Source organism: Vicia villosa, unplaced genomic scaffold (assembly GCF_029867415.1).
Source record: "Vicia villosa cultivar HV-30 ecotype Madison, WI unplaced genomic scaffold, Vvil1.0 ctg.001062F_1_1, whole genome shotgun sequence".
In the NCBI taxonomy this organism is placed as follows: domain Eukaryota; kingdom Viridiplantae; phylum Streptophyta; class Magnoliopsida; order Fabales; family Fabaceae; genus Vicia; species Vicia villosa.
In genome coordinates, this window is record NW_026705467.1 from 145,317 (window position 1) to 206,264 (window position 60,948).

General features: G+C 35.2%; 2 protein-coding genes across 2 annotated transcripts; both read right to left on the reverse strand.

Moving 5' to 3' along the window:
* Window positions 1-27,173: 27,173 nt before the first annotated feature.
* Window positions 27,174-28,148, reverse strand: LOC131632999 (uncharacterized). The gene has a single exon (XM_058903701.1). The coding sequence runs from the start codon at window positions 28,146-28,148 to the stop codon at window positions 27,174-27,176; it is 975 nt and encodes a 324-aa protein (XP_058759684.1).
* A 1,508-nt stretch (window positions 28,149-29,656) lies between these two features.
* On the reverse strand, window positions 29,657-37,904 carry LOC131633008 (ubiquitin carboxyl-terminal hydrolase 16-like). Its single transcript, XM_058903709.1, has 11 exons — window positions 37,121-37,904; window positions 34,141-35,245; window positions 33,971-34,059; window positions 33,741-33,826; window positions 33,478-33,640; window positions 33,272-33,392; window positions 32,913-33,070; window positions 32,000-32,084; window positions 31,713-31,922; window positions 30,437-30,498; window positions 29,657-30,313 (listed from the first exon to the last, which is right to left on the reverse strand). Exons 1-11 carry the CDS (start codon window positions 37,522-37,524, stop codon window positions 29,728-29,730), a joined length of 3,069 nt encoding a protein of 1,022 aa, XP_058759692.1. The 5' UTR covers window positions 37,525-37,904; the 3' UTR covers window positions 29,657-29,727.
* Window positions 37,905-60,948: the final 23,044 nt, after the last annotated feature.

Sequence of the window (60,948 nt, forward strand, 5' to 3'; positions counted from 1 at the left end):
CATGCTGTTAGAACAAGATTTGTTCTTATCAATTATCTTAGTTTTGATGATAACAATAATATGAATTTTGCTTAAGATAATATGGTACTCTAATCCAATGCAATTTCCCTTTCAGGAAATATATAAAGAGTACGCATAATTCAGCGCTCAGAAGATGTGTCTCAAATGGTTCAGCATGCAACATCAGAACATGGTCTGGCAAGACATCAGAAGATGGTCGAAGCAGAATCAGAACATGGGTCTATGGAGCATCAGATGAACAAGAGATCAGAAGCACTGAAGATCAGAAGATGGTATCACGCAACAGATGCACTTCAAGATCAGAAGATCAGAAGATGCTATGCACCAAGCTGTTTGACTCTGATGATATTCAAATGTCGTATTCACAAACATCAGATCAGAAGGAAGTACACGTGGCAGACTACGCTGACTGACAAAAGGAACGTTAAAGCTACTAAAGGCAACGTCAGTAGACACAGCGTGAACAAGGCTCGAGGTAGTTGACAAAAGCGTATAACATTAAATGCAATGTTGTACGGAACACGCAAAGCATTAAATGCACTCAACGGTCATCTTCTCAACGCCTATAAATATGAAGTTCTGATGAGAAGCAAGGTTAACGATTTCGCACCAATACAATTCAAATTAACTTGCTGAAACTCCGTTCAAATCTAAACTCAGAATCTTCATCTTCATCAAAGCTCACTACATTGCTGTTGTAATATCTTAGTGAGATTAAGCTTAAACGTTAAGAGAAATATCACAGTTGTGATTATCGCTTTTAAGAAGCATTTGTAATACTCTTAGAATTACATTAAGTTGTAAGGAACTAGAGTGATCGTGTGATCAGTATACTCTAGGAAGTCTTGGCAGTTGGCTGAGCAGTTTGTAACTAGAGTGATCAGGTTGATCAGAATACTCTAGAGGAAGTCTTAGGAGTGAACTAAGCCTAGAGTGATCGTGTTGATCAGTAGACTCTAGAAAAGTCTTAGAGGGTATCTAAGCAGTTGTTCCTGGAGTGATCAGTGTGTGATCAGAAGACTCTGGAAGACTTAGTTGCGGACTAAGTGGAGAACCATTGTAATCCGTGCGATTAGTGGATTAAATCCTCAGTTGAGGTAAATCATCTCTGCGGGGGTGGACTGGAGTAGCTTCGTTAACAGCGAACCAGGATAAAAATAATTGTGCAATTTATTTTTATCGTCCAAGATTTAAAGTCACACTTATTCAATCCCCCCTTTCTAAGTGTTTTTCTATCCTTCAATTGGTATCAGAGCGCCGGTTCTAAGGTGCAAGCACTTAACCGTGTTTAGAAAAGATTCAGGAAGAGAAAAACGCTTCATTTAAAAGATGGTTGATGAAAGTGAAAAGACTACACCTACACCTGCATCTACATCTGGCTCTGCTGAGCAATACAACGGTAACAATGGTTATACTAGACCGCCAGTATTTGATGGTGAAAACTTTGAATACTGGAAAGATAAACTGGAAAGTTACTTTCTGGGTCTAGATGGTGATCTATGGGATCTTCTGATGGATGGTTACAAACATCCAGTAAATGCCAGTGGCGCAAAGCTGTCAAGGCAAGAAATGAATGATGATCAAAAGAAGCTTTTCAGGAATCATCATAAATGCAGAACTGTTTTGCTGAATGCTATTTCTCATGCTGAGTATGAGAAGATATCTAACAGGGAAACAGCCTATGATATATATGAGTCCTTGAAAATGACTCATGAAGGAAATGCTCAAGTCAAGGAGACAAAAGCTCTTGCCTTAATCCAGAAGTATGAAGCCTTCAAGATGGAGGATGATGAAGACATTGAAAAGATGTTTTCGAGATTTCAAACTCTGACTGCTGGATTGAGAGTTCTTGACAAAGGATACACCAAGGCTGATCATGTAAAGAAGATCATCAGAAGCTTACCCAGAAGATGGGGTCCGATGGTGACTGCATTCAAGATTGCAAAGAATCTGAATGAAGTTTCTCTGGAAGAGCTTATCAGTGCCTTGAGAAGCCATGAGATTGAGCTGGATGCAAATGAGCCTCAAAAGAAAGGTAAGTCTATTGCATTAAAATCAAATATCAAGAAATGCACTAACGCTTTTCAGGCTAGAGAAGAAGATCCTGAAGAATCAGAATCTGAAGAAGAAGATGAACTGTCCATGATTTCCAGAAGGCTAAACCAACTCTGGAAGACCAAGCAAAGGAAGTTCAGAGGCTTCAGAAGTTCAAGGAAATTTGAACGTGGAGAATCTTCTGATGAAAGAAGATCTGACAAGAAGAAGGTCATGTGCTATGAATGAAAAGAACCAGGACACTACAAGAATGAATGTCCAAATCTTCAGAAGGAAAGTCCCAAGAAAAAGTTTCATAAGAAGAAAGGTCTTATGGCAACCTGGGATGAGTCAGAAGATGATTCAGAAGATGAGCAGGCCAACTGTGCGCTGATGGCGACAGAAGATGACGGATCAGAATCTACATCAGAATCAGATTCTGAAGAGGTATTTTCTGAACTTACTAGAGATGAGTTAGTTTCCGGTCTAACTGAACTTCTGGAACTCAAGTCTCAGATTAGTCTCAAATACAAAAAGCTGAAAAAGCAATTTGAATTTGAAACAAAGAAGCTTGAGTTGGAAAATTCTGAATTAAAAGAAAAACTTTTAAAATTATCCAATAATGTTGGATCTCCTTCTGATTCAGAAAAATCCACTCCCAGTCTAAACCATATTCTGAAAGAATATGATTTAAGTTTCAGGAAGTTCTTATCTAGAAGTATTGGCAGAAGTCAGCTAGCTTCTATGATATATGCCGTATCTGGAAACAAAAGAGTTGGCATTGGTTATGAGGGTGAAACCCCATACAAACTTGAACCCGTTGAGGAAATGAAACTCACATACAAGCCATTGTATGATCAGTTCAAGTATGGCCACTCTCATGATATTAGGCACACTTCACATGCACAAAGTTTTCACATTACACACACTAAGAAGCATGTGACACAACCTAGGAAATATCATGAAACTCACATTAAGAATTATCATGCTGTTCCTCCTATTGCTTACAATGTTAAATCCAAGTTCAAACAGAACTTGAGAAAATCTAACAAGAAAGGACCCAAGAAAATGTGGGTACCTAAGGATAAGATTATTCCTATTGCAGATATCCTTGGATGCAAGAAGGACAAAGCACAACATGTCATGGTACCTGGACTCTGGATGCTCGCGACACATGACAGGAAGAAGGTCTATGTTCCAAGACCTGGTGCTTAAGTCTGGAGGAGAAGTCAAGTTCGGAGGAGATCAGAAGGGCAAGATAATTGGCTCTGGGACTATAAAGTCTGGTAACTCTCCTTCCATCTCTAATGTTCTTCTTGTAAAAGGATTAACACATAACCTCTTATCTATCAGTCAATTAAGTGACAATGGTTATGATATAATCTTTAATCAAGAGTCTTGCAAAGCTGTAAATCAGAAGGATGGCTCAATCCTATTTACAGGCAAGAGGAAGAACAACATTTATAAGACAGATCTGCAAGATCTTATGAGTCAGAAGGTGACTTGTCTTATGTCTGTTTCTGAAGAGCAGTGGGTCTGGCACAGGAGATTAGGTCATGCTAGTTTGAGAAAGATCTCTCAGATTAACAAACTAAATCTTGTCAGAGGACTCCCTAATCTGAAATTCCAATCAGATGCTCTTTGTGAAGCATGTCAGAAGGGCAAGTTCTCCAAACCTGCATTCAAGTCTAAGAATGTTGTTTCTACCTCAAGGCCTTTAGAACTCTTGCACATTGATCTGTTTGGACCAGTCAAAACAGCATCTGTCAGAGGAAAGAAATATGGATTAGTCATCGTAGATGATTATAGCCGCTGGACATGGGTAAAATTCTTGAAACACAAGGATGAGACTCATTCAGTGTTCTTTGATTTCTGCATTCAGATTCAATCTGAAAAAGAGTGTAAAATCATAAAGGTCAGAAGTGATCATGGTGGTGAATTTGAGAACAAATCCTTTGAAGAATTCTTCAAAGAAAATGGTATTGCCCATGATTTCTCTTGTCCTAGAACTCCACAGCAAAATGGGGTTGTAGAACGAAAGAATAGGACTCTTCAAGAAATGGCCAGAACCATGATCAATGAAACCAATATGGCTAAGCATTTCTGGGCAGAAGCAATAAACACTGCATGCTATATTCAGAATAGAATCTCTATCAGACCTATTCTAAATAAGACTCCCTATGAATTGTGGAAGAATAGAAAGCCCAACATTTCATATTTCCATCCTTTTGGATGTATATGCTTTATTCTGAACACTAAAGATCATCTTGGTAAGTTTGATTCCAAAGCACAAAAATGTTTTCTTCTTGGATATTCTGAACGCTCAAAAGGCTACAGAGTATACAATACTGAAACATTGGTTGTAGAAGAATCAATCAATATCAGGTTTGATGATAAGCTTGGTTCTGAAAAACCAAAGCAGTTTGATAATTTTGCAGATTGTGATATTGACATATCAGAAGTTGTTGAGCCAAGAAGCAACGCATCAGAAGCAGAACCTCTCAGAAGCAAAGAATCGGAAGATCAAGTATCAGCTTCTCTGGAGGACCTAAGCATTTCTGAAGAGCCATCTGTCAGAAGATCATCCAGACTCATCTCTGGTCATTCAGAAGATGTCATTCTTGGAAAGAAGGATGATCCAATCAGAACAAGAGCATTCCTTAAGAACAATGCAGACTGTCAATTAGGTCTTGTATCTTTGATCGAGCCAACTTCTGTTGATCATGCTCTAGAAGATCCAGACTGGATAATTGCTATGCAAGAAGAACTGAATCAGTTTACAAGGAATGATGTTTGGGATCTTGTTCCTAGACCAGATGGATTCAATATAATTGGTACAAAATGGGTCTTCAGAAACAAGCTCAGTGAGAAAGGTGAAGTGGTAAGGAACAAAGCCAGACTGGTGGCTCAGGGTTATAGTCAGCAAGAAGGGATTGATTATACAGAAACCTTTGCACCAGTGGCCAGGTTAGAATCTATTCGTCTATTAATTTCTTTTGCCACTCAACATAACATCACTCTCTATCAGATGGATGTTAAGAGTGCCTTCTTAAATGGTTATATAGATGAAGAAGTTTATGTCCATCAACCTCCTGGTTTTGAAGACTCTATGTCTCCTAATCATGTTTTTAAACTTAAGAAATCATTGTATGGATTGAAACAGGCTCCCAGAGCTTGGTATGAACGCCTAAGTTCTTTCCTTCTGGATAATGGTTTCACTAGAGGAAAAGTGGACACTACTCTCTTCTGTAAAACCTTTGAAAAGGATATTTTAATTTGTCAAATATATGTGGATGATATTATTTTTGGAACATCTAATGCTACACTTGGAAAGGAGTTTGCTAAGTCTATGCAGGCTGAGTTTGAAATGAGCATGATGGGAGAACTCAAGTACTTCCTTGGAATACAAATAAATCAAACATCAGAAGGAACGTATGTTCACCAAACCAAGTATGTGAAGGAACTTCTGAAGAAGTTTAATCTTCTGGACTGCAAAGAAGCCAAAACTCCTATGCATCCAACATGCATCCTAGGTAAGGATGAGGTAAGTAAGAAGGTAGATCAGAAGTTATACAGAGGTATGATTGGATCTCTTCTATATCTGACTGCTTCTAGACCTGACATTCTGTTCAGTGTTTGTTTGTGTGCTAGATTCCAATCAGATCCTAGAGAATCTCATTTAACTGCTGTTAAGAGAATTCTAAGGTATCTGAAAGGTACTACTAATGTTGGCTTAGTTTACAGAAAATCTAAAGAATACAACTTAGTAGGATTCTGTGATGCTGATTATGCTGGAGACAGAATTGAAAGAAAAAGTACTTCAGGAAGTTGCCAATTTCTTGGAAGTCATTTGATCTCCTGGTACAGCAAGAAGCAAGCAACTATTGCTCTATCAACCACAGAAGCAGAATATGTCGCAGCTGCTGGTTGTAGTACACAGATGCTCTGGATGAAGAGTCAGTTAGAAGATTATCAGATATATGAGAGTAACATTCCTATATTCTGTGATAATACTTCTGCTATATGTTTATCTAAGAATCCTATTCTTCATTCAAAAGCTAAACATATTGAGATAAAACATCATTTCATAAGGGACTATGTTCAGAAGGGTGTTATATCTTTAAACTTTGTTGATACAGACCATCAATGGGCTGATATCTTTACAAAACCCCTAGCTGAAGATAGGTTTAAGTTCATTCTGAAGAACATCAGTATGGATTTATGCCCAGAATGAGAAGATGAAAAGTTCTCATGTATGAGTATCTTCTGAAATGAATGTGGAACATTTTTTTAATCAGAAGTTCTGATTGAATTCTTTTAGAAATTATGATTCGGTTATTACTAACGTTTCATTGTCTAAGTTGATTCAGAACCTCTTTTAAAGCAAAACAGCTGTTACGTTTTATCTCGGGATGGTAAACCTGTCGTTACTATTCATGGATAAGCGCGCGTGCAGTTGAAGGGACGCCGACCATAGGTAACTGTGCTAGTCACCTCATTCGTCTTTATTATCTCTCCTCCGTCACGTAACATTAAATGCTAGTCATCATTCTTTTCATTTTATTTTCTTTTAAATTCTCTTCAAAATAGTTTTCGGTTTCCTATCTCTTTGTTTTCCTCTTAAAGTTTGTCTCTCCCTCTCTTCCATATCAAACCCTACCTGTTCATTTTTTCTTGCAAACCCATCATGAACTCTTCATCAAGCCCAGGAAATAATGAAAGTGATAAAAACAATAAACGAAAAGCTGTTGAAACATCACCTTCCAAACCCAAAAAGATCAAAATCACCTATGATCCTCTCAAGGTGAATCCTTTCGAAGCAATGTTGTCTGGAAACTATTCTAGACGTGTGTTTCATCCTCCTGGTGAAAGCCCTCCATCATCTCTATCTTCTTCCTCATCTTTCGACCTTCAAGATTCTGCTTCCTCTAATCTTTCCTCTCCCTTAATCTCTTCTGACGACATCTCTTCATCTTCACCCGCTGAGGATGTTGTCTCTGGTAAAGGTGGTGGAAGATCTGCTTCAGGACCAAGTCTCCCTGATCCCTCGCCTGAAAGCCCAAGAAGCAGTCAATGAGGCGTTTTACTCCTTCATGGCATGCTGGCACAGACGTTGTCTTAGCTAGGGTCCTAGGATTTGGTCTTAGTAGCTTTATTGCTTCTTCGTTGCATATCTTCTTGTAATCCTCTTTTGATTATTCAATAAAAAAGTTTCTTTGCTTTTACATTCAAGTGTTTTCTTTTGTCGTTTTATACATCTGAATCTTTTTAAATATTCTTTTTGATGTTATGACAAAAAGGGGGAGAAAGATAAATGATAAATGATTTGATTAAATCTATCAGTTGCTGGGTAAAGGCTCCCACACATTCACTAACAAGAACTGCAAGTTCTATATGGTTTAAGTGTTTTGCAGGTACAGAGAAGTGAAGTGAATCTTCAGAAGCAAACACCAGAAGCAAAACCATAAGCAGCGTTATTCTGTAAAAGGAATAAGCTCTTGGAAACTAAAGCAAGCTGAGTGCTGTCAAGCTTCAGAGATCAGAAGCAAGAAAGAAGAATGAATCAGAAGCACTGATAATAGAATTTGAATATCATTGTCTATCCTGTTCTGACAAAATTCTATTTGCTCTGATACATATAATGTTATGGCTCTGATACATTATTTGCTCTGATACATTATTTCAGCCTATATGGCTCTGAAACATATAATGTGATCAAACATACATTTTATGTTCTAACTCGTTCATGCTGACTTTTGTCGTTTAGTTTTTGTTCTGTAACATTTCAGGATGTAGAGATGCTCTGATGATGCTCTGGTACATTCAACAATGTTCTGATACAAATCTAGCATGAAGTGATGTTGGTAGACATTCAAAGTTCTGAAGCTATCCGAGGGAAGCAGAAATCAGAAGATGTGAATGTTCTAGAAGATCCAGAAAACTCAAGTTCTGAAGCTGTCCTGAATGGAAGCAGAAGTCAGAAGCTGTGAATGTTCTGAAGATCAAAGAAATTCAAGTTCTGAAGCTGTCCACGATGGAAGCAGGAATCAGAAGCTGTGAGTGTTCTAAGGATCTAAAGAAATTCAAGTTCTGAAGCTGTCCAATGGAAGCAGAAGTCAGAAGCTATGAATTTTCTGAAGGCAGAAGCTTATATGATCGTCTCTACCGAAATAATCAGGGAAGTCTTTTATTAAAGTTCTTCGAGTATTTATTTCAGGGGGAGATTATTTATCTCAGGGGGAGATTGTCAATCTCAGGGGGAGACATATTCATATGCTTATGCTATAGCTGTGTAATTTGTCTTTTGCCGTCTACTCTTTCTGATCGCAAATTCATATCATTTATATATGTTTTTGTCATCATCAAAAAGGGGGAGATTGTTAGAACAAGATTTGTTCTTATCAATTATCTTAGTTTTGATGATAACAATAATATGAATTTTGCTTAAGATAATATGGTACTCTAATCCAATGCAATTTCCCTTTCAGGAAATATATAAAGAGTACGCATAATTCAGCGCTCAGAAGATGTGTCTCAAATGGTTCAGCATGCAACATCAGAACATGGTCTGGCAAGACATCAGAAGATGGTCGAAGCAGAATCAGAACATGGGTCTATGGAGCATCAGATGAACAAGAGATCAGAAGCACTGAAGATCAGAAGATGGTATCACGCAACAGATGCACTTCAAGATCAGAAGATCAGAAGATGCTATGCACCAAGCTGTTTGACTCTGATGATATTCAAACGTCGTATTCACAAACATCAGATCAGAAGGAAGTACACGTGGCAGACTACGCTGACTGACAAAAGGAACGTTAAAGCTACTGAAGGCAACGTCAGTAGACACAGCGTGAACAAGGCTCGAGGTAGTTGACAAAAGCGTATAACATTAAATGCAATGCTGTACGGAACACGCAAAGCATTAAATGCACTCAACGGTCATCTTCTCAACGCCTATAAATATGAAGTTCTGATGAGAAGCAAGGTTAACGATTTCGCACCAATACAATTCAAATTAACTTGCTGAAACTCCGTTCAAATCTAAACTCAGAATCTTCATCTTCATCAAAGCTCACTACATTGCTGTTGTAATATCTTAGTGAGATTAAGCTTAAACGTTAAGAGAAATATCACAGTTGTGATTATCGCTTTTAAGAAGCATTTGTAATACTCTTAGAATTACATTAAGTTGTAAGGAACTAGAGTGATCGTGTGATCAGTATACTCTAGGAAGTCTTGGCAGTTGGCTGAGCAGTTTGTAACTAGAGTGATCAGGTTGATCAGAATACTCTAGAGGAAGTCTTAGGAGTGAACTAAGCCTAGAGTGATCGTGTTGATCAGTAGACTCTAGAAAAGTCTTAGAGGGTATCTAAGCAGTTGTTCCTGGAGTGATCAGTGTGTGATCAGAAGACTCTGGAAGACTTAGTTGCGGACTAAGTGGAGAACCATTGTAATCCGTGCGATTAGTGGATTAAATCCTCAGTTGAGGTAAATCATCTCTGCGGGGGTGGACTGGAGTAGCTTCGTTAACAGCGAACCAGGATAAAAATAATTGTGCAATTTATTTTTATCGTCCAAGATTTAAAGTCACACTTATTCAATCCCCCCTTTCTAAGTGTTTTTCTATCCTTCACATGCATGGTGGATATCATCTCATTCTTAAGGGGGGTCTTCATTTTCATGTGGGGTGTTTACATGATGGTTTCAAGTGAATTCAATGTTAGCCATATGATATAATTTTGTAGGTTGATATAACTTTCACCACTAGAAACCTAGTTTGAAATGACTTGGTTGAGATGTCTTTTGTGAAGGCCATTGAAAGCCTCAATTAACCACATGACTTTTGTATTGTCTCTTTATAATCCCACTAGAATTTTTTTGTTTGATTTTAAGATTGTTTCAGGAAAATCCACCTACTTATACGCCTTTCTAAATATGATGTTGGTCAAACTTTCTAGGTTGACCAAACTCTTTTTGAGGTTGAACTTTGACAAGCCTACAAATACATCCATATGTGTGCAACCATGTTTTTCAAGTTATTTAAACAAGTGAACAAAGCTCAAAGATGACAATTTGATTTTGCCTTTAACAATGTGTTTTTGATGATGACAACTTGAAGTATAACTTGTATGACAACTTGAAAATGCAACCTTTGAATCAAGAAAGTATGACAAGCAATTAATGATGAAAGCATACATATTAGGGTTTGATGAAGACTATACATATTAGGGTTTGATGAAAGCATACATATTAGGGTATGACAACTTGAAAATGCAACCTTTGAATTCAAGTTTCTATTTGGAAGGAAGACTAACTGCTCATATGTGTTGTTTGGAAGAAAGACTAACCACTTCAATCCTTTATGGAATGGTCATGAATCATATGGTGCTCACAGTGGGTCATCATGTCCGCATTAGGTTTGGTCTTCCTTGTCAGGGTTATTTGATGAGGTTGAAATCATAAAAATCTCAAAATATCTTTTGTGCTTCCATGTTAGTGGCGTCTAATTGATTAGCAGTTAGTCTCTCTTAAATATTTTCATAAACTCATTAAAAACTTTGTTTGGGGATTTAGGTTCTTCAGTTGTTGTTTTGGTTTGTAAGCTCAGCCCGTCTAAAAGCTTACTTCGGTTCCATATTGGCCCAATTTAAAATCTCAACATGGTTCTTGGTTAGCCTTTTCAAAACCTCGATTTATTTCATAAGCTCGACCTGTACAAAAGCTTACTTCAGTTCGAGATCAACCCAATTTAAAATAATAAATTGGTTCGTGGTCAGCCTCTTCAAAACCTCGGTTCAGTTCAGAAAATAACCTATTCAGAACTCTAGTTTGGTTCAAGAAAGGTTCGTAGAAAATCTCAATTTAACTTAGGGACAAACCGCTTCAAGTTTCTGTTTGGAAGGAAGACTAACTACTCATATGTGTAGTTTGGAAGAAAGACTAACCACTTCAATCCATTATGGAATGGTCATGAATCATATGGTACTCACAGTGGGTCATCATGTCCGCATTAGGTTTGGTCTTCCTTGTCGGGGTTATTTGATGAGGTTGAAGTCATAAAAATCTCAAAATATCTTTTGTGCTGCCATGTTAGTGGGGTGTAATTGAAAAAGTATTATTCCCTTTTTATTTTACTCAATCGTTCTATCATTTACCTCGAACATGGTCGATATGGAGGTACTTCTTTTAATCTCTTTGGTTTTCCACAATTATTTCTTTCATAACTATGCATCCTCTTGCTTTTTTTTAGTCAGTCTAGCATTTCAAAAGACCAGTGTGCTAGCGGATTAAAAAATGCGTTTTATTTTTAACATGTTACAAGTGTGTTTAAGGCTACAACCCGGTTGAGGCTCTTGATTTACAATGTCTCATCATTCATTTATGAAGGAGTTAAAAAAAGTTCTTGTTTTTTCCATTAATCTAACTGGGAGAACTTATAGACAAACATCTCAACCATTTATTTTCATGGGTGAACATATTTAAAAGACAATAAACAATGGAAGTGCGACCTGTTTTAAAGTGCATGGGAGGAAAATGCACTTCATGCCTCCCTGACCCATCTACGTTGTTTGTATCTCATTATGATAATTTGAGATCATTTGGTTTATAAAGGCTCAATATCTACACAAATCACCTTTACTATTTTCCAACCAATTCTTCAATGTAACATGGGTAGATTCAACTCAGTTAGTTGTTGTATTTCCAAAATGTCTAACTTAATCGGTCCATACCAAGTGTAACACCACTTACTAACCCCGCGGCAATTTTAAAACAATTATTCAGAGTACATGAAATAAGGGTGCCACAATTCATAATAAATAAACATCAGTCAGTCATGTCATGCATTCACTGAGGTAATCATCATAAGTTAAAACGTTTCATGTTCACACAGCGGAAATTTATCAAAAACGGACTAAGTTTAACATCTTCAAAACTTATCCTTCAAAACATCAAAACATAACTAGAGTCGTAATCATAACTCTAAACAATCGCGTCCCCAGTGTTACAACTATCAAAGCATGACACCTGACGCTAACTAAGACACTGACTCATGAGCTAATCCTCACCGAGTCGAACAGCCGCTATCCTCAATCTGAAAATGACAACATGTAAGGGTGAGTCTCATCATAATTAACAACTGTTATAAGGTTATAAAGCAATAACACATCACTGTTGTATCATTCACCCAATTGTTTCATAAACAGACATTCAAACAACCAAACAACGATCAACACATCATCAACATTTACAACACTGGAATGCATCCAATCATGTTATAAATTATGCATATGTATGAACTGACACTATGCATGTGGTACCAACATCATCAAATGGGAATAACCCATGACCGATCCAACATCGTCCAAGATACGGCCCTGCCAGCACAGATTCCACACAATGGGAATCATGCCCTTCACTGATCCAACACACCCTTATGGATACAGTATCATCAATGAACATGAATGAATGCAACATATATAACATACTTATACCATCATCATCATCATCAATCATCAACATCATCATCATCATCATTCAAGTATGTTCATATATATTAACATCATTCAATCACAATTCCATCATCATCATATACAAAACATACACATATTTGCACCAATCATCATATTCAATAAGAATAGCATAAATGTATTTTCATCATCCAAAAACCAATCAATCATCATCACATAGATTAGTCTATAAGGTTCGTTTAGCTCGAAACGGCACATCAAACGGACCAACAGTTAAAAAGTTATGCATCTTTGAACTTTCGACAATATCTCAAAACCAACAGCACGCGGCGTAATCATCAGTTCGCGGCGCGAACTGAGCGTTCCAAGAATTCCTGTGCTCCCTGCCAAGCTGTTCACGGCGCAAACATCTAAACACAGCGCGAAGCGAGAAAAAGTTACGCCTTCGCGGCGCGAACACAGGTACGCGGCGCGACCTGAGCGTATCACAACTTCATGGCACTCTGCCCACCTGTTCGCGGCGCCAACCCTATGCACGCGGCGCCAACCGGCGATTTCAGAAACCCCAACCTGCAGAAAACAGCATTCTATGCATTCCAAACTCACCCAATTCATACCAGTACAAACCTAGGGAAATAGAATGCACAAACAACACAAAATACGTCTCATAATACTCCAATTACACATCAATTGAGACCATAACAATGCAGACATCATAGATTCAAACATAGAGATCAAACATCATACAATTTGACTCAATCCCTAAACCTATCATATGACTCAATCGACCTGAATTCCACATCTATTCAGTATTATCAACCCCTAACCCGATAATAGATGATAATCAGATAAGTCCCCCCTTACCTTAGCCAAATTCTTGAATTGGTTCTTCTTCCTCTTTGGTTCTCTCTTTACGTTCTTCATCTCCTCTTCTCACAACTTCTGGTTTTCACGTTCTAACTCTTTCTCCTCTTGTTTTTCCTTTATTTTATGAAAACATAAAATTAGAATGGGCTCTTACACAATTACACCCCCTCTTTACTAATTCCACCGCATGGCTCAATAACTTAACATTTTATTATTTTTCCCATATAATTCAACAAAATGTTAATTTCATATAGTTAATTTAAAACTTGATCAAATTATTTAAATAAGAATTTTCGGGATGTTACAACTCTCCCCCACTAAATAGTTTTCGTCCTCGAAAACATACCTCAAGCAAATAGTTCCGGATAGGAATCTTTCATCTGGCTTTCCAACTCCCAGGTGATGTTTCCATCAGCTGGTCCTCCCCAAGCTACTCTGACTAAAGCTATTTCCTTGCCCCGCACTTGCTTCAGTCTTCTATCTTTAATCCTCACAGGTAACGTTTCAACCGTTAAGTTGTCTTTAACCTGCACATCATCCACTTGGATCACGTGGGACGGATCCGAAATGTATTTCCTCAATTGAGACACATGAAATACATCATGCAAGTTGGCAAGCATTGGCGGTAACGCAATATGATATGCCACTTCTCCCACTCTTTCTGAAATTTGGAATGGTCCAATAAAACGCGGAGTCAACTTCTTTGACTTCAAAGCTCAACCAATACCCGTCATAGGAGTAACCTTCATAAACACATGATCTCCCTCTTGAAACTCAAGTGTCTTCCTCCTTTTATCATAATAACTCTTCTGACGACTCTGAGAAGCTTTCATCTTCTCTTGAATCATCTTAATCTTCTCCGTAGTCTGTTGTACAATTTCTGGTCCAATCACAGCACTTTCACCAGCTTCGTACCAACACAATGGAGTTCTACATCTCCTACCATACAATGCCTCAAACGGAGCCATACCTATACTCGAATGAAAACTGTTGTTGTAGGTAAATTCAATCAAAGGCAGATAACTATCCCAAGCACCTCTTTTTTCTAACACACAAGCACGTAACAAATGTTCTAACGACTGAATCGTCCTCTCAGTCTATCCATCTGTCTGCGGATGATAAGCAGAACTCAGTCTCAGCTTAGTACCCAAAGCCTTCTGCAAACCTTCCCAGAACTTAGACGTAAACCTCGGATCTCTGTCTGACACGATACTCGAAGGAATACCATGTAGACTAACTATCTTCTCAATATACAATTGAGCCAGCTTTTCCATCGGATAATCCATTCTTACCGGTATGAAATGTGCAGACTTCGTCAATCTGTCTACCACGACCCAGATAGCTTCACAATTCTTAACAGTTCTCGGCAAACCTGAAACAAAATTCATTGATATGCTATCCCATTTCCACTCAGGAATAAACATCGGTTGCATAACTCCAGATGGCTTGTGATGTTCAACCTTTGACTTCTGACAAGTTAAACACGAATACACAAACTCAGCAATTTCTTTCTTCATTCCAAGCCACCAAAATAACTTTTTCAAATCATGATACATCTTGGTAGCACCAGGATGAATACTTAATCCACTATGGTGTCCTTCTTCTAAAATATTTCTTCGGAGTTCAGCAACATCAGGAACACAAACTCTGTCTCCGAACCTCAGTATACCATTCCCGTCAACTCTGAATTCACCACTCTTGCCTTGGTTAATCAAAGTCAACTTGTCGACTAATTCGACATCAGCCTTCTGGCCCTCTCTGATCTCTTCAAGAATACCACTGGTCAGCTTCAGCATTCCCAACTTAACACTAGTAGGAGTACCTTCACATACCAAACTCAAGTCTCTGAATTGTTCAATCAAATCCAATTCCTTCACCATTAACTTAGACATATGCAAAGTCTTCCTACTTAAAGCATCAGCAACTACGTTTGCCTTACTCGGATGGTAGTTCAAACTAAAATCATAGTCTTTAAGGAATTCCAACCACCTTCTTTGCCTCATATTCAGTTCTTTCTGGTCAAAGAGATATTTCAGACTCTTATGATCACTGAACACCTCAAATCTCGACCCATACAAATAATGTCGCCACAACTTCGGGACAAAAACCACCGCTGCCAACTCCAAATCATGAGTCAGATAATTCCTTTCATGCACTTTGAGTTGTCTCGACGCGTACGCGAACACTTGTTGGTTCTGCATCATTACACCACCTAAACCCATCAACGAAGCATCACAATAAACCACAAATGATTCTGTCGGATTCGGCAAAATCAAAATAGGAGCACTAGTCAACCTCTTCTTCAGCTCTTGGAATCCTTCCTCGCATTTTACATCCCAAATAAAAGCCTGACCCTTTCTGGTTAATTTAGTTAACGGCAATGCTAACTTTGAAAATCCTTTAATGAACTTCCTGTAATATCCTGCAAGACCAAGAAAACTACGAATCTCTGACACTGACTTCGGCGCTTCCCACTGAGACACAGCCTCTATCTTAGTAGGATCGACAGCAATACCATTCTTAGAAATTACATGTCCAAGAAAACTGACCTCTTTTAACCAAAACTCACACTTCGACAGTTTGGCAAAAAGTTGCTTCTCTTTTAACAACTCCAATACAATTCTGAGATGTCCTGCATGTTCTTCCTCACTCTTAGAATATATTAGGATATCATCTATAAACACCACTACGAACTTATCGAGATAAGGATGAAATATCCTATTCATATACTCCATAAATACACCAGGTGCGTTAGTAACTCCAAACGGCATTACCGAATACTCATAATGTCCATACCTTGTTCTGAAAGCGGTCTTCTGAATATCATCGTCTTTCACACGAATCTGGTGATACCCAGACCTCAGATCAATTTTGCTAAACACACATGCTCCAACCAACTGATCCATCAAATCATCAATCCTCGGCAAGGGATACCGATTCTTGATAGTAACCTTGTTCAGTTGTCTGTAATCCACACACAGCCTCATTGAACCCTCCTTCTTCTTCACTAGCAACACAGGTGCACCCCACGGAGAAACATTAGGACGAATGAAATTCTTCTCAAGTAATTCTTCCAACTGCTTCTTCAGTTCAGTCAACTCAGACGGTGACATACGATACAGTGCCATTGACACTGGGCTAGTTCCCGGAATTAAATCAATAGAAAACTCCACTTCTCTTTCCGGTGGTAATTCATTCACATCTTCTAGAAAAACTTCTGGGAATTCACGCACCACTGGTAGTTCTCTACTTACTACTCTCTCCTTCGAATTTGTCAATGCAAATAACATAAACACTGTTGCACCATCCTTGATAGCTTCATCCACTTGTCTAGCCGTCATCTCCAGATCATCAGAATGAACTTCTTCAGGAAAGATCACTGTCTTCGAAAAACAGTTGATGTGAACACGGTTAAATTCTAACCAGTTCATCCCCAGGATCACATCGAGTTATTTCAACGGAAGGCACACTAAGTCCATTCTGAATTCCCTACCAAAAATGTCAACCGGACAATTCAAGCATGCAGACGAAGTAGTTACTGACCCCGACGTTGGAGTATCAATAATCATACTTCCATTTATTTCAGATATTTCCAAATTCAACCTCTTAGCACAATCCAAAGAAATAAAAGAATGAGTTGCTCTAGTATCAATAATCGCAACTAAAGGTGTGCCATGAATAAAACACGTACCTTTAATTAATCTATCCTCCGGAGTGGTTTCTGATCCAGACAAAGCAAAGACCTTCCCTCCAGCTTGGTTCTTCTTCGGTTTAGGACACTGTGGGCTAATGTGACCCTCTTCACCACAATTGTAACAAGTCACAATTTTCTTCTTACAGTCAGCGGCAACATGACCCACTTATTCACACTTGAAGCACTTCTTCTGATTCAGCTTGCACTCGTTCCTACGGTGCCCGACCTCACCACAGTTATAGCACCTGACAAAAGCACTGGAGTCTCCCCCACTAGGCTTCTTCCAACCACCAGTCTTTGGATTACCTCTACCATATGGCTTACCCTTATCCATAGGCTTCTTCCCTTTCCTGTCAACTAACTCGCGAGAGTGAGATGACTTCAGCTTGAGATTATCTTCCTCGAAGATCCTACTACAGTCCACCAGGTCTACAAATCTCCGGATTCTCTGATATCTGATACCCTGCTTAATCTCATCACGGAGACCGTTCTCGAACTTGACGCACTTCGAGAATTCACTAGCTTCATCGTTGTTGTAGTGAACGTAGTACTTTGCCAACTCCACGAACTTCGAAGCGTACTCTGGTACTATCATGCTACCTTGGACTAGTTCCAGAAATTCAATTTCCTTCCGACCTCTTACATCTTAAGGAAAGTACCTTCTCAAAAATTCTCTCTTGAACACGGCCCAAGAAATAGCCACACCATCAGCTTCCAGTTCAGTCCTGGTAGTCATCCACCAGTCGTCAGCTTCTTCAGACAGCATGTGAGTACCATACCTCACCTTCAGATCCTCAGCACAATCGATGACTCTGAAGATTCTCTCGATCTCCTTAAGCCACTTCTGAGCACCTTCAGGATCATGCATGCCCTTGAACAATGGAGGATTGTTCCTCTGAAAACTGTTCAGCTGCCTGTCAGCACCGATTGCAGCTCCATTGGCGTTTCCTCCCAGCACACCAGCAATCATGCCCAGAGCCTCAGCGATGGCATCATCGTTTCTTCCTCCTCTTCCAGCCATTGTTCTGCTTAGATCACAATCAATTTAATCAGAACAGAAGTATCGACAGTTAACTCTTACTAGTCGCATACACAGGAAACAAAACTGACACTAAGACTCTGGTCATAACGACCGACTATGCTCTGATACCACTATTGTAACACCCCTTACTAACCCCGCGGAAATTTTAAAACAATTATTCAGAGTACATGAAATAAGGGTGCCACAATTCATAATAAATAAACATCAGTCAGTCATGTCATGCATTCACTGAGGTAATCATCATAAGTTAAAACGTTTCATGTTCACACAGCGGAAATTTATCAAAAACGGACTAAGTTCAACATCTTCAAAACTTATCCTTCAAAACATCAAAACATAACTAGAGTCGTAATCATAACTCTAAAAAATCGCGTCCCCAATGTTACAACTATCAGAGCATGACACCTGACGCTAACTAAGACACTGACTCATGAGCTAATCCTCACCGAGTCGAACAGCCGCTATCCTCAATCTGAAAATGACAACATGTAAGGGTGAGTCTCATCATAATTAACAAATGTTATAAGGTTATAAAGCAATAACACATCACAGTTGTATCATTCACCCAATTGTTTCATAAACAGACATTCAAACAACCAAACAACGATCAACACATCATCAACATTTACAACACTGGAATGCATCCAATCATGTTATAAATTATGCATATGTATGAACTAACACTATGCATGTGGTACCAACATCATCGAATGGGAATAACCCATGACCGATCCAACATCGTCCAAGATACGGCCCTGCCAGCACAGATTCCACACAATGGGAATCATGCCCTTCACTGATCCAACACACCCTTATGGATACAGTATCATCAATGAACATGAATGAATGCAACATATATAACATACTTATACCATCATCATCATCAATCATCAACATCATCATCATCATTCAAGTATGTTCATATATATTAACATCATTCAATCACAATTCCATCATCATCATATACAAAACATACACATATTTGCACCAATCATCATATTCAATAAGAATAGCATACATGTATTTTCATCATCCAAAAACCAATCAATCATCATCACATAGATTAGTCTATAAGGTTCGTTTAGCTCGAAACGGCACATCAAACGGACCAACAGTTAAAAAGTTATGCATCTTTGAACTTTCGACAATATCTCAAAACCAACAGCACGCGGCGCCATCATCAGTTCGCGGCGCGAACTGAGCGTTTCAAGAATTCCTTGGCTCCCTGCCAAGCTGTTCGCGGCGCAAACATCTACACGCAGCGTGAAGCGAGAAAAAGTTACGCCTTCGCGGCGCGAACACAGGTACGCGGCGCGACCTGAGCGTATCACAACTTCATGGCACTCTGCCCACCTGTTCGCGGCGCCAACCCTATGCACGCGGCGCGAACCGGCGATTTCAGAAACCCCAACCTGCAGAAAACAGCATTCTATGCATTCCAAACTCACCCAATTCATACCAGTACGAACCTAGGGAAATAGAATGCACAAACAACACAAAATACGTCTCATAATACTCCAATTACACATCAATTGAGACCATAACAACGCAGACATCATAGATTCAAACATAGAGATCAAACATCATACAATTTGACTCAATCCCTAAACCTATCATATGACTCAATCGACCCGAATTCCACATCTATTCAGTATTATCAACCCCTAACCCGATAATAGATGATAATCAGATAAGTCCCCCCTTACCTTAGCCAAATTCTTGAATTGGTTCTTCTTCCTCTTTGGTTCTCTCTTTACGTTCTTCAGCTCCTCTTCTCACAACTTCTGGTTTTCACGTTCTAACTCTTTCTCCTCTTGTTTTTCCTTTATTTTATGAAAACATAAAATTAGAATGGGCTCTTACACAATTACACCCCCTCTTTACTAATTCCACCGCATGGCCCAATAACTTAACATTTTATTATTTTTCCCACATAATTCAACAAAATGTTAATTTCCTATAATTAATTTAAAACTTGATTAAATTAATTAAATCAGAATTTTCGGGATGTTACACCAAGCAATCTTCTTCTTCACCTAGTCTAGAATTGTACTTCAACATATTTCAAGAAATCTTGATATTTCACACACATGTTTGTAAAAAAAATATAACATAATCGGCTTATAACTCTTCTATAGAAAATGTACTTGTTAGTCTTATACGTTAAATTAATAATGAGGACATTGAAAAATGTTTTGAGCAAGTTTATGAAATCAGAATGAATCCAAAATATATCTCAAACCGTTTATCCATCCTCGCACACTCGGTACTTAGGTACGTAATGATTACCATCATTAACAAATGTTGCATTTTAGTTTTATCCCTTATTATCGCTATGTTGTTTCAGGCACGAACATTGTATACTTACTTGATATTTGAGATATTTTGAATTCTTTTCCGTTTTAAAGTTGCAAGTATGTTTTTAGATTGCGTCGTATTTTATGTCATGTCAGAAACAATATCCTTCTCTTCAAGCATAAGGCGACATGCAATGGGATGACCAGCTAACTTGCAACACATATCATGATTATGTTATCACAAATCACATTAAATCATTTATTATTTTCCAAAAGGCAATCACATAATTTAAAAAGGACACTCACATTTCTTTAAACCGGTGTCATCTCGTTTCAACTTTCAGATAGAAATTGTGTATTTGCCAATTCGTTCACATCTTAGTGTCACAAATTTAAGTCTTTTATCTTAATCATTATCTGGCCTTCCAATTACATTGTTGAACCCCAATTTGACATCCTACATGTGCATCCAATGGAACATATGATCACGAACAACAAACTCTTATTCATTTGTAAATTAGTTGCCAACATCTACCTTGACATCAACCGATTTGGCATCCGTTGACACATTAGATTTGGGGAAAACATCAGGGGTGCACCATATCCCAGGCCAATCCTAACAAAAAAAAAAATTAAATTCAACTCTAAACTAATCCAAAAATACACTTTTAGATGACATTCAACAAAATTTCAGAAATTTATTTCCAAACGAAACGTTCATTTTTCAGAGAATAAAGCAAATTAATGTAAGCAATGAGGAAGAAAATACATGTACATTATCTTAAATTCTAACTTCTTTTGCTCTTTTGTTCCTTTTGATGTGAAAAAACAAAGAAATGTTATTTTGAAATATAAAAGATTAAGTGTGAAAGGAGATTTTGGTAGGGTTCGAGTGGCGGAGTCAGGAATTTTAGGCACCCTGGGCAAAAACTTTACACCATTAATTATTCATCTATTTTAATTTTCACATCCTATTTTTACTAATTTTATCTCTAATTTTTCTCTAATTTTGTCTAAAAATCGACTATTAAATTGAGGGGAGTACAAAAAAAATAGGGATTGAACCAGGGTACCTGCTCGAGCTAGCTGGGCCTTGGCTCCGCCCCTGGGTTCAAAGAAGAATGGAGTTTTTTTATCATGATTAAAGCAAACATGCTAGGTGGTGTTTTATTAAAAATTTTTGTTGACATTTCCACAAATGCACTTCCAGATATGTCACTAAGATGCAAAGGTGACATTTTTTTAAATTATCACTTGACAAATTTGAAACTCCACGTCTAACTTTGTGTCAATGAACAAAATTATTGAAGAAGTGTGTTCGAAAATACACATTGGAACAAGTTTTTGGGAGAAAAATTAGTAGTTTGTTTCACTAAAGGTATTTTAATGTGAAATAAGTACGTCAAAAATATACTTTTAAATTTGTAGAGTATTTTTTTTGTTTTATAAGTTATTTTTTCACTACTTGGTTTGGGAGAAATAATGCCTTTAATTTTGAAAAGAATACTACTATTAGATTTTGACTAATATGAGATATTTAAGATGCCGAGTGTTATTCAAACACACTTTTGTAGGCAGGCACCTTAAGCGACACAAGAAATACAAGCATGTTGGGTATGTGCATAAATCAATGAAATGACATTTTGTACTACTCAAATTCAACTAGAAATATGCATAAATCAATGAAATGACATTTTTTACTACTCAAATTCAAATAGTATATATTACATATATACATAACCTTGTGCACATCTTCATTATAAAATTTAAACCTTGTGCACATCTTCATTATAAAATTTAAAAGAAAACTCCATGGATGCCTCAAAATTTCTTTTGATGGGTTTAGTGTGTTTAAATCCTTATCTTGGGATTGGTTCCTTGCTTCTCATAAGGGAATTTGTAATTTGTCTAGGGAAGATTGGTTTATAGATCCAAGATCTTTTTTCCTCTAATTTATTTTAGGCTTGGTTGGTTGGGTGGATTTGAATCCCGCCTCCTTTCCTTTTCTTGTACTCCCTCCGTCCCAAATTATAAGAGAAAGTCACTTTTTAGATTCACTGAAGAATTAATGTATCTGGTCTTTATATAGACCAAATACATTAATTATTCAATGAATCTAAAAAGTAATTTTCTCTTATAATTTGGGACAGAGGGAGTATTTGGGTTAAGCACCCCTAATACTTGTGAAATATACCTTTTGCTTATTAAAAAAAAAAAGTCAGCATATATGAGACATGTAAGTGAATCTAAATTCTAAATTATATTGCACTTGCACCTTGCATTTTACTAGGAAGAATATTGACAATTTCTTTATAGACTTTCATGGGGTGAAAACCCTTTTATGGGGTGAAAATTTCTCTTGAAAATTTCAAAATACTCTTTGGAGATACATCTCCGAAAATACCTAAAAAAAAAAGACAATTTCTTTATAGACTCTCATTGGATGAAAATTCCTGTTGAAAACCCCAAAATATCCTTCAGAGAAAAATTGGGATTTTGGTTCATTCGGAGATGCATCTCCGAAAACACCAAAAAAAAAATTGGGATTTTGGTTAATTCGGAGATGCATATTCCGAAAAAATCCTAAAAATTGAAAAATTAAGGATGTTGATTAATTCGGATATCTTAAAATTGATATAATTGATAAGTTATGAATAATATTAATGATAATTATACATATTTCTATTCTAATTCCAATTATAAATTAAAAAATAAAAATCATGATTTCTTTATTTTTTTATAAATTTCATATTAGTAATTACTAAAATTATAACTAATACACAACAAATTATATAAAAAAAACTAAATATATTAATAATTATTCAATAAAAATTCAAAATAAAAGAGATGAAGTAAGAATAAAATTATTTAATACTTTATTTATATTTTAATATAAATTTCTAATTACATAGTTTTTCAAAATAGTAAATAAAAATCACAAATATAAAAACTATTTTAATAACTAATTATGATTAAAAAATCATTTATATATAAAATAATTTTTAACTTTAAAATTGTTTTGGAAATTTTGTTTATAAAAAGAATTTTTTTTAACTATAAAATTGTTTTTGAAAATTAGTTTATGAAATGATTTTTTTATGTATCATAAAAAATAATAAATAAATAATAAATAAATATCTTTATTATTATTATTATTATTAATTTTATATATAAAAATAAGGTGTTGACTTAAATATTTTTTTGGAGCAATATGAAGATTTATATTTCCAAAAACAATGAGGTACATGCTGATCCACAAGGGATCCAAGCTACAAAGTCACAAAACAGACATACAAAACTTATAGATTACTACAATAGTTCCTGAGTTTGTTATCTAATGTCATTCTTTCCTTGATGATCTCTACAATGTCCAACATGTTAAGCTCCGGGCCATTCTCTTGTTGAAACACTCATATGTTCCTAGCCATCCATATATAGTATACCGTTTCAGCAGCACATAACCGCATCAATTTCGCTCTTTGGCTCTTGCCTTTGCCAGCCATAAGGATCCACTTCAACTCTGCCTCCCAGTTCTGCGGTGTATGATCTACTCTCTGCCATTCAAGCATTTGTTTCCAAATTCCCCCAGTAACCTTGCACTGGAACAGCAGGTGATTGCAGGTCTCATTCGCATCACAAAAGGAACATTTTCCATCAGTTACAATGCCATATCTCTCCACTCTATCTTTTGTGTTAAGTCTATTATGGCAAGCCAACCATAATACAAAAATTGCTCTTGGTCTTGCCCAATTGCCCCTCAACAGATTTTTCCATGAGACATTGGGTCTGGATCCATTCACTTCCTTGTACATATCCCCTGTTACATATCTCCCAGTCACACAAGCCGATTCCCATGCCTCAGTCTGCATTATGTCTTCCTTGTGTTTAAAGATAGCCTTTATAGTCCACGAGGTTGTAACCTTTGGCATAAACTCAGTGAAGCTGACCCTGTTCAGGTAATAATGATGCACCCATTGGATCCATAACCTGTCCTTCTTGGTGTAAATGTTTCAAAGCATTTTCCCTAAGGTAGCTTTGTTCCAATTGCCTAGTCCTATAACATTCAGACCTCATTTTGCCACGGTTGTACAAATTTGATCCCATGAGATAGGGCATGTCTTCTTAGCATTTTCCTTGCCTGTCCACAAGAATCTACGGCACATCCCCTCAATGTGATGGATTATCTTTTTGGGGAGAGGAAAGATTTGCAGCCAGTAGTTTGCAATAGCAAACATAACACTCTTTACTAGCTGTTATCTCCCTGCATAGGACAATAACCTCGTGTACCAATTGTTGAGCCTGCCCAGAATTTTATCAACAAGTGGTTGGCAATTAGTAACTGTCAGCTTCTTACTATCCAGGGGTACACCTAAGTATTTAAAAGGTAATGTCCCCACCTGGAAACCAGTTTCAGCCCTCAGAATGTCCTGCTCATGTAGGTTAACTCCACCAAAATAAATCTTGCTTTATTGACTTGAGATCTGCCCTGGCAAACAACAGTATATCATCAGCAAAGCACAAATTAACAATTTTCATCTTGGAGCACTTAGGATGAAACTTAAAACCAGGTATGTCCTTCAAGGACTGAAGTACCCTGCAGAAATACTCCATAATGAGGACAAAGAGCAGGGGAGAAATGGGGTCTCCCTGCCTCAATCCTCTTCTGGCCTTTACAATATCACTATAATTACCATTTATAGAGAACTTATAGGCCACTGTAGTCACACAGGCCATAGTCCAGTCCACAAACAGTTGAGGAAATCCAAGTGAACACATGATGTGATGCAAAGCTGGCCACTCCACAGTATCATAGGCTTTCTGGATGTCCATCTGTATCATGCATCTTGGTGACAACTGCTTCCTTCCATAACCTTTAATGAGTTCCTGAGCCAGAAGAATGTTGTCCTGAATAAACCTGCCAGGGATAAATGCAGACTGATTCTCATTTACTATTGAACCAATGACTCTAGCAAATCTCCTTGTCATAATTTTAGAGATGATCTTGTAGAAAGTGCTGCAGCAAGAGATAGGCCTCCAATCTTTAACATAGGTAGCTTCACTAGACTTAGGGATAAGAGTGATGAGGGAGCAATTTAGAGCCTTGTGCATATTTCCAGTCTTGAAGAAATCCTGCACTGCATCTATAAGATCCTGTTTAACAATCTGCCATGTTTCCTTGAAGAAATAGGCATTGAAACCATCAATGCCAGGAGCCTTTGTGTTTCCTATGCCCTTCAATGCTTCCCAGATTTCCAATTCAGTCACAGGAGCAATTAAACTTATAGCATCCTCTCTTGACAGGATTTTGCCTCTCATAATGCATGGCTTGTCGACCCCTGCTAATTCTCTTGATGCTTTGCCCAAAAGTTGATTGTAGAACTCAAGAACTTCCTTGACTATATCTTCTCTGTTGGTTAGAACCTCCCCTGTGGATGAAGTCAAGGTGCTCATGCTATTGTACTTATGCCTCTCTCGGATCGAGGTATGGAAAAAAGCATTATTGCCATCACCAAGTCTCAGCCAGTCCACCTTAGCTTTCTGCTTCAAAATATTCTCTTCAGTCTGGTTCAGCTCCAGAAGTTTATTTGTGCACTGATTCACCAACTCTGCAGATGCAGTGTCAAACAAATTAGCCTGCATACCCTGTTGAGCTTTCTCAAGATCATCTCTGGCCTTTAGGATTTGGGTCCTGATATCACTACATTCTCTCTGAAGGGGCCTAAGGTCAAATTGGAGTCTTTTCAGTTTGGCCCACAGTTTTTGCATTGGACTGCCCTGAGTACTAATACTCCAACTATTCCTCACAATGCTTTGAAAGTTCTCCTTCTTAGTTAAACAATTCAGAAACTTGAAATGGTACTTCCTTTTACTCTGTATAGATAGGCTCCTAGCCCTAATAGGGGCGTGGTCAGATATGCTTGGGGGGAGGACCTCAACAATAACATCCTGGTAAGCTTGAAACCATAGTGCATTTCCAATTAGTCTATCTATTCTGGAATAGATAGTTCCAGTGAGATGCTTATTTGACCATGTATAATGGCATCCTCTAGAAACAGCTTCATAAAGCCCGATCTTCTGCATCATCTCTGCCAAATCCTTGTACTCATTTAATGTCACAGGGTTACCTCCAATCCTATCCTGGAAGGTAAGCACATTGTTATAATCCCCCATAACAATCCAAGGCTTATCCATGTGTTCACCAATTTTGTCAATCTGCTCCCACAGGATCTTCCTTCTCTCAGTTTGGTTCATCGCATAAACAATAGTAGCATAGTATTGAGTCTTGTTGTCCACAGAAATCACCTCCATATGAATGAACTGCTCCTCAATCTGTAACACCTTTATTCTAATCTCTTGAGTCTTCCACATAATCCATATCCTCCCATTGTAATGATGGGAATAGTTGTCAGTGAAGGACCACTTATTGCCAAATTTAGTTCTAATTCTGTTTGCTTTATCTTGTTTAACTCTAGTCTCTAATAAAGCTATAATAGGCACTTGCATACTATGGAGGTAGGAGCTTGCCTCTCTATGCCTTATTTCCTTATTCATGCCCCTAACATTCCACGTTGAAATCATTTCGTGTTACTTGGTTCACCTCCTAGGCTAACTCCAATCCCAAGAGGTGTGAATATGTTCTGAACAACCAAGTCTTCAGGGGGAGAGAAGACAATCTTCTTCTTAGCCTTGTCATTCTTGCTTGACCCAACCTGAGTCCAAACTTCTGCTTGAGTGACGGGACCAGTTTAAGTAGCTTCCTTAACACCATTTTCCTCACCTTTAGTTTCAGGTTCTTTAGCCTTCTCTTGCCACACCTTCTGTTTAGGTTTTGGATGCTCATTCACCTTTCTTGTGGCACAATCGTGTCCAATCTTCAGGCATGTTTGGCAATATTTTGGGCGCCATTCATACTCGATCTTTTGCTCCCACTCTTTTCCACTGTGGTCCCTGATGGTGACTGATTGCTTTACCGGTTTGGTGATATCAACCTCGACCATGACCCTTGCATAAGATATCCTCAATTTCCTCGCAGTGCATTCATCTGTTGTGATGGGATTCCCTATGGCGCTGGATATCTTGGAGATACTCCTCTCCCCCCAGAGATACAGAGGAAGGTTTGGCAAAGTAATCCACAAGGGCAGCACACGAAGCAAATCAGCTTTGATTTCAAAATCCACAGACCAGTACTTAAGGAAGACAGGCTTACCAAAGATAAAGTATGGCCCCTGCTCCATAACCTTATTCAAATCCTCCCAAGTCCTGAAACGTACAATGAAGTATCCCGCTTCATTGAAGTATAACTCTGGCAGTGCTACAAAATTCCATGTCTTCTCCATGAAATTTTTAACTGCGTGCATCGACAACGTTTCCCCCAGTGCAAACAATATCGCCGCATTCTCCCAGTAAGAAAGTTCGTCGACCACATCACTCTCCTCAATGATAATTTTCTCTTCTCCGTCAATGAGTTGTCGCGCTACAAAGGTAACTGGTAACCCTCTGTTGAGCTCTCTATTCCCCTGAATGATTTCCACCCAAGGTTTCTCATTGATTGGCTCCTTCACTAGTGATTTCACATTAACTGTTTCTTTCGCCTTCAGAGTTGTTTCGTGTATCTTTGGTTGTTCCTGTGATGCTGGTGTTGCTTTGACTTGTTCCGCTGAGATGGTGGGAACCGCCGCCGTAGATTTTGGCCGGCCAACCCGCCGTTTTGCTTTGGCCATCCTAACCCTAGCAGAGCATCAGCGGAAGTAATTTTTTCACACACTTGTTGACTTAAATATTTATTAGGCTAATATTATTATTATGTCTTAATTATAATGATATATATTTAATAATATATTTTAATTAATTCAATTAATTATATTATTAATTGTATTGATTCACCTTGATTTTAATTTTTTTAATAAGTATTGAGTTTTTTTGGATGTGCATATCTTAAAGATCTGAAGACCAAAAATTAGAATATTTCGAATATACATCTCCGAAGACACTCTTTTCTATTAAAAAAAAGTGTCTTCGGAAATGCATCTCCGAAAAGTGTCTTCGGATATACACTTTCGAAATAACCCTTTTTTTCAAACAAAAAAATGCATTCGGAGATGCACTTCCGAAATATAAAAACATTTTTGAGTTTTCACCACGGATTGCTAAGAAGCCAAATAGGCCTGTAAAGAAATTGTTAGAATATTTCCAGACATTGAGTTACTTTGGGCCTAGTGCACGTCGAAACTCTGGAATAGCCCATAACAGGAGAAATTATTTAACTTGTCAACCCCAATTATAACTTACACCTTCACGAATTTTCATAATTTTCGAACAATCCATGAACAAATTTGAATTAAAAAGTACTAATGAAATTTTGATAGTTCATTCAAAATTTCCGATGAGAAACTAAAATTCTGGTAGTTTATTTTTAAATTGCTGGTATAAATTTTATTAGAATTTTCAAAGTTTCTGATAAAAAAACATACATTTCAAAAATTTTGATGAAAATACAAGAGTTTTACCTGAAATTTTAAAATTTCTAGTAGAAACTCGTACATTTTGAAATTTCTAGTAAAAAATTTCATAAATTTTTATCTGAAATTTTAAAATTTTTGATAAAATTCATACATTTTAAAATTTTCAAGTGTTTTTACCGGAAATTTTAAATTTTTCCAATTAAAACTAGAAAGTTATGATTTTTTACCAAAAATTTCAAAAAATTTGGTGTAGTTTTGAAAATTATGATTTTTATTTGAAAAATTCTTATTTAAAAATTCAATAACTTTAAGCAAGAGTATAACAGTAAAAACGCGAAAGAGTGTCAAGTATAACTAGGATGACAAGTTAAATCCTTGGGTATAAGAACCCATTTAAAGAATCAATTATTAAAAAAATCCAAACTTCAACAATGAGTCATAATAGAAAGAAAAGGAGATTGACAAGAGAAAAAAGTAAGGGAAAATAATTCAAATGAGAAATAGACTTGGACCAAAAAATCCTTAGCAATGAAACGAATTAACTGGGCAAGAAAAGCTTATTACCAGAACATGTCTCTTTGAAGTCAATGAAGCATAAAATAAGCATTTTATAATATGTGTATAAATAATTAATCTTTTTAGATTTATTCTGAAGAATATGTAAAAACAAGAATATGTATTTTAAAAATCAACCTGTATACGAGTCCAAATAAAAAATCAAGCTATAAACTGCTCCAAAAAATATTCAACTGGCAAAAGCAAGAATATCTCAGGTAAAGCCTCCCCATTATTATTTATTACTTAGGGGCTCCCAAGCTTTGTATTGTACTCAAATATTTCAATCAGTTCTTTCTCTTGCCTTTCTATATGATACACCAGAATTTACATAACTAAAATGATTGGATCCTGCTCTCTCAAAAGAATCACTCTCCCTAAAACTACTACTACTCCTACTTGTATCTAACTTCCTATGCTCTATACTTAAATTATGATGCAAATGCGAAACACATCCCTCGCTAACCGGTCTTCTCCTATACAAATGACTGTCCGTCTCCCCTCTTGAGGAAGTTACACCCCCGCCTCGTCCTGAGTTGCCAAAAATATAATCCGCAAACTCGTCAGTACCTGTTGAATCACTGGTGCTATCGGTGCTGCAAGAACATTCATCAGAATTGTTGCTGAGGAGAGATGAACTATCACTTGATGAGTCTTCTTCCATGATACTTTTCATGCGATGAAACTTCGAATAGATAGTTTCTAAGGCAGGTAGATCATATGGAGAGACTGAATTAGTCATGCATTCGGCATAATCAGAATGTGAAGATGAATGTTTGTGTTTCGTTGTGATGGTTTTTCCATGGACTTTGACTTTTGAATCTGACACTATCATGTCTCTGATTAATCTTGGGGCCCTAGGTGAGCACCTGCAAAGTGATTCCAGTTAGAGGTACAGTGAAAAACAAATTAAAAAGAAAAGATTGCGATATAGAGAAAACAAGATATTAGTTACTACCATGAAAAATTATGATATAAAACAGATGAGTTACCTTGCATACAAAAGTATGTACGCGCCTTTTGTTAAGACTGTTTGCAATTCAACAGGCGTCACCTGTGGAACAAATAGGAGAGATGGTTAAATGAGTTCAAGGTAACAGCTTCATTGGAAATATCAGCAGATAAAACAAAATTATTGTCATTAATTAATAAACACTGGCTTTATATTAAAAAAATCCATAATCACATTTTGGTATTGGTATTCTGGGTATAATTGTTGATAAATCTTGTCATGGAATTTGGACATCATCTAACTCAAGCCCTAAAAGCAAAGGTAATTAACGGTTCGAACAGTTGAACTTGTGTCCAGTTTAATTGAGCCTCAATCTCATTATTTCTCATATACACACAACCAATGAAAAAACGAAAAAAACCAGTGAAAACCAGCGGTTTGACCGATTTAACTTGTTGGACCGTACTTTGGTACTAAAAAAAAAAAAAAGACCAAAACGGCGTCAAATTGTTAATCTATCGTCCACCTCATCAACATATCCACCAACAGAGCCCCATTATTATTCCATTCACACTCAAAACTGCTACCGCAGCCCCAAAACTCCCATCAACAATTTTTAAAATCTAAACCATAAAATTGGTAGGTTTATTCCTCACAACCATAGTTGAAAAGATCAATAAAAAAAGTACTACTATATTGTAATTTAAAGACTAAGAAAAAAGAAAGTGCAAGATTAAAAAAAAAAAGTATACTAGTGTGTTGTATGTAACTTGGAGTATTTTGATATTTTCTACTGGACTTGAATTTTTAATTCTTCAAAAGTCATAAAGCTAAACATTAACTTTTTGTTATTATTTTTTAATATACTGTATGAAAATTTTAAAATAAACATAATTATTAATACCGGTTCTACCCCAACCGGACCTTTAAACCTAGAACCAGTATCCTACACCAGTTCAATGTCAGTTTCGGCTCTAAGTATTTTGCTAAAAACTAGTAGGAAGTCCCTCCCCTTTATAAGAGCATTATACTTGTGGTCATATGCCTAGATGTCAAGTCAATGTGGGACTAAACATAGGCCTTCACACCCACCAACATATTAAAGATGCTTGACGCTACGATTAAAGCAATCCAACATAGCCCCAATAAAGGTGGCCTACAGATTTAATGATTATAAAATCAGGTTGTATTGGATAACTGCAGACTAAAATTTCAATTTATAAGCCTGTTAAGACAGATCACTAATTAAAGAAAGCATAAATTCACAGAAATACAACCAAATATTTATATTCAAATAAATGGAAACGGACACATACCACACTGTCATCAACCTTGAACCAACTGTTTTGGAAATTCTTCACATAGGACACATAGTGACCTGAAAAAGCAGCATTCATGGTATCCAAGTGTACGACGACTCCGTACAGCCGGTATATAGCCAAATCACTAGACCCACTCATGAAAGGTGCCAAGTCAAGTATTTCAGGAAACCGAATTGGCTTATTGAGCTTCCCATATTTTCCAGACTGCAACACATAACTGAGTATTAAATATGCATACAATATGTATGGTAAAATAGTTTCCTTGCATTTAACATATATACCCGAAATCTCTTCAATGCAATTGTAAGAACATTAGGTGCCTCTGAAACTGCCATTTGCTTCTTGGCTTTCTCATAAGATTTACATCTGTTTAACATGAAAGCAGGTTATCAGTAATAAGAAACTCCTTCGATAACCAAAAAAATTGAAAGACAAAAAAAAAAAAAAAAAAAAAAAAAAAAAACTACGCCAAAGGTTTCAACAATAAACACATCAAAAATCATAAAAAGAAAGCAAGTGGAAAATAACAATCATTGAACAAGAATACAGGGGAAAAGAAACAATCTAATCAAAACACGAGTGATGTGTTTCACCTTCCAATTAAATTGATCGGCACTATCCAAATATATAGCGTATGATTTTAGTCCTCGTAAAAAATTAGGTCACGAACAAGCATTTTAAACCTCGTTTAAGATTTTTATACATGCCATACAATGAAAGTAGCCCATGAACAAGCATTTAAAACCTTAGAAAGATATTTTTTATAAATAATATTTTTGAGAAGTTCGTTATATCTATATTTTCTATACATAAGATAAGCTCCTTTTTCAATTCAAATCTTTTAAAAATATTGTTTGGTCTAAATTATTCTTTTCAAAAGAAGTCAAAAATAAGTCCAGCCAAACCGAGCTCAAATTTCCAAACACCAATGAATCAAGTCCATCATTATCTCTGATCCATTTAAATTTTCAAAATTAGATTCCCTCTAATTTTTGGGACCAGATATGGACAAGACTAAACATCTGTTTTGTTAGACAGCTTTAATGTAGGCTTGGTTAAAAGCTAATAGAGAGACGTAAATATCACACAAAAATCTATAACTGTAAGCCCCCAATATATTCGTTCAGCCTTATATAGCCATTAAAAGCAAGAGTAGGACATGATAATATTGAAAATTTCTGAAAAGGGTCCTACCTGGCACAGTGGTACTTGTTTTCTCCATCCAGAGTCTCAGTGCTTGTAAACTGTCGAAGTGCCTCCTCCAAGGATGCTATCTCCCCTTCTATCTCAACAGTCAAATCCATCATCCTTTCTTGACGCTCAGATTTCCCTCCACATTTCATGCATTTAATCTGCCAACATATCATCAGTATTATTTCATTGCTCGTCTTGCTTAGATCAGTGAATGCTAGTTTACAGTAATAATAGCATTATCTATTTCGAAAACAAGTCAACACTGTATTGCGCCTATTAGTTGGAGACGTATAAAACCATAACAGGTGGATGCATTATACATATTAATTTTTTCGAATAGGGAGACAGAAAAAGATTACCTTTGATCGTAGGTAGCCTCCAAATGTAAGACCAACTAAATTAGTTTGCTCTTTTAATGCGTCTGATGCATCAACCCCACATTCCATAACACAGATAGATTGCATTGTTTCAACCACATGCCTGTACATATTCAACTACACTAGCGTAAGATATAACAAGAATTCTAAAATATCAATTTACTCAGATTAAAAGATGTAAACCGCACCTTAGAAATTCATGTGCATCTTCTTCTCTTCCATTACCAAGTTGACTTCCAATATTCTGTAGTTGAGAGAGTATGCCTATAGGCGAGAGAGGATGTTTTGTGTCTTTTGACTTCAAAATCAAACTTTCAAACTCACAAGTGAAACACCATTTTTTATTCACACCTAAAATTGTCATGAGAAATTAACATAGGGGAACAGTTACACGAATAGTAATCATGTTTGCCAAGTGCTGCGTTAAATATTAAACTGACTGCATACATACATGATTTAGAATGTAGTCCTTGAAGCAAATATGCAGTCAAGGGTGGCGTAAGTACCAAGCACTGGAGCACAGCATTTGCAAAACAACTGCAAAACGGTAGTAAAATTATGAAAATGAAAAAGTAAATCCTAAAAATATTAAAATGTCTGTGTTTGGGCACGTGTGTGTGTGTGTGTGTGTATATAATGCAACAATTATCTATTTCTCATTAACAACTTATTTCAAATTACCTGTTTCCACAATTTGTAAGACCAAACGGTTGGAAATCCACTCTGTTCCAGTTATAAAGCTTGACAAACAGATCATATGGAAAAAGACCCTGCAGCAATAGTAAATAGATCCTGTAAGAAAAACATTTCCTTAAGGTCCCAAAAAACATAAGAGATTGTTTAAAAATAACCTTGTCACTGTATTTTCCAGCAACATCACTCCCAACATCTATTGGAAAATGCTTAGTCATATCTGATCCCCTAAACTGATCAATGACTTTCACAACAGATGTTTTAAGGCCATCCTTGGAATTTGGAGAACCGTTAGTAGTCTGAGACGAATTAGCAGCATTGGAATGGGTAACATTGTTCATAGATTTTGAACTATAATGTAAATGCTCATCTTCAGCTCTAGAAACTAACTTCGTTTCAGTAGATCTCAAGCTACTTCTGGGGTTAATCACAACATGATTCGATACATTAGAGCCCACAGTGTGCAAGTTATGGATGCTTGAGGCATCTGCACGACGTGAAGAATCAAGATCTTCATTCTCGGAAGATGCGAATCCTTCATTTTGCATATTTTTCCTAACATTTGAGTGAGATGGAAGAGGGTCACCAAAAGAGTCATCTTTTGTCCCTTTTAAATCAAGAGTGCAATTCCAAAATCCAGAAGACACTTTAGAAGGCTCCGTTGTTCCCCCTTTCTGCACCATCAGACCAGAACTATCATTTGATGCGAGCTTACTCTCCTCTTTACCAAAAGCAGGTCTGGCAGATTCAACCAAATGAGCAAACTTTGGTGACAATGGGATGGTTGCACCAATGCAATTACCATTTGATGAGTTGCCAGAGATGTCAAAAGCACGGTCAGTACAAATATGTCCCTCGGATCGCTCATGATCATTTGAGATGATACTCTCACAAACAGATGAATCATCAGACGATTCATTAGCACCAGTGGAAGCAGAGAATCCAGAAAAAGAGTTGCATGATAATTCAGAATTAGAGTCTATGATGTTCTCCTCTACAAGAGAATCGACTCTTGCCTTATCATTCCCTTCGCATGAGGTTCTGGGAGAATGTTTTATATCCAACAATGGGGGTTTCTCATAGGGCTTTGCAACCTCTGTGCTTTCAATCCGAGACTTCTCGTCATTGATTCCTCTATAGTCTGGCTCAGCTACCTTCTTATTAATATCTCTTACCAGATCATCAGTCTGGCGAGTTTCGCTGGGAGGATGGCAATCGTCTTTGTGACCTTGACGCCAATGTGCAATTTGGCACTTACCAGAACTGAAATACAAGAGAATAACGGTATTGAATTAGGACTTTCTAATTTTATTAAAAGTTGCAAAGATAGAAAAGTTGCAGAGGAAAAGCAATGAAATGGAACTCAGTAATATGAATTGAAGTGTCACTTCCAATCAGAATCAATCAACAAATTATGCAAGAAAACAAAACCCTGCCACTAACAAACAATCTATATAAAAAAAAACGGGTCACAACGGACTAATGGGAAAATCAAGCAATCGTATTACAGTGACATGACATGGGAAGAAAAATCTATAGAGGACCTATTTCCAAGAGTTCTATTTCTATACAAAACAAAAGACAGTTTCAACCACGGTTCTATGAGCAAGGGAAAAGTTTCAACATAATTACACAAACAATATCATTAATCTATAGAAAGGAACAGCCAACTAATTTTTGAACATCTTGAATTTCAAATTGGTGAGGGCTGAGTTATGGGTGGCTATCAAATGAATGAGAGAGCTTGCCATGGAGAATGTTATTTTTCAGATGGTTTCAAACCTCAGGTTGATGGAATGAAGCACATGTGTTAGGATGCTACAAAAATTAGGGTCACGTCAAGGAGCGTATTGGATAAGGGTATATGGCAAGGAGATTCAATGTTACCTTATATTTTTTTCAATTCATGGATAAACTTACTCAACCTGCTATGAGGTTGATGGAATGAAGCACATGTGCAAGAATGCTACAAAAATCAGGGCCACATCAAGGAGTGTATGGGGGTTACTTTCTTTTTCTCGTTACAACTCTCATTTGGAATTTCCTGGAAGGCAAGCCACCATTGCTGCTCATTACTTAACAAACGCGGCCATTGCAAATGTATGCACTCAATTTACAACGATACCCATATCTCTAAGTTAGCAACAAATTTATGGGTTTCTACTTTACCCGAATGTCATTGAGCTATAGGTGAAAACATTTATTAACATGTAATTGATAAGTTCAAATCCAAATAGTACTACCACCACCAATGTCGTCGACATGTGTAGTACTATTAGCACCATAAAAGAACAAAAATTCAAGTTTACGACATAACCGTAACGGACATTTTCCCAAAACAAAAAAAAAAACATTAAATACATTAATTTCCCCACAAGGAATAATCTCTACCAGTGCAAAAATTTTAACTCATTCAACTTGTTGGTAAAGTCTAAACCGACAAATATAGACAAAGACTGACAACGATGTTTATTTTTTCAATTTTATTTCTTTTGGTTGAATGCCATTATCATGAAACCTAATGGACGTTATCAGATCCCAACAGTTCTGCACCACATATTGTTACCAAACTATAAAATTGGAGCAAATGAGAAAAGTATATTCTATGGTATCCAAAATTTAAACCCTGAAAACTAACATAGTCATTACCTTTCTAATCTTTTGTTGATTACAGAAAATTACCTAGAGATATACAAAATTTTAGTGGAAAAGCAGGACTACATCAAGGAGTGTATGAGGGTTACTTTCTTTTTTTGTTACAACTCTCGTGTGGAATCAACTAGGAGGCAAGCCAACACTGCTCATTACCTAACAAAGGCAGCCAGTACTAAAGTTTGCACTCATTTTACAATGATATTCATATCTCTAACATATATTGATCCTCTGATATTTTACTGAAATGTATGAGATTTTTTAAGTAAAAAAATATAACAGCTCTCTGAATTGAACATTGATCACAGTCAGAAACAAACTAAAAGGGGCCAGAGGAATTCAAACCTAAACCAAGAAATCAAAAGGTAAACGCCATAAAAACTAGTACAACTTATGCTCTCAAAATCAAAACCCTCAATTTAGTAAAACTAGCAACATAAAGAGAAATCTCAAACCATCTAGAAGCAATGGAATCCAAGAACTTACCAATAATAAACAGCTTTGCACCTTGCACACCGGTTAGTGGTGGGAGAGAAACACACTACACATTGACTGCTCTTGGCAACCAAAACATCTCCGTTTCGATACGAATTCGCTGCAACATCAGGATAAGAAGCTGAAACGGCACTGTTTCTATACGATTTCGCAGCAACATACTGATACGAATTGGAATTGGAATTGACATCATCGTAATGATACGAAGCTGCCGCCTCACGCTCAGCCCTAGCAGACTCCTCAGCAGCGAGAATCAACAGCCGCTTAATCTCCTCCGCCCTCTCCTCCGACCGCCGCCACTTATACCGTACAACCAATCCAATCACCGGAAAAACCACACAAACTAAAATACCGAAGAGCAAAGAATAAAACCCTAGATCCACTGTAACACGCATTTATCCAGTCAAAGTAACAAAAAAATCACAATCCGCCGTAATACGGCGGCGACGGTGACGATCACGGTAGGGATTAGTCGGAAACTTAACGGAATCGAAGAATCGTGTTAGATTACCGAAGAAGTGAAAGTTTGAAGACGGGAGTGAGATATGCATGTGAATCGTGTGTAGCTCGCATACACACGTGCGAATTTAAGAGAGGGTGTTTAGAAATTAGAAACTAGAATTAACACGAAGAAGAAGAGGGTGAAATTGAAACACTTTGTTGAGAATTTGAAACGACACTATTGGGTTGTTCTTGCGGTTGCGTTGGGAAAGGGGGAGGAAAAAAAATGAAATTTTAGGTTTTTAATTTATTTTGGACTAGAAATATAGTATTTATTTTTCTTTAACCGATTTTTGGGATTAAATGTTGAGGAGAGAGAAATAGTAAAGATACGATGAGTGGAACGCACACGGTAATAAATAAAATAATAAATATTTAATTAATTTGAATAAAGAAAGAGGGTTGGTTACGGAATTTAAGAAATTGATGATGGAAGGAAAAGAATTTTGTTTTTCCATGTGAAGGAAGTGTCTGATATTCGGATTACTTCGGGAGTTTAGAATCAAGTTCTGGGTCCCCTTTGCACGTATCGTGAGAATTTTAAAAAATTACTGTCATTGATATAGCAGTATTTTAAAGAATTTTATCACTTTGGGAATTTTTACCTCTTTAAAAAACATAAACTTCAAATTGAACCATTTTTTTATTATATTAATTTTTTAGAAAAGGGAATATCGTATTCCGCCTTCATCTGGTTGGCTCAAGTGCAATGTCGACGCGGGTTTTAACCGCAATCAAGGAACTACTAATAGAGGTTGGTGTATCCGGGATAGTGTTGGAAACTTTGTTAATGCGGGTGTGGCTTGGGATTTTGGTTCTTTGTCCATTCTTGAAGCGGAGGCTTTGGCGTTGAAAGAAGCCATCCAAGGAGCCTCAACTCTTCATCTTGACCGGATTGTATTTGAGAGTGACTCATAACAAGTTGTACAAGCAATACACTCCAATATGTTGGAAGGTTCGGATTTTAGTTTTATTATTCGTTCTATTAAGAAATTGTTACTCGATTATCCAAACTTCGAGGTAGAGTTTGTTAAGCGTCAAGCGAATATGGTTGCCCATTGTTTAACAAAGGCGGTCAATTCTTGGTCTCGACGTAGTTTTATTGATTATTTACCTCATTGTATTGCTACTATTTTATTGAATGAAAGAAGTTAAGTTTGTTTTGGTCAAAAAAAAAAGGAAATATCGTGAAAAATGATTTTATACTGTCATTCAATCATAATTATGTATTTAATTAAATCACTATTTTATTAAATGATAAAATAAAACTATTTTATATTGTTAGTGAATATCTATTAAACTCTTAATTTTTTATATAAGAAAAATGCTAACATGTACCCTAAGAACACACGTTAATAATACTTTAATTAGAAATATTTTTTTGAAATGCATGTATTCAGTTTCAATATTATTTTTCTAATATTTTATATCATTTTGAATTCAAAGCTTCATTTTAAATTTTTATATTATTTTGAATTTTCACTTTGCTTCATGCATAAAGTAACGCATTGGAGCTTGGAGTGACACACATTGGTTGTTGAACTATTAATATCACATTGGTTCCAAAGATTCAATATCCTCCTCTCCATTTCGCTATCTCCATCCCAAATTTACACTCTTTGTGTTCAACCTACCAATTTCGCCACCTCCACCCCAAATTTACACTGTTTCTATCTAACCTACCAATTTCGCCACCATTATCGTAGAGCCACGCCGATTCTGTAGAGCACCGGAAGAAATTCGCCACCATCGGTTATGTTCTATTGTACCCATTAAAAACGCATATCCATGTATCTCTAATTTTGTCGCTTTGTTGTTGTATGTTGTTCGTGTTTTCATTGTGTTGAATGTTCTTCAATCTTTGTTTTTAAAAAATCCATGTTCATAGCTGCCATGGATGTTCATAAATTTTTTGTATGAAAAACGTGATGAAATTTGCCTTTCTTATTTACTTTCTGAAGCTACTTGCATATAGATTTCTAATTTGGATTATACATTCTTTTTATCGATTATTGTTCAATCTTTGTATTTGGAAAATAAATGTTCAAAGCTGCCATGTTCATAAACTTTATTGTTTCGAGAACGTGATGAAATTTGCCTTCCTATTATTGGAAAATATATGTTCATAAACTTCCATGAACTTTCATAAGTACTTAGGGATGGCAACGGGTCGGGTGCGGGTTTCACACTACCCAAACTCGCACCCAAAATCGGCACCCAAATCCGAACCCAAACCCAAATATTGTTCGGGTGGCAAAACAACACTCACGCCCACACCCACTGGGTTTCGGGTTTTTTCACGCAAACCCGAACCCGTAACAAAATACACAAAATACATTTTTCCTACAATTTTCCTACAACTTTCCACAATATTATATATATATATATATATATATAAGCGGGTGTGATTTCGAGTTTCGGGTGCGGGTTTCACACTATCCAAACCCGAACCCGAAATATCGGGGGGCACCCGAACCCAAACCCAGTCAACTCGGGTTTTCACCCGTTGACTCGGGTTCGGGTGCGGGTGGGTCCCGTGGGTTTGGGTCTACTTGTCATCCCTATAAGTACTTCACTGTTTGGAAAATCCATTGAACTTTGTCTAATGTTCTTTAATCTTTGTTGTTGTTTAGCTTATCATACCAAGTTAATGGCACGCCCAATTAAAGATGTTGGGGATATCAATGACTCAAAAGATTTGTGAAAGATTGTTGTTAGGATTAGAGATTTGTGGTATGTCACTAGTGCCTCTAACAAAGAGCACTTGGAAATGATTTTAAAAGAATTGATGCAAAGGTATGATGGTATCTTACTTTTCAAACAACATATATTTAGTTAATCATTGCCTTCACAATTACTGAATGGCCTGTGGGTGATGCTTGTCACTGTTTTGATCTTCGATCTGAATCTATTTTCCCATCTTTATAGATTTGGATCCATTTTCAAAAAAATACATGTGTAGCCTAAAAAGAAAAACATAAACCATAATAAACTTGAGTGAATATATTTTAAAGCTTGCATCAATAGGAAAACATTAGCATGATAGAGAAAAACTTGGATCAACATAGAACAATAGCATAACAGGAAGAAATTTAGTTACCTCAAAGGGCCAGACGATGATAACCGCAAGCAAAGTAAGGTTGAATGAGGAAAACAAAATAATTTTTTTTTGTAGAAACAAAAAGGAAGATTATTAAATGGTGTATGAAGGAGAAAAGAAGACTGTCGGGAGGGTTTGAGAGAAGAGACAGATGAAAGAAGTGATGAAAGAAGGTTGAGTAAAAGAGACTCAATTAGGCAGAAACAACTTTTGCAAAAGGCACGTTTTGTGGGAAAAGACATAGGAAAAGGAAATAAATGTGGGAAACGTGAAAGAAAGTTATATATATGAAAAAGTTAGATTTTGTGGAAATTTGTTTCAAATATAACCAATGTTGTATGGTTGCAATTGAGTTACTTTAGACAGCATTTGTACTTCAAATTGGACCATATCAGAATTTAGTCACAAAAGCAATATTTGGACACAATTTAACCCTCATTTTAATAGGTGGCAAATTTAGAACAAAGAACAAAAATGATTTTCCAGGTACATTTGTTTTCTTATATTATAGATTTGCTTCACTAATTTTTCATTATACATTAATTACCCTATTCTAATGTACACTTATGTTTTCCCTTGAATGTATCCAACGCATGGAAGGACACAAAGTTAACAATCAATGGTATTAACATAGTTGAGATTAAGAAGTTAAAAGAAAGGTGGTTGCATTTTTATATCTTTATAGCCTCATATGTTATATTAATATTAAATCTTGATTTATGTTTGAATTTCATGTTTGACTTTATCAATCTCAACCTTAAAGGGGAGATTCCTTTATTATTTGCTTTTAACTTGCAAGTTGACATAACTCAAAACTCAAAATATTCAGACATTGATAAATTTATATGGAAAGCTGAAATTCTAAGTCTTGCTAAAATCACCAATCTTCAGCATGTAAGTGTATGTTTGCTCGTTGATACATTATGCATCAGTTTCATTTGTTTAACCTTTTATTCTATTACATCATACTAGGAGACAACCTGTGTGACTCTTGTCATGTTAGGAAAATTTGACGTCGGTCAATCTGGGTAGTATTATGATGGATACGGTGAGTGTACCAAAAGTGTTACACTTAAAGATGGAAAGTTTGAGTGTTTTGCAAATCATGGAACTGATAAGACAGTCTCAAGGTGTGAGTTTGAGCTGATTGATTATTACTCTTCATAATATGAACTATTATGTAATTTCTAAAAATTGATTTCATAAACCAAATTTATTATAGATACAAACTTGAGGTTCTACCTGAAGGATAGAAAAACACTTAGAAAGGGGGGGTTTGAATAAGTGTAGCTTTAAAAACTTGACAGATAAAAATAAATTGCACAGTTATTTTTATCCTGGTTCGTTGTTAACTAAACTACTCCAGTCCACCCCCGCAGAGATGATTTACCTCAACTGAGGATTTAATCCACTAATCGCACGGATTACAATGGTTTTCCACTTAGTCAGCAACTAAGTCTTCCAGAGTCTTCTGATCACACACTGATCACTCCAGGAACAACTGCTTAGATACCCTCTAAGACTTTTCTAGAGTCTACTGATCCACACGATCACTCTAGTTACAACCTGCTTAGATAACCTCTAAGACTTCCTAGAGTATACTGATCCACACGATCACTCTAGTTCCTTACAACTTAATGTAATCAATTCTAAGAGTATTACAATTGCTTCTTAAAAGCTATAATCACAAACTGTGATATTTCTCTTAACGTTTAAGCTTAATCTCACTAATATATTACAACAGCAATGTAGTGAGCTTTGATGAAGATGAAGATTCTGAGCTTTGAATTGAACAGCGTTACAGCAAGTCTTTTTGAATAATTTCGTTCAGAGTGGTTAACCTTGCTTCTCATCAGAACTTCATATTTATAGGCGTTGGAGAAGATGACCGTTGAGAGCATTTAATGCTTTGCGTGTTCCGTACAGCATTGCATTTAATGTTATACGCTTTTGTCAACTACCTCGAGCCTTGTTCACGCTGTGTCTACTGACGTAGCCTTTAATAGCTTTTAACGTTCCTTTTGTCAGTCAGCGTAGCCTGCCACGTGTACTTCCTTCTGATCTGATGTTTGTGAATACAACTTTTGAATATCATCAGAGTCAAACAGCTTGGTGCATAGCATCTTCTGATCTTCTGACCTTGAAGTGCTTCTGAGCGTGATACCATCAGAACTTCAGTGCTTCTGATCTCATGTTCTTCTGATGCTTCCATAGACCCATGTTCTGATTCTGCTTCGACCATCTTCTGATGTCTTGCCAGACCATGTTCTGATGTTGCATGCTGAACCCTTTGAGACAAAGCTTCTGAGCGCTGAATTATGCATACTCTTTATATATTTCCTGAAAAGGAAATTGCATTGGATTAGAGTACCATATTATCTTAAGCAAAATTCATATTATTGTTATCATCAAAACTAAGATAATTGATCAAAACAAATCTTGTTCTAACACTACCTGTGGATGAAAAATTCAGGGTAAGGTTTGTCTTTTGGGACAGTGATTGTGTGAAGCTGATTGGAAAACATGCCCTTGAGCTGAAGAGGGAGTTGATTGAAGTACTTATTTCTCTTTGTTCAACACATATTATTTATGTATGAATTGTTAGTAAAGCTTTGTATGAATTCAGGTTGGTGAAGATAACCCCCTAGAATTTCCTTATGCATTAGATGAAATATTGAAGAAAGAGTTGGCAATTAGAGCTGTCTTTCAGCCAAAGTATGGAAAATTTTCTATTGTTCGCTTCAGAGATAACGAAGAATCACGTAAGAAAATAAGAGACAATTTTAGTTGTGATGAGGTAATCTTATAGCAAATTCTTAGGTGAAAAATACCAATCATAAAATTGTGAAATCAAACTTATCCTAATAGTCCGTTATTGTTTTATTTTCTTTTCAGCATACATCAAAACTTCAAATAATCTCACTTATCCTAGTGGATTCATTATCGGTTTTTCTTAGTTATTATGACCATTAACGATGTTAAAAAGTTTTGGTTTTGTAATTCTAGACCTATCATTAGTGTTTTACAAGGAACTTCAATATGTCCATTAATATATTATTTTTGATATTGATGTCAATTATATTGGAATTTTCATGACTATATTTTCTAATTGTTGTTTGTTGCAATCTCTGCAAATCTGATTTAAACATATGTTGGTCTACTGATGTACATGCTCAAAAATGGATAATATGTCATTTGTACATACTATATGTGGTTGATTTAAAACATCAATAAAACATATATGTTGGTCTACCGATGTACGTGTCCAAAAGTGGATAATATGTCATCCATACAAACTAGAGGTGGTTTATATAAAACATCAATAAAGTTCATTTTAATGGTTACTTATAAATTCAACATTTTTGTTTACAAGACATGTATGTCTTACATATGAGTCAAATGTTTATTTAATTTTGTTTTGTCTAAACAATGACCTTTGAATTGAAATTGAATAGCCATAATATTTTTATTGTTTATGTCCGTAGCATAGAAATTGTTAATATTAATAACTTGAAAAGTTATTTGTGGGAAGTCTGTTATATCTTTTGTTAACATCAAAGATATAAATCAAAAAGTTGGATGTTTTAGCCATGGTCATAGATATTAAAATTATGTTTTATTTGAAGAATGGATAACTTTTTTATGGTGCTTTTATATCTTTGTTATCATCAGAGTAACTCCATAGACTTTTGATTGAATTTATATCTAAGTTCATTGATATATACTTCATATAATACCTCAAGAACTCTATGGATTATTACTTATACATCTTTAACTTCAAGACAATCAACACTAAGCCAAAAATAAAGGTAATTCTACAGGCTTTAAACTTTGATTGTGAATAAACATTATAGTAACAAGTGATATTAGTTGTGTTATCATTGATATGTATCACATTTTAAACAATATAGTAGTAATACTGTGATATTTTTATAATCCAATAAACAAAAGAGAGTGACACAAGAAAGGGGGGTGAATTGGGTTTTCTAAAAAAATTCTTCTAGAAAAACTATTCACCCAAATCAATGAGATAGATAAGAAATGAAAGAATATTGACACGTTTGGTTTATACAAGTTCACCTTAGAAAAGGTTAATCTTGTCCACGCGCTAAGGTGATATCGCCTTAGAAAAGGACTTAATCCACTAATCTTGAAAGATTATAAACAACCTCTAAGATTCTAGAAAGACACCTTAACCCTCTCAAGTATTCAGACTAACAACATAGTCACTTAAGGAAAACAAATCTCAACAGATTTACAATGAAAAGTGTTTACAAATAGTACTTCTAAATAAGTAGAATGAAACAAAGTTTAAGAACAAATGTTAACACAAATAACGAGCATCAACTCTTGTGTTCTAGAGATTCTTAGAAATAGATTTTTCACAATGGAGTGTTTAGAATAATCTCTCTTAGATTTTATTTTCTTTCTCTTTTCTTTTACTTTGAAGATATGTAGTAGTTTGAAATATATTTAAACAGCTTGAGTAGCTTTAGTGAAGCAGTAGTGAGTTGGCATAATTCTTCAATGGAAAGTGTCTCATATATATAGTCCTAGGAAGAAGACCGTCTAAGAAGGACAAGATGTTGCTTTCCTTGCCAATTCCATGTAACGACTCCAAAAAGATCGTGGGGGACAAAGAGCACATCAAAATCGGATTTGTACATATGTCCTTGCAGTAATGGAGAATATAGTGTACTATTGTGCTATTTTGCTTCTAGTTCAAGTTTCTTATCTTTCTTATTTAAAGTATACTTCTTAGCTGAAGTAGTGAGAGCATGAAAGAGATCAAATGATGTGAACATCCCAAGAAAATTTGAGTCTTCAGAGTCAGAATGTAGTCTTCAGAGTTGAACACAACAACTTATCTGAATGACAAATCTTTATTTCTGGGCTAGAAGCAAAAACTTATTTGAGCCTTGAAATCTTTATTTATGATATGGAATAGTAGCTTAACTTAGAAACACTTTGAAAATAGTTTTCTGGTGAACATTCAACATTATTTAGAATTGCTGATGTTACTTCAGAAATGGATGAATAGTTCTTCTTAGGTGAGTCAGTGCTGATTCTGATGATTTTTTAGACAACAATACTCAATCAATTAAAATAGTGAATCTTCACACTTAAGAAACTATTAGAGTATAAAATTGTTACATATAAAATATATGTATTGTTATCATCAAAACTAAAGATTGAATGCAGAACCAAATCTTGTTCTAACAATATCCCCTTTCTTGATGATGACAAAACCATGTATTTTGATGAACAATTTTACAAGGTAATATTATGAAAACATATCAGAGTTAGATAGAGAAAACTCCCTCTGCGATGTACAAGCCCCCCTGAGTCAGATAAGGGATATCACAACATTGGTTGAACTTATCAGAGTTTGATTTCATTATAAACATTCACTAACCAGAGCTTCAAATATCAGAGAGCGTAGAGCTTTATGTACCAGTGTGCGTTATTTCATATTGTTACTCAGAACTTTGTTGAATCAGATCAAGTACTATCAAAGCATGATTGATCAGATCTTATCTTATCAAATATTTCTAAACAACGAAAGTTTTCTCATCTTTATCAGGATTCAATTCATTCATTATAATCAGTGTTTCTTAAGTGTTTATTCTTGTGCTCTTGCCTTTTTGATTTGGGAAGAAATTATTTTTAAACATTGAAACCCAATTCAAACCCCCTTTCTCGTGTTTCATGCACCTTCACTGTGCGGTTCTTCATTGGTCAAAATTACATAGTCTTTGAGAAGTTTAGTATTAACCTATTCAGCCATTTTCTGCAGTGCTTTGATCCGGCGTCTTTCGTGTAAATAATGCTCGATCTCATCAATCAGTCCAACCAAATATCTTGTCGAACATGTTCTTTTCATAAAATAAATATTAACAGAAAGGAAAAATACCTTAGTCTAAACGGTGTTAAAACAAATATTTGATATCAAAATACTTCCCTGGAAACGGCGCTAAAATTTGAAGTGTGTGAACCGTAAGTGCACAATTTGTGTAAAGTAATACAAAACTCGATCCCATGGAGAAGTGATTGATTACCAAGATTTACCTTAAATTTGCTTATCTAAGGTGATCAATAGTGGTTTGTTGTTTTTAAGCAGAAAAATAAAGAAGTAAAGATAACAATAGTGAAAGCATAACATGGGAAATATGTTTTGTCCATCTAGATTTACGTATACTTTTTGCATATATTTTGAATCACGGGAAGTTCTTAGGCAATTTTTTATAAAAGTAGAAAATAATGTTCGTCACCAACTTTTGTAGCGTACGCAACTAAACGTTTTATAGGCATAGCTAATTGCAATTAAGAGCGTACGCCTTGTCACACGACGCCACATTCTTGATTGTTTCTCAAATGAGATCAAGTTGCCTTGTCAGTGGCGCCTCGAACTCAATTATTTAGCAACTTGATTTCGGATGTCGATTCATTACCTTTCAATACATGAACGACACCTCTATTGATCTTGCATTCGCAACAATTATAAACCTGCAATAGGAACTCGAGTTATAAAATAAAATATTGCCTTTAAACTTTATCATGATTACAAAAATATAAACTAGTAGAAGTTCATCATAAAATGGACTTACATAACCCCCTAGTCCCTATGATTCTACTCCCTCATGGTAAAGTAAATTACAACAAGATTATAAAGCATTGTAAGTAAAGAGATGAATAAATAACAAGGTAACGACAAAATAAAAGTATATTACTTGCAATATCTGGAATAAAATATTTGAGTTATAAAGTAACTAACAAGAGCTCAAGAAATAAGAAAGTACGGAGTATTCTAGTAAGAAGTGATGTTAAAGAAGGGTCATAAGGTGTAACACCCTTCTAAACCCTGCGACAATTAATAAGATAATCAGAGTAAAACATAAAAACAAGGGTGCCACAATTAAATAAAACAAATAAACCAATTGTAGTCTTACGTCATGGTTTAATAGGAACTTTCACCAAACAACATTATCATGTTTATCACAGCGGAATAACAAAACACCTTCCAAAATAATTCCAACAGAAGATAATCCAAACCAAACAAAATAGAGTGTAACATAATTAAACTCTAATCTATCGTTCCCAGTGTTACAAGACCAGAGCATGACCGACACGACCCAACGACTGGATTAACTCTACGAGCTATCCTCACCAAAGTAAATAAGTCGCTACTCTTCAATCTGAAAATATCAACATGTAAGGGTGAGTCTCATTCACAATTAATAAATATTATGCATTCATAAGCAACAAAACATCATAATATATCATTCACCCAATTTGCAATATATTCAGATTTTCAATTGTCATTCATCAACCACAACAAATACATCACCCAACATAACACTGAAATTCATTCAATCATGTTATGACAAAAATGCATATGAACCAACTGACACTATGCATGTGGTACCAATAAGCCGTGGAATTAATCCACCTGACTGATCTAAACATCACCGAGATACGGCCCTACCGGCACAAATTCCTCACAATAGGAATTATACCCACCATTGACCCAAACGTCACCGGGATCCATCACCAAAATGATTTATGAATGAATGCACACATATAACATACTTATAACCTCACCGATCCGATGCACCACATCATCTCACCATAATCCACCATTATCATTACCAACCAGTATGCACATGCCTCCGCAATCATTCAATCATTTACACATTTATCACAATAAACATAGTAATAATCACAATTCATCCATCACTACACTAATACATTGTCATACTCGTAAAATCACATATATGCACAATGTTTCATTTTACCAAAGTAATTAAATCGAGGTTTGAAATAAAATCAGGCCACTACCCATCTCACCAAATTATCATATAAAACATTTTAATTAGCTTTGCAACGCCCAAAATGGCACCTAAAAAGGATACACGGATCAAAAGATACGTTGTTTCAAAGTTCAGAAAATTTATGCACGATAGGGTCCGCTTAGCGACCCTCAATCGCACTTATGGAATCAATTTTAGAATAACCTCGATTCAAGCAGTCAAAAACAGTAGCGAACTACGTTAAAACCTCCGCTTAGAGGGCTCAATTAAATTTTGAAAAACGAACAGCATCCGCTTAGCGAGCCAGAGGCCGCTTAGCGGACGTGCGATTATGCAAAAATTCACCTCTGTGACAGACCTGCAATTCCACACATCCTTCACCCAAAATCCCTTCTAAACATCGATTAAAGGCATAAAGTCATCATACACACCATCACACATCATCTACCATCAATAAGAACGTATTTTCAATCAATAGTTCATGCAATTTCATCAATTACCCTAAACTATGACATCCCCAAACCTAATCATCCCAACCCCAATATATCCAATTGAATCAAACCATATCTTAATCAATTCTATCACCTATAATCACATAATAGATATTAATCGGAAGAGTCCCCCCTCATCTTTGATCGGAGTTCTTGAAAGTTCTCTTCCTCTTCTGCTCCTCTTTCCCGTGTCTGCTTCTCTTCTCCTCTTTTTCTTTTTCCCTTCTATTTTCCAATTCTCTTGTTTTATGAAATAAAACATAACATAGTAAAAGGCCTAACAAATTAGCACCCCTCTTTCACTAAGCACGACACATGGCCCAACAGCTTATCTTCCACAATTCTCCAGTTAAATCCAATTAAAATACCAATAATCCAAATAATTAATTTAAATTCCAATTAAATTAATAAATAGAAAATATGGGGTGTTAAAAGAACGGTCCTAAGGCACCTATTTATATTAATTAAATGGCCATGGCACTAAACGCATACACTAAATTTGTGCATAATGCATCTTAACAACATTGAATCATGAAATGGGAGTTACAAGAGTTACAAAATCAGGAAAAAAAGAATCCAAAGTCAAACTTTGTAACTTCCCACACATTTGACACGGGTCATGTCAGGTGACACGGGCTGCTAGTGTCAGCCTCTGGTCCTTCATAAGGGGGTGGTTCTTTGGGGAGAATATGACTCGTGTCATGGGATATGATTTGACCGTGTTTTGCCTTTAACTTTTAGTATTGGAACTGGTCTTTGGTGCAGCCTTTGGCCCTTTATTGTCCCGATTCGCTATATGAACTTCTTATTGATTGAAAACATGAAAACAAAACAAAAATGTATAAAAATAAAAATGAACTTAAATAGTAAAAATACACAATAAATGAAATAGAAGACAAGTTAAAAAACACATACATTTACTACATCAATTATAAAAAATTAGAAATTCTTACTTGAGGTGGAAAACTTATGGTGGATTGTAATGAGAAATGTGTATTGTTTATTGAAGCTGGCACAGATGTTACTCTTAAGCAATTTCCACATTAATCTTTTTCTCTCCAAATTTTGTAAGTATTTATAAAGCTTAAACATACTAGAGCTATTACTTAAGTGGAGTAGAGTGACAATGGGCCACGAAATGGTTTTTAAAATGGAAACTAAATGTTAAAAAAAATATTAAATTGGAGTACAACAATGCTTATACTAAATGATGCATCCAAGGTGTATCATAACTAAAAATGTTAGTTTAATACAAATATTATCTCTTTTAATAATTTTATTACATTTAATATGTGAGCAGAAGTCTTAAACTAAAATTATTTTTGCAAAGTTAAAACTCTTAAGAGTATTCAAATAATAATTTCTTACCTTATCCCTTTGATGGTTGCTGAGGACACCTATTATGACGTTTATGATGCTCACCGTGCGACGCGCCCGTTTGATGACATCTCACTATTCTTTGGATGTTGGCATGCAATTCGACCATCATTGCTCCATATCTTCTAGAGCGCGTCACACGACAGTTCGACTACACTCAAACGATACGCCGACATCTTGTTGTCTCTGCTCCTCTCGGCTTGACCCCTAGGCAGATAGATGACTATTTGAACCACATGATACCGAACGAGGCTTGGGCGATCAAAGCAAAGAGAGACTGAAGCTGTGTTGATGGGTACATCACGTGGTTCTTTATTGTTTCACACCCCTACATAGTCCCTACTGCAGAGGGATCACCGCACATACCAGCTCATTAGGAGATATTACAGGAGCAACAATGTCAGTTGGATCACACTCAGGATGTGTTGTCTCGCTGTCGTCGGATAGTTGAGATATAGAGGCAGACATTGAGGCAAGCTTCTTCCTTGAGAGGTCTGGGGCCAGGCGTATAGTGGAGGACATGATCGAGGTGGCACAAAGGGCACTTGTTTTTTCGCAAACATCGCGCCATGACGAGTGGGATAGTAGACGCTAGAGGTAGAGAAGGTGGTAGACGCACAAGAGGCGGCAGAGGCAGAGGAAATGATGCAGATATTATCCGGCACACGCAGTAGTGACGGTGCTGATTATTTTGATGCACTATTTTTTGATGAAGTTTATGACATATGACTATTTTGATGATGTATTATTTTGATGTACTATATAAGATTGAGTATACATATCATTATTTTGATGTACTATATTTTGATGTATTATTTTGTTTCACAAAAAAATTTGAATTAGATAGTAAAATATAGTTGATTTAAAATATAACAGAATGTTCTGGAGCTATATTTACGAAATATTCTGATGTTAAGACGTTTCAGAGCTGCATCTAGGGAAGTTTCTCTAAACTGAATCAAGTTGAATTTTTATCAACGATTATCATGTTTAAGATACTTCCGTAAATGTAGTTCAAAAAACAATTTTTTTTAAAAGAAGGTACTGTAGTTACTTATACTAGTGTTTCTACCCGTGCAAGGCAGGGGATAAAAATTTTTATATTAAAAAAATATATTTTATAATTATTTATAATTTACAAATATAGTAATATTAACAATATAATTTGTCTATGTTATTAGTTGCATACAAATTTTTTTTGTTAATAATAATCTATACTTTGTTTATAAAAATATCTTATTATTTAAAAATTTAAATTTTTTAATTTTTAAATAATGATGCTAATTTAAAAAGAATAGAATTTGTTTTTTTCTAAGTTACCAAAAAAATCATTTAGTCTTTAAATATATAATATCAATTAAAAAATTAAAACTCGATATGAAATAAATAAATAAATAAGATCTCATTTTAAAGATGACTTTCATTTCAGAGAAACAATCTATATGAAATCAATTTTAATTTTGAAAACTTATATATTTATAAATTTTTGTGAATAAAATGATAAAAATTAGAATCTCATCAAATAAATTATAGAAATTAAAATTTTAAATATTTATAGTATGTTATGATTAGAAGAGATTTAGTTTTTAGAAAACAATTTAGTTTTATTATTCCATATTCTAAAAGTTATAATAAATTAGTGCCTATAATTTTTTAGATATATACAAAATTTTGAATTAACGAATTTTATATATATATATATATATATATATATATATATATATATATATATATATATATATATATATATATATATATATATATATATATATATATATATATATATATATATATATATTCACACATAATCTGCACAATTTATTTTAAAATCTAATGGTTCAGATTCATTCTCACATTCTCATATAAAAAAAACATTTTCATATGATATATATATATATATATATATATATATATATATATATATATATATATATATATATATATATATATATATATATCAAGCATTATTTTTATTTTATAAATAAACTTCAATAATAGAATATATTTTTGTGGTACTTGGATCAGTAATAATTTTTTTGGTTATCACACTAATGACAAATAGTTTCCATTATTATATTAATTGCATAAAATCCAATAAATAAAACGGATTTTAATTGTATTAAATTCAATAAATATTTTGTTTTTTTATTATATAACATAATTAAATATAATTTGTTCCCTTGAATAGTAAGAAAAGCAAATTATTAACTTTGCTATATAAAAATAAATATAAGATATTCAAAATAGAAAAAAAATTTAAAAATAATAATAAATTTCAATTATTCCACTATTTTTATTTCCCTTTATTCTTATTCTACTTTTATTCTTGTATTTTTCTTCTTTAGAATCCATGAGTTTAATAGATACTCTAACAATGTAAATTTAAGATTTTTAATAAGACTGTCGTTAATTGACACTATAAAACTGTTTTACATTGTCAATACATATTTTTTTTTCCATTTCTATTTAATTCTATTAAAAATAGATAAATAAAACCATTAATAACATTAATTATATTTATAATTCTATTTAATCTATAATATAAGAAAGTTCTATCTTTTTGAACTTTCTATGTGGTGCTGCCAAGTGGCTTAGTCTGAGAGTAGGAATTGTTTCTTCTTGATGCGCCATGTGTACTTTTGATGATTTATGAAGGTATGTTGTTCCATATTCCATTATTGATGTCTCACATAATTGGCATTAAGGTAGTTTTGTCCATGCATCTTCTATGCTCCATAATTATGTGTTACAAGCAGAACTTAATGAGGACTTTATATGCTTCTTTCCATTCAGCTTCAACATCGGTTATGGTTATTTAATGAAGAGTGTAATGAAGAGTTTGTAACTCCTACATGGTTTTGTTATTTATAGTATTGGTTAGCTACAACTTCTCATTCTTATTCATTATAAATCACACGGTTGTTGATTTCTCTATCGATTGATTTATCTTCTATACTACTTCCATCTTCTTCTTCTCCCTCTCTTTCTCCCTTCTTCCCCTTCTTCTTAGTTCTTCCTTCTCCCTCTCTTTTTTATTGATATTATTGAGTATCAGACAGGTTCGATTTTAATTTTGATTTAGTGTTTGTTGTTTCAGGTTAGGTGGTGTTTACTCACACGGAAGGGGAAAGATTCGCCGACGGTGCGGTTGTTGAACGAGTTATTGTTGAAAAACATGTCGTACGACCAATCTGTTTCCTGTAAAGTGTTCACTAAAATATCCAAACCAATCACTTTTTGAGTTTTTCTTACTTTGTATTTGAGTATTTAGAAAAAACAATTGGTGCATTTATGTTTTTAGCAAAACATGGAAGTAAATCTCTACAATAGCATGTCTCATCTCTCACTGGTAAGCTTCAGAGCTTCGTCGGGGATCTTGCCGAGGTATAACTTCCAATCTTCCAGTTCACCAAGAAAATTTCGAGTACTGGCTTTAAAAATCTTTTTACCTGTATTCTCCTTCCCCCACTTTGATGCTCTATAAAATTATTCTTGCTATTGGATTTTAATTAGTTAATACATATAACCGTATAATTATTAGGAGCTATAAATTAATGGAAAAGACTCTCAAAGTGTATGTATACAGAGAAGGGTCTAAGCTGATAATGCATTCGCCATATCTTTTGGGAATTTATGCTTCCGAGGGATGGTTCATGAGTTTGATGGAAGTTAATAAAGCAATTGTTACTAAAGACACGAAGAAGGTGCACCTGTTTTACTTACCTTTCAGTTCTCAAATACTCGAGTAAACATTGTACGATCAGAACTCACATAGTCATAGAAATCTAAGGCAGTATTTGAGTAACTATGTAGACATGATTGATGGAAAGCATCGGTTCTGGAACAGAACGGGAGGCGCTGATCATTGAATATCCAATGTTATTTACAAACATTGAGAATGTAATAATCTTGGTTGGAGATCATTTATACATAATGGATTACATGGATCTCGTGCAGGTATTCGATTTATTTGTTTCATTTGTTGAAATATTTTATTTTTTTATTTCATTTTCAGTGTTTTCTGATCATCTTGAAACATATAAACAGAGCCACATTGACAAAAATGCAGATATTGAGTAATTACAAATATCTTACTATCATGAAACTAACAATATTTGTAATATATGCTACTCTTGCAGAGCCCAATGTTCAAATTTTATGATCCCAAGACACCTATTTTCACTTCTCCAATAATCTCACATGGCTGTTTCCTGAGAGAATGTAGCGTGCAACACTCCATTGTGGGTGAACGTTCCCATTTGGATTATGGCGTTGAGCTCAAGGTAAACTACCGTGATTTCTTTACCAAGAACGATAGAATAAAGGCTATAAATTGTGTTCGCTCCTTAGTTAGTCACGGTTTAACCGTGACTAAATTAGAGCTTTGTGTTGTGATCCGTCCTGCACACTTTTAATACCGGCCCTGAACACTATATATAACATTCAAAACAATCTTTTACAGAACACTATAATGATGGGAGCAGACTATTACCAAACAGAGTCTGAAATTGCTTGTGAGCTGGCACAGGGAAAGGTTCCAGCAGGTATTGGAAGGAACAGCAAAATCAGTTAATCTTACTATTTACATTTGCGATGATATCATGTTCTATTCTTCGCAATCGATTGCTGGCTGATCCGGAATTTCTTTTCAAAATTGGCTTTGAGGTCTGTTTGAGATTATCCTATTGTATTCATAGTTTATACTTTTTATATTTCTTAATGTAATCCAATTTCGCTCATGATATGCAGATCGTAATTGATTCTTGCTATGCTACCATTGCTGAATATCAAAAGAGAGGCAGACTTTTGGAATGAATTCGAGTTGTATGTTGCAGATCTTCTTTTTGGGCTGGTTGTTAGTGTTGCTTTGGTAGGAATGTTGGCACCTTATGCTCGAATCGGTAAACCGTCAATATCTAAGGGATTCCTTGGAAGTATGCAGAAAGCATATGCAACTTTGCCTAGCAGGTTACTCATCACAATATTAGAAGAACCTTTGCTTTTAACGACAATATATTTTATATTATGTTTCTTATGTATATGTATGGATTTGGATTTGCTGAAATCTCATTCCCACACATTCGTGCAGTCAACACATCAGCGGTTGTTGGATCAAAATTAAATGGTATAAATTTCTACGCAGATTTTGATTTTTTTTCTTTTAATTTTCTACTCGCTTGCTTAATGCAGTGTATTTGAAGCTGAAAAGCCATGATATGGATTTTCTGTACGGCAGAGACTTGGAACATACTTCTTCAAGGTAATGAATGCACGGTCATTTCTTTGGTAAACCAAATTGGAATTATGCTTACTGATCGATGTATATCAAAAATAATTTTGATCATATGTTGCCTTTTCTTCTCATATTTTGATGTTGGCGTCATGTTATGTATGATGCTTCGTCGGTATGTCCAGATTTGATCCGTGATGTGGTGCGAATTAGCTGTATTCTGTGCGAAACCTGCAATTGAAGTTGTTTTAGGTTGGCTCTTGTGCTGGCTGTCCAGGTGTTGGTGCTTTTGGTAGTATGGGAAAGCAGCATGCAATTTGATTATCTTAGTTACGATTTCGGTTTTGTCGAAGTTTGTTAAATTGGAGAAGGAATTGAGATGTTTTCCTCTTATATACAGATTTGCTATTCAACGTGTTCCACAGACAATCCTTGAAAAGGTTGGTCTCCCTGCATCTACCATTGATATGTTCTCAAAAACTATGCTTTGCTTTCATGCAAATATTTTCTTTAATAAACCTTCTTAATGCATATTTTACTATCTAGAATAAGCTTCTTCAAGGCAAAGGGTCTTTGAAGTTCATATGGTTCTGGCCTTCAAAAATATCGGAAATCCGCCGAGCCTGTAATGTGCGGCCTGCTTCCGAATTCTCCAACAGCTACATCAAGCAGAACTGATAGTAATGTTAACTACAGAAATTCCAGTTTTATTAATATATATCTTAAATTCTATATGTTTTCTAATTAGATTTTTATCTTTCTTTGATACACATGGTTTGATATGGGTGAGTGTATGCAGTATAAATGCAAATGTATCTCTTATTCTAAAGGATAGTCTTGACTAGAGTTTAATAATAGTTCGTGGTAGTAGTGAGTATTTTTATGATGATCTTTATGGGGTGAGTGTGAGTGACTTTTAGGTTGATCTTTATGTGGTAGCTGAGGGTGTTGCTCTTATTTTGTTTAACAGGGAAGGCTTACAGATGTAATGTAACAAGGCCTAACCGAAGTTTATTGATAATGTAATCCCGTTGTTAGATTTTAAGAGGTTAAGAGCATGAAAAGTACTCCAATGTTATCTAAGTTTTGTCCTTCTTTTAACTGAAGTACCATAGTCGAGCCCATAGAAATAAGATAAAAAATATCCTTCTTACCATTGGGAGTTGTTTCGAGTTTTTTTCTTGCACTGATGCACACATTGCATGCATACTTTCAAAGGTAAAATCTAGAACTATTAGCTATGGGGGAAACATTTTGGAGTGTGTTGATGCCTAAACAAACACACATACTAATCATGCTTCTCGAGATTCTTTTAAACACAAATCAAATAGTTGCACTTAGTGATACACTCTTATGACTTATCAAAGTAAGTTTTTCTTGCTTATGGAATGGTTTTGCAGCTTCTGAAACTAAAGTAAACAAGCTAAAAGTCTCTGCCATAATAGATTTTTACCTTGTAACATTATGTACTGCATACTATTGGGAATTAATAGATAAATTGTACTTAGAAAATTTTGTTGTTTGATTTAATTTCTAACAAGAAATTTTGTTTCCTTGAAGGCCTAGCCGACAACAACCCATTAGATCCCAAAAGTAAAAATAAAGATGTGAGTGAACATGCTTCCAAAGGTTCTACAGGTCTCAAGATACTTCTAATATTACTTGGTGTGGTAGCAGTCGTAGTAAGTTGGTGTTAGTTTAATAGTTTGAGTTTAATTGTGTACTGCTTATTTACAAATCTGTTATGATAGTGTTTAATTGAGTTTTACTGTCATCATGCAGCTTGAAGCAAGAAAATTTGTCCCTGGAGATATTGAGATTTGAGAACATGGGTGAAAAACATGTATATTTCATTTACCATTTAGACAACACTATGATTAAATATAAGGAATTCATTGGGGCCTATGTTCTTTACTCATGTGTTGTGGGTTCCAAACCAAAGGCTTTAAAATAGGAATAATATTTTATGTCCGATGGATTCCAACCAAGCAAAGCAGCACGGTTTAAGGGGACCATCGACCAAGACACTTTAAATTTGACAGTCTCGTACCTGCAAGAGCTATGTTTCAATTTATGCTACTACCTAATAATTTTGTTGGCAAAGCTTTCCAAATATTTGAATAATTCAATATGAAAATGTGAACGAATAATCAGAACATATACCTTAGGTTCTAACTGGAATATAGTTAGTTTATATATTTTATATTTTTCATAAAATACTATGTCTTTAATTTAAAAAATATAATCTCAATAATAATTTACTTTTTTTCTCCAATTTCTTTTCTATTTTTTTCGCCAAATTCCAGAAAAAATATAATTTGAATAATAAATTACTAAAGTATTTTATATTAGAAGTTTATCATGCTAAAAATTATTTACAATAATATTCATATAAAGGTTTTATTTTTACAAAAATTACTAGAAATAATTAATTTTTTTAAAAATAACCCTAAGAACTAATAAGTTTTTTTAAATATTAACGGGAACAAATTTGAAATATTAACGGGAACATAAAGTTATTGATCAAAATAATGAATATTAACGGGAACACGAAGTTACTGATCAATATAATGAATATTAACGGGAACATGAAGTTACTGATCAAAATAATGAATATTAGCAGGAACATGAAGTTACTGATCAAAATATTGAATATTAACGGGAACATGAAGTTACTGATCGAAATATTGAATATTAATGGAAAAATAATGTTTATTGATCAAAATATCTCAAACTGTGGCCCAACCTATTGAAAAGAAATTTTTATATTTTACAAATTTATTTTTAGGACATTTACCTCTGTAATAATATCTATATTAAACAAAATAACACGGCCACAACAGGTACCCGTGCAGACGCACGGGTATCACGCTAGTTATATTTTATAACTTTATTTCTTTAAAAATAGATCTACTATTTACTATTAATTATTAAAACTTTAATTTGCTTACGTGTTCCAAACAAAATATACAGTTGTCTTAATTCTAATTAATATGGTAGTAATTATATACAGATTTTAAAATATATTATTTCAAATTATGTATCAACTCTATTTTTAACCATAACTACACAGATATACAACAAACAATAGTTCAAAAAACTAATAAAATGAGATCAATTTTCCTCAACTTCTATTCGAAAATCGTAACCAAATGAGATGAAATTGAATATGTTAATTTTCAAAACAATATTACACTGAATTTATGAATTAAGAAAATGAGAGGACTGAGTATTATAAAATTAACTACTGCCTTAACAATTTTGTTCTTATTCTCTTCAGCTGAACAAATATTCTGTTTAGTTATGCCTAAGTACACACTAAAAATTACAGATTCCAGCTGAACAAATATTCTATTTAGTTATGCCTAAGTACATACTAAAAATTGCAGATTACTATACTCAAGTAACTATATGGCAAAATATGTCATCCTAACATTTGATTATCACAAAAGACTTCCTTACAGTTTAGTACTTAGCCTCTCAATTATTTCACTCCTTTCCACAACAATTACATAAATAAATGTTAAGAAACATAAAATTTATCCTAAATAACAGTCTGCTAGAATTTATCAAAAAATTACTGGATAAACAACTCTTAAGACAGAAAGTATTAGATTGTGCAAAATAACAGCTCGAAATTGAGGCAACAGAGCCGCGATTTCTAAAGTTGGTCCACTTCCAACGGATTGTCCCTAAAGGATTATATCTTCCTTTCTCAAAATCCAACAACATAAATAAAAACCTTTTCATGAATGAACCCGATTGATCTAAATCGGATACCCTGCTGGTTCATTTTTTGAAACCAAATTAGGCGAAGTACAGACAAATATGTGGTCAGGTTCTACAATCAGAATATATCTCCATAAGTAATATAAATCACACATGAAATTATTTAGTTTACTAAACAATCAAATCTAGATAAACAATGAAGGAATATCAGAGAATTAGTTACCACGAGATTTCTCGGGTACTTGCAATTTTGCGGAAGAGTTAGGACTGTGTCCATCATTTCCTTTCTTGGGCGAATTAGAGTCGCTCACTGCTAATTTATTGATAAAAAATAAGATCAAAAGTTGTTTGGATCAAATAAGTTGATTCAACTGCGTGCATTAAGCCCCACAAGAAACAGTGAAACCAATATACACACAAGCAACAAAATAAAAATTGAGCTTACTTGACCAGTACCACTGTGATTTATGGGATGTGTTTCTTATATGTGAGAGGGCACAAGTACCATTCTTAATACTGAAACTAACAATCCTATAAAGAGAACAACCTTAAATAAAGCTATGAGAACTAAACCAATATTTTCAAAGGTTAAGCCTACAATAACTATAAACTACCTCTAGAACCTCTCTAATTGAACAACAGAGTAAATTGTTGCACCGTGTACCATCACCCGTTTGAGCTTTTTCAACAACGCCTTCGAACCTTTCCTTCTAAATAAACACAGAAAATCTATGTTAGTTCTTCCAAAATACATAGAACACCCACATACTTGTAGCATTAGGTTGCCATATTCAAATTTAAATACATTAAATTATAACATTAACAACCAACTGCAAATCGAAAGTCTGTACAATGGAGGAACACCGACATGGATATCAACCCCCTGAAAAATAGCATAAATAAATATTTTCAAAAACATCATGAAGAATCACATGGAAACAATATATAAGTGGGATACAAATTCTGTAAAAGTTGTATAAATAAGAAAAAAACGCAAAAACATCAAAAAATGCATAACCGTGATGAAGTTACCTCTTTGTCTATCATTATCATCTCAAAGTGATGTTTGGTTCTGGTGATGACATTCCACTTGTGGTGAACTTTCACAGCGATTTTCCATAGTTCTTTGTTGTTGCTAATGTCTTGGACGAAGTAATTAGAGAAAATAACATTGTCATCAGCATCATAATCTACTTCCTGCAAATCATAAATTAGTAACAAAACAAAACAGACCCTAAATTGATAATAACCAACACTTTCTTCTATTTTTCATTTTTATCTTCAAACTCTTCAAGTTCAATCTTTAATAAACGATGGTGGAAGTTGAAGAGGTAGTTGAAGAGGTAGAGCTGGATTTAGGGTTATCCATTGGAGGTACTTTCAGAAAATCAGTTGAGAAAGAGAAAGAGAAATCCAAGGCTGAATTAGGTTAGAATCAAATTCAAAGCAATGCCATGCAAAAATTGATCAAAATCAAGAATCACCGGTGAAGAATGAGATTCATGTTTTGAAGAGAAAGAGAGGGCAGAAGAATGCAACCGGTGATGGAGTCGGAGGTTTTGAACCAGTGTTGAAAAAGG

What these genes read in the sequence shown, in the direction of transcription:
- LOC131632999 (XM_058903701.1), bottom strand. Translation starts at nt 28,148, where the DNA reads ATGGCCAAAGCAAAACGGCGGGTTGGCCGGCCAAAATCTACGGCGGCG.
- LOC131633008 (XM_058903709.1), bottom strand. Translation starts at nt 37,524, where the DNA reads ATGCGTGTTACAGTGGATCTAGGGTTTTATTCTTTGCTCTTCGGTATT. An exon ending in TGCAAAGCTGTTTATTATTG is followed by an intron (nt 35,246 to 37,120) that starts GTAAGTTCTTGG and finishes CTTGTATTTCAG; the next exon opens with TTCTGGTAAGTGCCAAATTG. An exon ending in AGGACTACATTCTAAATCAT is followed by an intron (nt 33,641 to 33,740) that starts GTATGTATGCAG and finishes TGACAATTTTAG; the next exon opens with GTGTGAATAAAAAATGGTGT.